This window comes from Chaetodon auriga, chromosome 15, assembly GCF_051107435.1.
Source record: "Chaetodon auriga isolate fChaAug3 chromosome 15, fChaAug3.hap1, whole genome shotgun sequence".
In the NCBI taxonomy this organism is placed as follows: Eukaryota; Metazoa; Chordata; class Actinopteri; order Chaetodontiformes; family Chaetodontidae; genus Chaetodon; species Chaetodon auriga.
Window position 1 is genome coordinate 3296946 of NC_135088.1, and position 61364 is coordinate 3358309.

The 61364-nt window shown below is 43.7% G+C and overlaps 4 protein-coding genes across 8 annotated transcripts; 2 read left to right on the forward strand and 2 right to left on the reverse strand.

Moving 5' to 3' along the window:
* Window positions 1–249: 249 nt before the first annotated feature.
* On the forward strand, window positions 250–15807 carry castor2 (cytosolic arginine sensor for mTORC1 subunit 2). The gene is made up of 9 exons (XM_076750266.1): window positions 250–572; window positions 4899–4969; window positions 6267–6460; window positions 8501–8633; window positions 9156–9279; window positions 9959–10069; window positions 11448–11530; window positions 12517–12611; window positions 13575–15807. The coding sequence occupies exons 1-9, from the start codon at window positions 460–462 to the stop codon at window positions 13635–13637; spliced, it is 987 nt and encodes a 328-aa protein (XP_076606381.1). The 5' UTR covers window positions 250–459; the 3' UTR covers window positions 13638–15807.
* Window positions 15808–18585: 2778 nt separating this feature from the next.
* On the reverse strand, window positions 18586–28569 carry rcc1l (RCC1 like). The gene is made up of 12 exons (XM_076750267.1): window positions 28390–28569; window positions 27135–27420; window positions 26844–26973; window positions 26326–26454; window positions 25621–25687; window positions 25017–25068; window positions 24693–24777; window positions 23382–23563; window positions 22932–23019; window positions 21387–21560; window positions 19831–19916; window positions 18586–19637 (listed from the first exon to the last, which is right to left on the reverse strand). The coding sequence occupies exons 2-12, from the start codon at window positions 27417–27419 to the stop codon at window positions 19560–19562; spliced, it is 1356 nt and encodes a 451-aa protein (XP_076606382.1). The 5' UTR covers window position 27420; window positions 28390–28569; the 3' UTR covers window positions 18586–19559.
* A 1386-nt stretch (window positions 28570–29955) lies between these two features.
* On the forward strand, window positions 29956–33338 carry tlcd5b (TLC domain containing 5b). The gene is made up of 3 exons (XM_076750705.1): window positions 29956–30561; window positions 31113–31308; window positions 31560–33338. Exons 2-3 carry the CDS (start codon window positions 31119–31121, stop codon window positions 32108–32110), a joined length of 741 nt encoding a protein of 246 aa, XP_076606820.1. The 5' UTR covers window positions 29956–30561; window positions 31113–31118; the 3' UTR covers window positions 32111–33338.
* Window positions 33235–59892, reverse strand: arhgef12b (Rho guanine nucleotide exchange factor (GEF) 12b). 5 transcript variants are annotated; one of them, XM_076750701.1, is made up of 39 exons: window positions 59657–59892; window positions 59264–59438; window positions 50075–50166; window positions 48382–48480; window positions 48111–48160; window positions 47870–47927; window positions 47440–47669; window positions 46346–46423; window positions 46001–46114; window positions 45596–45721; window positions 44756–44881; window positions 44452–44553; window positions 44178–44288; window positions 43723–43821; window positions 43574–43616; window positions 43374–43479; window positions 43107–43238; window positions 42943–42975; window positions 42668–42782; window positions 41900–42005; window positions 41498–41731; window positions 40867–41017; window positions 40550–40719; window positions 40308–40454; window positions 39967–40052; window positions 39746–39871; window positions 39348–39462; window positions 39168–39268; window positions 38963–39040; window positions 38747–38822; window positions 38473–38640; window positions 38090–38177; window positions 37930–38010; window positions 37752–37846; window positions 37200–37490; window positions 36881–37102; window positions 36441–36637; window positions 36246–36318; window positions 33235–36167 (listed from the first exon to the last, which is right to left on the reverse strand). In XM_076750701.1, the coding sequence occupies exons 2-39, from the start codon at window positions 59293–59295 to the stop codon at window positions 36154–36156; spliced, it is 4365 nt and encodes a 1454-aa protein (XP_076606816.1). In that variant the 5' UTR covers window positions 59296–59438; window positions 59657–59892; the 3' UTR covers window positions 33235–36153. The 5 variants fall into 5 exon arrangements, with proteins under 5 accessions (XP_076606816.1, XP_076606817.1, XP_076606818.1 ...); XM_076750702.1 differs by having other exon boundaries at window positions 44452–44550; window positions 59264–59892; XM_076750703.1 differs by having other exon boundaries at window positions 40550–40716; window positions 59264–59892.
* Between the last annotated feature and the right edge of the window lie 1472 nt (window positions 59893–61364).

Below are 61364 nucleotides of genomic sequence, written 5' to 3' on the forward strand. Positions count from 1 at the left end.
CAGTGGCACAGCTGGCTGTTAGCTGTAACGTTAGCTTCATATTTAGCGCTTTTAATCTACTGTATGTGTATGTCTGACTGTCTGTCAGAGAGCAAATGAGTGAATCATTTTGCATTTGCTGGCTATACATTGGTTTAATGAAGACTGGTGCTTAGGTCAGTGACTTCAATGCAGGTGAGGCCCAAACTCGAGCTAGCTAGAACTAAAAGCCACAATCTTGTACCAGAGGCTTTTATTTTGAAAACCTGTGACCAGAAGTGTGAGCGGTTCCGTTGCAGGTTTGACAGCAGGTCCGTTTTTACCTCTTTGCTTTCTTTATTCCACCCTGCCTCGCTCTTTCTTTCCCTATTTAACACGCCTTAGCCTGCCGTATGTGTGTATTTATTTATTTATGCATCTAATTTGAAAGTGTTTAGGTTTTTACATTTTAGCCGTTCCTCAAATGAGAAGACGTAAAAGATGGAGCTTCATATTTTAGAGCACAGCTTGAAAGTGGCGAGTATAGAGAAAGAGGGGATCCAGATTTGCACGCACGGATTAATAAAACTCGCTTTCTTGGCCTCCAAAACAAGGTATGTAACTTCCCAGACACGACACCTCATTCATGCTGGTTTGTGTGCTTGTCATGCCGCACGGGGCTGTCGGTGTTTGCGGGAAGGATCCGCTTGTTGTTCGCATCTGAGCGACAAACGCCGGCGGCTGCACGGACTTGGTGCTCGTGTGGAAGGCAGAGGTGTTTGTCTCTGCTCCCGCTGGTTCCTGCAGGTGTGCTAACGCGTCCAAACGCAGCTCGCTCCCTGCCACCAGTTTCCAGGCCTATCCTGCTTCTGTAGTGTCATTTTGTAGCTTTGTGCCATCTGTGGCTGGGTCGACGCCAGCGGGTGTGTGTGTGTGTGCGTGCGTGCGTGCGTGCGTGCGTGTATGCATGTATGCATGCGTGTGTGTGTGTGTGTGTGTGTGTGTGTGTGTGTGTGTGTGTGTGTGTGTGTTTTTCCTTCTCTCAGGGAAATTCTCACATGTTTGCAGCCAAACTTGGACGAGCAGCTCCTGCAGCACAGACTGTTTCCTGCTCAGCCCGAGGAAACTTTAATGAAGCTGCCCTCGCAGAAACATCACAACAAGCCTTTGCACTTGTCATCGCTCTGTTGTGCAGTTTCTGTCACCACCACAGTCTATTAATATTAGCATAAGCAAATTAGCTCACTTAGCTCACATCCTGGCTGTGTCTGAACTGCCTCTGTGCTCTGAAGTTACTGATAAACAGTCCGTCCAGGTGAGTGATTACCTGAGAGGATTTAAATGACCCTCTGGATGTTACTTAAATTAGGCTGCAGCTAACCAGTATTTGCATTGTTGAATAATCTTTTTTTGGATGAATGAACACATGATCTGTGCTGCAAAATTTCCAAAAATAGTGAAAAATGCTTCAAATGTCTTGTTTCGTCCCCCCAAACGTCCAGAATCCAAATATACAGCATGCAGGTTGCAGTGAAGAGCAGCTATTCCTCATATTGGAGAACCAGAGGATGTTTGAAATAGAAAAAAATGTCAGAAACAATTGCTTTAGTATTGCTAGGTACGTGTCTACCCATCGACTAATCAATGAACCGCTTCAGCTCTAAACTCCTGCACATGACCGCCAGCTCCTCGTGGTCGTCCTCCCCGCTCTTAAACAGACACTTTGGGTCGTGCAGTTACATAAAGTGAGTGTTAATTAGTGTGATCTTCTCCGTGTGGGCACTTTGCAATCAAACCACATCACCCAGCTGAAATTAGCCTTTAGCGTCTCAGGTTGTCCCTTTTTCTGTGATTTCCCAGCTTTGCTCGCCACCTTCTTCAGTGTGAGCTGATCTGCTTTGCTGGTGGGAAACAGCCTCCCACAGCTGCCACGGCTGTTGCACAAGTCCAGTAAGAGAAGCTGCAGAGCTGCACGTCATGACATCAGTCTGGAATATCAGCTTGCATGGTCCTGATGTGCTCCTTGACTGCAAACATCAGTAGAATTTCTCTTTAAATTGTCAAACGTGTGTCGTGCTGCAGGGTTTCCTCCAGAAGTCAGTTTAGCAGAGGTGGAAACGCTGCATTCATGGGATACCTGAGTTGTCGTAACTACCGGTTTCAGGATGGTCCTGTAAATAGCGCCGGTGTCACCATCCAAGGAAGCTCTGATATATTCACCTTAAATCATGTTTCTGAAACAACGTCAGGGCTGCAGTTAACGATTATTTTCATCGTCAGTTAATCTGTTGAATATTTTCTGTGGAAAATGTCAATCAGTGTTTCTCACAGCCCAAGACGACGTCCTCAAACGTCTCGTTTGGACCGCAACCCAAAGACGTTCAGTTTACTGTCGCAGAGGAGTGAAGAATCACTTCAACAGAGTTCAGGTTTTCCTTTTTCCAGTAATTTCACATTTGTTTCAACCACATTTTTAGTGTCTGAAAAAGGTCAGAACTGAACTGGTTCAGGGTCAGAGAGGAAGTAAACACACGATGAGTGTGGTTTGCCTTCCAGCTTTGATGAAAACTGATAAAGATCCTGTGAGGATAGTTGGAAATGATCAGTTGAGACGTTGTTTGTTGGCGTCCAGGCTGTGGTGTGATAACGCTCTCGCTCTGAAGCACTGATGCTTTTTCATGTCTGCATTTGGATGTTAGCGAGTAAACCAGCGCTCGTAAACAGCTGACTTTTAGTTCCTGGTTTTTTCAGGTTTCAGACTTCAGATTTGTTGTTTGGTTCAGATTCTCAGTCTTTGACGTTGGCTGTTTGAGTGTCCTTTAATGCCTCTTGGTGTTTGTGCTTCTGGTGGTGAAATGAGTTGTTTGTGCCTCTTTTCTTGTGAGTTTTCTTGTACTTCTTACATCTTAACGTGGTTTCTTGGACGTCTGATCCTCTGTAACCCCTCTTTGGAGCCAGCTCCTCCACCGTGGATCCAGTAGCGACGTTACTTCACTTTCAGCCATGTTTGTTGGTGCGATGTGTAAGCTGAACCCCCACCGGAGCGCTTTGCAGGCTGAGTTTGGTAACTTACTCAGATTTTGCTGATTTGGTCATTTTTCCTTGATATTTGTGCTTCTGTCGCAGGTAAAAAGGCTTTGTAGTGAAATGGTTTCCTTTTGTCTTTCTGCACAGAGTGTTTTATTTTGAAAATTCACCAGATTCACTGTGCTGTTCCTGTGTCTGACTTCCTGTCTGGCTCCACCTGCTGTGTGCAGATTGACACATCGTCCGTCAAACATAAAATCAGCTCATTTCTCCACAGAAATATGCTCACGAGACTAAGCTAAGCAGTTTTTACCATCAAACCTTTTGTCCTGCTGAGTATTGTTTAAAAAAATATTGATATAGGTCATAATAGAATACCTGGGTTTCACTTTTGAGCCTCTTTTAGGTCATGGTTTCAGTTATCCAGCAGCCAGAGAAGTGCTGAAGATGGAGGCTGAAATATCCTCATGAAATATATCCGCTCATTAACTAAAATCAGCAGCCCTCAGATTAAATGGTGCAGAGCTAATTACTTAAAGCGTCGTGTGTTGGGCTCGTTGTTGTTGTTGTTTCCGTGTGTTTCGCCGTCCTCGCAGTGGAAACTCCTTTAAAGAGCCTCTGTGAAGTTCCTTACATGCACGCAGAATGCGAGTCATGCAGGCGACGCCCTCGCTGACGGTTTCTCTGCCGATCTGGATGGAGCGCCGTCGCAGAATAAAGAAGGTCATTAAGCAGAGCTCATGATGGCGCCGTCGTGATTGGAGGAGTGTTATCAACCAAAGCACAAGGCCGACGCTCCGGCGCTCGTCAGCCTGTCGCCCTGGCTCTGAAAATCACACTGCAAGTCAAAGCCTCTCTTGACAGCTCGTTTAATTGTAAGAGGAAACGCTGCTGTTCCCATAGAAGCTTCGTGGAGTCTTTTCTGTTGCTCCTCTGTTGTTTTTCACACCTTTCAGCCAAATATGACGTGTGAGCCTTCAGCAGCCGGCCTGTAAAGACGTGATTATCACAGCAGTGTCGAGAAGGCTGTTTTTCACAAAGTCTGCTGGATGTGATTTCAGGCTGAATTATGTCCTCGTGTCCAGCGTCCTTCACCACCTCAGAGCATCTTTGGTTCGGCGCATCAAATCTTGATGGTTAGATTTCAGACAGACACATAGCTGCCACATGAGGGATTTCAGAAAAACGGTGCTTTGAACACAGTTAAAGGGAACGCAAGCAGCTGTACAAGAACTCAAAATACAGTCTGAGTTTGGCAAAAAGTTGATTTAAATTAGTCAAACATCTGCAAGTTAAGCATTTTTTGCAGTAGCAGCTGCAAAGTGTTAGCTAGTCTGTGTGTGTTTGCAACGGTGCCCGAAAGACCAGGACCCTGATCGACCAATCAGTGCCTTCAACTGGTCAGACTGTAATCAGACAGGACAAACATACTGGATCCTGTGGGATCAGGAATCTCTCCATCGAATCTGATCCTGATCCATCAAACAGCCTTTCAGAAGCAGCAGCTCCACGTCTAGAACAGCACTGCTACGTTTATCGTTAACGAGGTAAATCAGATGATTGGTTCGATGTAGACGTTCGGTGATGTTTGTGGGTCATAACTGCATGTTTGTGTATTTAACTGCGTCTCTCGGGTGTTGAGCTTCCTCTCAGGGGCTGAGTTTTACTGATGAGCCTCGGATTCAGTGTGAAACGACGAAGGAGAGCTCTGCAGGCGAAGCTGCAGTCGAGCGCTGCTGTCGGAGCGTTTCACATGAAGCCGTCTCCTTCCTTCTGCAGACAGTTTGATGCGTTATGGACGCTCCAGGCGCTCGCCGTCAGCCGGGACAGACGACTTATGTCTCCCGTCTGCTGGAGGATCTTTTCTCTCCCTCTGTTTGATCACTCCTCTGTTTCCTGTCTCTCCCATTCAGGTGCAAGTTTTTCAGCCTGACAGAGACTCCGGAGGACTACACCATAATCGTGGACGAGGAGGGCTTTAAAGGTGGGCCTCGCTCTGTGGATCTCTGAGGTCGCTTTGGCAACCGTAGATCGGGCGGCAGGCGGAGATCACGTTGTGTAATCCGTGATCCTCTCCAGCGCCGCGTAGCTTCGGCTGCCAGTGTTTGAGCACACTCTGTCATTACGGACGCGAGGCCGAGCCGCCGGGCGCAGGGTTCTGTGGTCGGCTGGTGGAGTGAATCCGTGTCATTACACACCTTTTAGACGGCGGCTTTGTGTTGACCGGCTCAGTTTTCTGCTCGTTAAAGTGAGAAACTCAAACATCAGATATGATTTTAAACACTGAAGACATGTTTCTGACAGAGCCTGCTGACAGCAGCTCATTAAAGCAAACACGCTGTGAATGTTTGTTTAAATTATTAAATATCTGCTGCACGTTGAAAGTCGTTCATTGACAGAAGACTGAAGTTGAGTTTGGCTAATAATTAAGCGGCGATGTTGTGAAATTAAAGGCTTCTGCTACACATGCTGCTGTGAGATGTTCACCCAGAAGGACGTCCTCAGAGTCGATGTTTTAATGGATCAACAGCCCTACGCTAAAAAAAATATCCAATTTATTATCAGATATGATAAAATAAGCGGCTACTGTTCCAGAAGCTGGAACCAGCAAATATTTTGTGTTTTTGCTTGAAAAATCTTTTTCTTCCATTCAGCCAATCAATTATTGGACACTTCAGAGCTGATGGTCGTGGTATCTACCTGTGGTTAGCTAACGTTAGCCACCATGAGCTACGTCTGCAGCAGCAAAAAGCCCTGAACGTGTTTCATCTCTGACCTGTTTGCTGCTTCTGTCCCAGTGCTTCAGTTTTGGATGAAGAGCAGGTTTAGCTCAGATTCTTAAATAAACCACAGAAGACGTCTAGACGGGACGAACGCAGAGGCCGTGAATAATATCATACTTCCCATAATTCCAGGCAATAAAAAGGCATTGGCAATAGAGCTCGATATTTAGTAGAAACAGCATGTGTGTAAAAGATGAAGAAGAGGAACTAGAGCACAGAGAAATGAGGAAGGAGCGTTACTCATGCTCATTACTCAGCCAAACTTCTCTGTTTCCTTTCAATTTATTCCAAACTGATGTCCAAAAATGTTTGATTACTGGAGCATTTTTCCCACTGAAGCGCTGGAAGACGCTGAGTATGAAGTAAATCACTGCTGCGTGTTATGAACGCAGCATTGTTCTGACCACAGTGTGTTAAAGAGGGGAATCTGTCTTCTCATTGGTTCATTTTCTTCTTCCTCTCTCGCTCTTTCTGACACGACTGTCCGTCCTTTCCCAGAGCTGCCTCAGTCAGAGCACATCAGTGTTGCTGATGCCACGTGGTTGGCCCTTAACGTGGTGTCGGGAGGCGGCAACGCCTCCAACTCGCAGCCAATCGGAGTCACCAAGATCGCTAAATCGGTCATCGCGCCGCTGGCCGACCACAACATCTCCGTTTTCATGCTGTCGACGTATCAGACGGACTTCATCCTGGTGAGTTTGAACCTTGCGGATCGGCTTCTGTGACAGATTGTGTGTGTTGTCACATGTTGAACCGGATCCTGGTCCAGCTGAACTCATGCAGTCCACCCACATGTAGAGTCTGAATGCAGTTCATCTCTATGGAGGGCGGCCATCTTTAATCCTTCACCAACTTTCAGATTCAGATTCTGTGGTTCTTTCTATTTCCAGTTCATGCATTTCAAACATTATTGATAAACTGTGTCCTGAAGTGAACAAATTGATGGATTCAAGTTAAATTTCTCCTCCAGTGTCTCTGATAATCAGTGCTCTGTTTGTCCATTTAAACTGATCTGAGTTCAGTCTGTGCTGTTTTGCGCACACAGTTTTAATGAACGTTGGCGCCAAAACGTCAGCTTCAAAATAGAAACGGTACCGTGTGTGAGAGCTCGATGCTTCTCGTGTGAATCGGCAGCAGTTGGAAATGTTTGTTTTGCGTTAGCGGTGAGTTAAAAGAGCTCCGATAAGAGCCGAGCGGAGCAAACAGTGAGGCTGATATCTGGTCAGTTTGGCCACACAGGAATGGCGGACTCCGCCACTAACAACAGAAAAGTCCTATGTAGAGACATGGAGGTAATACGCTGAATTCACGTAGCACCACATCGTCGCACGTCATTGATTATCATGCAGTTAGAAAGCTGATCATTCGTGTTTTAGAGCCAATGACTGATCGGCGTCACTGCGAGCTTTAACAGCTGCATTATTTGTCTCTTATGTAACCTCTGGCATCACAATTGTTTACGTCCACCAAGCGTCTGACATGAAAAAGCAATAACTGTGGACACAGTGAAGCATCCACAGCCGCTCTCGCTTTGATTTAGGAGGAATCCGCTCACGCCGAAGCCTTCTGGCCACAGGGAGTGTCTCTTTATTGCCTCGCTCTGGTGGAAAACAAGGTCTTCCGAGCGGCTCTGGCATGTTTATGAAAATGAAAGAAAAAACCTGTGTCCATGTTGAAAGTCTGTTACGTAAAGAGGATCAGCAGCTCAGCCTCTTGCTGGAATTCCAGGTATCATTTGGGCTCGTTTCCCGTCTCCACGCTGGCTGCCGCTGCCCACGACCCTAATTATTGGTATATTAGATAAAAAGAGGCTGCGCTCACCCCGCCGCCGCCACCCACCGCCCACGTTCCGTCCCCGTCTTTGTCTCACGCTGCGTCGGATTGCGTTACCGAATCTGTGCGCGGACCGGAAGACACGGCGGGTTAAGACGTGTGTGTTTCCCTGTGAGGACCTTTTGTTACATAAAGCAGTAAAGCCTGACCCAAATGTTGAATGCACTCGTTTAGACGGCGCCATAAGTATATCCTGACTGAGCAGCTCAGAGCGGCCTCTCACAAGCAACTTTACCTTCTCTCACACACACACACACACACACACACACACACACACACACACAGAAATTGAGTTGAAGTGATGGCTGTGGCCCTCAGTAAGGAAACACTCTGTTTGTACTCTCAGTCTGTCAGTCTGCAGAGTTTAAAACAGGAAATGCTCCTTTTCTGTCGACTTTATTTTGTTTTCCATTAATTTCCTTGAACTTTGCTGGACGTGCGGTCTTCACGGTCCCCCGGAGACAGATCTGAGCGACCTTTTGACCTCCGGTTTGCACGTTTCGTGGGTTGAAGTGAAACTTTCGCTTCCTGTTTGTCTTCATCCCGACTTGAGCTGCTCTCAGATCTAAATGAAAAACTTTCTCCGTTCTAGTTTTATTTCCTGCTTTTTATTGCCGCGCTGAGACTCAACCTCTCGTCTCTGATTCTGTCTGTTTGTGTTTTATTGTCTTTTGTTCTGTTCGAATCAAAATTATTGTGTTTTCTTCGTCTTTTTTTAATGCTGCTCTGTTGAATTTATCCGCCTCTTGTGTTTCAGAGGTGTTATATGATCTGTCGAGCCCGGTCGCAGGGATGTAGCTCATATTCTCCTCAGTCGCAGCATTTCATCCTAAGAACCCTCACTGAGATTCATGCTGCCCTTCGCTGTTTGACCTCCTCCGCCGTGTCTTTGCGCTCAGGTTCGAGAGCGAGACCTGCCGATGGTCATGCACACGCTGTCTTCCGAATTCACGTTGCTTCGGGTGGTCAACGGAGAGACCGTCGCAGCTCACAATCTGGGAGTCACCAATGGTTTCGTGAAGCCAAAACTTGGTAAGTGTAAAAAAAAAAAAAAGTGTTTTCATAACGTGCATTGAAACATGCATCAGATTCAGAATGAGCAGATAAATCAATCAAACTTTAAATATATTGTCTTTGTGCTGTTTTGAGTCCAGACTTGTTTAAAACCTGAAGACCTGTCAAAGCCTCAACATGTGTTAAACATCAAAAGCAGTAAAACCACGGTGTGAAGTTCTGTAGTCAAAAGTGTAAAAGTGTCGCCATCTGCATGTACTCAAAGGGCAAGAAGTGCATTATTATGCAGAATAATGTCTGTTAAAGTAAAATATTGATGCATTGTCTGTACATCACTTTAATGCATGTGGTAAATCTACAATAATACATCACATTTATTAGGTGATTACTTTGTGTTCAGTGTGTGAATTCAAGCTTCAGACAATCCCACGTTGTCTTTTACCGTGTGTGTTTGAATCACGTGATGATGCCCTTTTCTTGAATGCGTCTCGCCCGTGTCGCTGCCTCCGAACCCTCATGTGGTTCGCTGTTGTCTTTCAGTGCCCCGTCCCATCATTCACCCCTTATCTAGCCCCAGCAACATGTTCTGTGTGACCAGCCTGGACCCAGACACACTGCCCTCTGTAGCCACCCTGCTCATGGACGTCATGTTTTACTCTGGAGGGTAAGAATCGGCTCGTCTTGTTTTAAAAAGGGACGCGGACAAAGGACGTTTCTGTTTGTGCTGTTTGATGAGTTAGAGCTTTCAAAACAACTGTGAGCGGGTTTAGTGTGTGAACATGAGGAGTCCTGGACAGTTTCAGGGGCATGTAGGATGTTACCTGTAATGTCTGTTCACCCTGGAGCCATGCTAGCTGTGCTTCTCTCTGAATTGCACTTATTTGGTCCAAAACAGACAGAAACCACGAAATCTGTCCATTCCTGGTCTCCAGAGGATGAAACCTGATGACTTTGGCTGTTGACTGCAAAACCAGTCAGATTCGCATCAGCCTCTGCTCTGCTTTGAGTGCTAATTAGCAAATGCTAGCATGCTAGCATGCTATAATACAACGTTGACAGTGGGAGCATGTTAGCATTTAGCTTGAAGTTTAGCCTCAGAGTGCTGCCAGCTGTAGACTCTTAGTTTTGTTCATTATTCATTCACATTATTTTAAGTATGTGTTTAACTTGTATAAAAGAAGTGTGTGTGATGAGATAAGCTTGAAAATCTGCAAAGATTTGTTTATTTCTACACAACACAGGACGTTTCCGTCACCACTTTTTGACCACTAGCCAAGTGTTTGAGAAATGTGATTTCGGCATCACTTCCTGGACCACGCTGACCGTTGTTGCTTCCTTTCCAGGTCGAAGGAGCCCGGAGCATCCAGCGAGGACTCCAACCACATCCGCTTCTTCTCCTTCTCCCTGATCGAGGGCTACATCTCTCTGGTCATGGACGAACAGACGACTCAAAGGTTGAGTGGCAGAAATCACTCATTTCGCAGCAACGTGCTGAAAGTCGCTGCTGTGTAATTAAGCACCCTTGCTCTTTCAAGATGTTGTTTTGTTAGTTGAGAGCTGCATAAACATAATGTTTCTGCAGGGGAAACAGATTTATGATTGCTGTTTGAGGGGGCGATTAGCTTGTTGCTAAGCGATAGCAGAGCAGTTGCTTATATAGAATCTACTTAAGTCACGGTGGGGTTCAGTGTGACTCATTTACTCTCCTCTGCGTCCCCTCTTTCTCACAGCAGACGCTCTAATTAAGCAGAAAAAAGAAAAAGAAAAGAACCCTGAGCAGCCGCAGATCTGTTACCACGTTAGCGTCTGATCGTAGATCTGCCATTCGTAATGAGGTGTCCCTTATGTGGGCCAGTAATGTCTTCAAGCCATGTGGAGGTAAAATGAAGTGGACCGAACTTTGGTTGTGTTTTTAAAGTTCGTATTTTGCTGCTGCAGCATGTAGGTCAGCCTCGTCCCCACGTTTATGTAAGACCTAATGCGCTGCCTTAAAGGAATGGGTCACCCATTTCACTCTGCTTTACAATGGATCTCTTATTCACTGCAGAGGCTTGAACAGCAGCAGCACAATTCACCTGCTCATGTTCATCTGAGCGGCTAACAGTTAGCTTCCTCCGCTAACAGTATCTGTTACCTGTGCCAGGTGAGCAAAACAAAGAGGTGCTTTCAAGTGGACTGAGGCACTGCACGGCATTCGAAGATGAGAAACTCATTTATTTATCATTTAGAAGGTTTTGATACATGTTGATCACATTTCATTTGTTCTCTGAAACCAGATCAGAAACCAAATTTTTTTTTTTTTTTATATTCCTGGTCACACAATGGCGCCCCCTGTCTGTGCAGTAGTTAACCATGTACGTAGACAGTGAAAACTCTTTGCACATAAGCAGTAAAACCGTCATTTGTACAGCAGTAACATTGTGGACACGTGTCCTGTGTTACTGAACAAGCTACAAAACGTCCATCAGAGACACACTGCTAATGTATGTTTGCAGGCTAGCAAGCTAATTAGCTCGTCAGCTGTTGCACACTGAAAGGCTTAAAAACAGATGATCTTAGATGCTAAGTGGCTCCATCATTAGCGACAGTTAGCATCACGGGTTTGTTTGGTCTCACTGTCCCTGCCGGTCAAGCTGTCAATCAAACACCGGTGAACTCCCACACAGGCTGTGAAGCTAAAGGAGCATTTTTGATGTTAAAAATCAATTTAAAATCACTTTGACATGATTTATGCTGCAGAAACTGAACATCTCAAAGGTTCTTCTGTCGCACAAACCAAACTGTTATATTTAAATGATTCTGTTCATTTCTTTGTGCTTTGTCCTCTTGAAGGTTTCCAAACAACGTCCTCTTCACCAGCGCGTCTGGTGAGCTGTGGAAAATGGTTCGTATCGGGGGACAACCTTTAGGATTTGGTGAGTCACCACAGGCCATGTGATGGTAAATTTAACAGTCACAGTGCCGTAGATCATAAATATGCTCAAATTACAGATGAGGGCTGTAGCACAGATGCTACTGAAGCGTGATGTGTTCAGGTGCTCTCTGCTGCTTTTAGAGGATTTCACACCCAACAATGAATTCACCCTCAGCAGCAGTTCGAACAAATGAAGGAACTTTTTCCAGCCGTCTGGATCAGACCTGACGAGTTGAATCAGAAAACATCTGTTCAGCTGGTGTTGATTGGTGCTGCCTGCCTGTCTGCTCCAAACAAGCCGCTAACAGAGTGAATACACAGAAAGTGAAGTTGTGGTCAGTGATCCTCAGAGAAAGTTGGAAAAAATACCTCCCAAGTTTTATTTTTAGCAGCTGTTCAAAATGTTCAAGTGACTTTGTGCAAATGTCACATTAAAGCTTTCATGCTGAGTTATGTTAAATGTCACATTTTTTATAGTAACAGCATGTAATGTCAGTTTTGTGCTCGTACTGGTTAAACTGGTCCGGATTCAGTGTTGGATCTTATGCTGCAGTGATTCCCAAACAAGAAAGACTGGAGCAGCAGAAATTATGATTTGTTGAAGTCAAATACTCACAGATTGTGTTTAGGAGGAAAATAAACCTGCAAATTAGTCTTAAAATCTTTTTCTGTTTCCTATAACGTTAAATATTAATGACAAAATTAGGAACAATCAAAGCACAAGTTCAAGAAAATCACTTTAACTTTCATTAATTAAGAGTTTAACACTCAAAACAAACTAAAACCAAAAGTGTTTCATTCTGAGTCAAATATCCCTGAATCATGATTGGAGCATGGGACCATGTGACATCAGCCCCGCCCACTTCCAGCCAGTGAAAAGAGTAGTTTTTTAGGGCCGACTTTGGGAATTGCTGCTGTAAAGCCTGAATACACATTCATTCACGATAAGTGGATCAATGAGTAATGTAGGAAATGAATTTGTTGCAGATGAGTGCGGCATCGTGGCTCAAATATCGGAACCTCTGGCAACGGCTGACATTCCAGCTTACTACATTAGTACCTTCAAGTTCGACCACGCCCTGGTAAGATCTCACACGTTAGTCGATAACTACTGTTATGACTCAACAGGTCGTTCGCAGTCACGTGACGTTAAATTCAGATGGAGGGCAGGAAGTGAAAACTGCAACAGACGAGATGGAGGAAAGTTCTTACTGTGATAGTTTAGATGGAATTAAGGGAGAAAACAGAGAATCGGAACATATGTTGGACGTGACTCTTATGTTAAGAAGAGGAGCCATTTTTCACCTGAACTGAAAGTTTTGCTGCTACTGAGTCGACTTTTTTTAGCAGTCGGGTCCACGACTGTCGTTTGGTTTTTGCAAGGGTGGCTAGATTTTACTGTCCTGTGGATTAACCGAGCAACAAACGTTCAGCGCCGCCGTGCTGAATGTTGACACTAACGCTTCTTTGCTTGGCTAAACGCTCGCAAAGGTCTGCTGAAACGCAACTTAAGACGTCGATCGTCTCTAAACAAGACTGAGTACGTTATTTACATTCAGATGTCTTATGTGAAACAGTTAATGCTGATTTAACAACTGTTTGTCGTGTTGCTTGTAGCTGTTACTTTAAATCTATCACCTTAGATTTAAAACGATAGCTAATGTTACGCCATTTCCACCATTAGCCGACTGGACTCCTCCCGAACCGCGGACATTTTTTCAGTTTTTTCAGTCAATTGAAACAATCGTAAACAACACAAACAATAGGCATTTTGAGCATGTGTTATGATGTTACCTATGCAGGAAATCACTTCCTGCCCTCCATCTGCAGTTCACACCACAACAAACGAGTGATGTGACATCAACAAACAACCCATTAAGCAGAAAAGCCAAACATTTGATGCTTCCTGGTTCTCCAGTGTGAGAATTTGCTGCTTTTTCTGATTTTACATTAGAACAAACTTAAGAAATCTTTTAAAGATAATGTTAAGTCACAGGCCAAATTTGCTGCTTTCAGAGGCTCATGAAACCTTGTTTGTTCTCCAGGTTCCTGAAGAAAACATCCAAAGCGTGATCGGAGCTCTGCGGACCAAGAGCACGGCGCAGTGAGGGGAGGAAGCGACGAAAACGACCCTTCTCAAAGTCATTTCGTTCAGACGTTCGTCACGCCCCAAAAGTGCCAAGAGCTCGTTAGCGGACTTCTGAGGATCGGCTTTGAAAGGAAGGGATCTAACCACGGAGCACGGGTGGCGGCGTGACGGCGTGTTCGGGATGCCTTTGGTACTCGGTCTTTTCCCTCCTCCACCGCCTGCTCTGGTAGTTGTTACTTTAGTTTACCAGACTGAATATGTTTCTTTTCCTCTCTAAAGCTGCTTCTTCCCACTCCCTGACCCTCATGAGCACCATACTGTATTAGTTACATAATTCCTCTCATGGAAGGATGACGAATGTACTCTCAAAAACGAAAGAAATATTATATATATACATATATGTACACATATATGTATGTATATATATGTATATGTGTATGTATCTCAAGCTCTCCATCTTTTTCCTTTTGTTTGTTTTAGTTTTCCACAGGTCATTTCTCAGTGCCAAGATGTTTGAATGCCTAAACCGATGCCTTTGTCAAAATACTGTTCATGTGTGCAATTGAAGGAGACAATTTCGGAGACGGCTGGCGGCGAGCGGCCGCCCGGCTGAGAAATGCGATGTGTTTTTCTGCTTTTAGTGGCTGTTGAACGAGTTTTAATCACAGCGACGATGTGAGTGCTGGAGTCCCGCAGACCTGGAGGTTAAATTCACGTTTGGTCTGGATGAGGAAATATTCTGTCAGTGTTTTAAAAAGATTCGTTCACCCTGTGAGCAACATGAGGGAGTTTTCTGAGTGAGTCTTCGGCCTGCAGGATCGAATCATGTGACCTTAATCAATGACCTCACGCTTGATTAGTTTATCAATCGATCGTTTGATCCAAAAAAACGTGAAGACAGAACGATCGTCTGCACGATGCAGCTTCTTAAAAGCAAACGTTTGCTTGCTTCTCTCAGTTTTACACTAAGTTTAAAATGAGCTGCTTTAGCCTCCAGGAAATTCTTTTATACAGATTTTCAAAGTTCCCAGAGGATGAACCCTCCTGATTTATGTATCTAACACCACCAGCAGGTCAAAATTCTCATTTATCTATTGTGAAGTCAACGTTTGGTTTGTGTCCAAATACCTTTGTTTGTAGTGATTAATTGCATGTTAGCATGCTAATGCTAACATTTTGAATAGAGTAAACATAACCTGCTCAACTTTAGCATGTTAACACTGTTTTTTAGGAACAGCTGAAGAAAGTTACGTTAATAAAAGCTTTTCTTTGGTGGGTTATAGGCTGGTTTCAACCACACAGGATCCTCAGTTAAATAAATGAAATAATGATTTCTGCTGGCGCCAAAGTAATAACCATACAGCTAGCTTAGCAATAGCTTAGCTTAGCACAAAGACTGGAAACGGAGGACAGCCGCTAGCCGTGCCGCCCGCCAGCACATCGAAGCCGTTTATCTCATTGAACTTGCTGCTCATGTTGCTCACAGCGTGAACCCGCCGACGATGATGATGATGATGATGAAGATGTTTGCATCTACAATAGTAATAAATTACTGAGCCACTTTGACAATGTACTAGAATAATGACTGAGTGCAAGCGTGCTAAACATAAGCTAAGGTTCACACAGGGGCGGAACGGTTCCCTCCAGGCCCTGGTGTCCGTTCTGGTCTTGAAGCTGCCCCTCCCCCGCCCCGGTCTGCACTTTAATGCAGGTTTCAGCCCCACAGGCCTGCTGTACTGATGTGAAAATGGGGGGGGCTATTTACTTTACAAAGATCCAGTCCAGATGGGGAGATTTCTGTTGGTCTTAAGCATTTGGTGATCATGTTTCTTTCTCTTTCTTTTTTTTTGGTTTTCCACGACACCTTGCACCTAACAGCGACCTTTCTTCTGATCAGACGCGATTAGTAGAAACTGTTTATCAGTGTTAAAACATGAGGACGGTGACGTTTCTTCTGATTCCATTTCAAAGAAAAAATCCTTGAAATTTTTCATTTGGAGCTTCTTGTGTGGAAAAATAAACAAGCTTTTCTTTTTTTTGTTTTCTTTTTTGGAGTCGTTGAGTTTTCACCGATGTGTCATTTTTACTGTCTTTACTTAACAACGGGGATTGTCCTCTCACTGTTATCTGCTCCCAGTGTGTACTTTCATCAATAAACTGGTGACATCTCTGCCCAGTGTGTCGTCAGAGCCTTCAGGTTCCTCAAACTTTGGACTTTTGTGACATAAAATATAGAAAATACTGTTTATGTACTGCATGTTAGATACTTGTTCTTAACAAGATATTTTCTCTTCTCCACTACAGTTCAGAGGTAAATATAGTACTTTTTAATTTACTACTAGGCAGCTTTAGTTACCTTTCCATTAAGATTTCAACATATATTTATTTTTTAATATAAATTTAACTACCCATCAGTTTGTAGATCAGCTGAAATGATCAGTCTATCAATCAGTTCATCAGAGGGCAGAAAATTAATTGGAAACTTGGTTCCAGCTTCAGAAATGCTGCTTTTCCTTTTAATTACTTCAATAATTCTAAATTATTTGTAATAATTATGAGGTTTGGACTGTTAGTAGGACCAAACAATCATTAAGAAGGTCTCACTTTGGGGAACTGCGACAACATTTCTCACCATTTCAGAATTTTTCAAACCAATCAGTTAACGGAGAAAATAAGCAGATTGATCCAGAATGAAGATATTGATCATACTGAACTGAGCGAGGACGCGTTTTACTGCTTTTAGTTCAGTTTAACTTTTCCTCTTTCAAAGGTTATAAAGTCTCAAAACTCTTCATACTGAGAGGTGTAACAGCAGCCGGTTCAGTGTAATTTTAATCGTACCTTGAGGTGAAAACACACCTGTAGGTCTCACCTGTGCGTCTGTCAGCCTTCACTGATTCTCCTGCACTCAGCAGATGGACGACAGCGGGGAGGACGGCAGGTATATCAGCTGTCTGTATTATCTGACCTGAGTAAACAAAGCAGAGAACAGTCAGGAACTCATAGCCTCCACACGCCACAGGAGGAGGAGGAGGAGGAGGAGGAGGAGGAGGAGGAGGGAGGCTGCTCCAGCTGCAGAAAGCCCCCCTCTCTGCAGAGCAGGAGGTTAGAGGAGCTCACACGGTATGTTTGTGTTTTCTCTCATCATGATCATCTTTCTTCTTACATAATCGCCTTCAGTTCAACTTTGAGGGTCAACGACTCGTCAGCGAAGGCTTCTGATTACCTGCAGGGTCGAAGTAATAGATTACATTGACTGTCATTAATGAAACCAAGGAGTTTTTTTACTGTAAAAATAGGCAAAAAAAAAAAAAAAAGTATTTTCACGTTATGGTAAAGATTAGCATTACTGTACCTCAACACAGGTTTAAATAAAGGTTGCATTAAGTAGAGTTTTAACATACTTGTACTTTACTTTTGAGAATTTTCATTGTTACTTAATACTTATACTCGATTACAGTTCAGAGGAACATATTGTGCTTTCTTTTTTCATAAAAATATATGCTTAAATGATATGATGCAGTACTGTACTGCTAATATACTTAGTGATGGAATGTAACTAAGTACAATTTTGAGGTACTAGTACTTTACTTGAGCTAAAAGAGTGAATATTGGACTTACATTAACCAGGTGACACAAACGGGACTCCAGATCAACCATAATGTTGCTCCGTAGCTGCTACATGGCTGTAAAATAAGCAAGTTAGCTAACAAGTTTCCCACATTGCGATATTTTTTTTCTAGAATTGCGAAGGCAGGACCCACCCCACTCTGTCTCCGATTGGCTTATCCTGATATTCTCATCCTGACTCCACCCAATCATCACTCCTCATGCCTAAACCTGACAACCAAACCAACAAAGGTGACGAGCACTAGCCAATCAGAGGTAGAGTAGGGTGGGGTATGCCTTCGCCATCCTATGAAAAAAATGGCTGTCATATCAGTTTAAAAGGTGATGATAAGTCAGAGTTGTGTGTTTACAACTTGTTTCTGCTGCCCCCAAGTGGCCAAAAAGAAAAGTGCAGATATAAAGCGACATCAACGAGAAGCCTTGAAAGTGGCAACTGAGCAAACTACATCCAAGGATGATTTTAAGTCCAGAGATGAAGACGAAGAGTTCAGAGGAAGTTCATCAAACAGCTGATCCGTGTGAGCCGGTTTTCCTTTGCTAACGTTAAAGAGAAGAGAGCAGAGAGTGAATTTAAAGTTTGTTAGTCGCAGATTTCAAACATTCGACCCAACCAGCTGGAAAATGTTGTGAATAAAATCTGGATTTGACTCTCGTCCATGTGCGCTGACGTCCTGCCAGGCGCGCTGATCACAGGTCAGATGTTTTACGCTCACTCAGTAGTTCTGTCATAAATACGTTTCCATACCCTCTGAGGGCCCGCCAGCTGTCACAATGATGAACGGCCCCAAACACACGAACTCGAAGGGGAAAGTACAGTAAGAGCAGGTTTACTCACTGGACTGTCAGACTGAACCTGGAGGTACTCACATCCTGTACTTCAGTACAAGTACTAATACCACACTGCAAAATGAAAACAAATGTTGATAGATGATACAGTTACAGATTATTCTTAAACTTGCTTGTAGACAAATTGCACATTTCTGCATGATCGATGGTGCTCCGATCAAAGGTCTCACTGAGCTGCTGAGTTACAGCATTTTAGGATCACTTTGGCTCGATTTTCTAAAGAGTTTAATGAGTTTTAAGGTGCAAAACTCTTTTATGCAAACAATGAAACTGACTTGCAAAATTCTCAAAATGCTGTAAATTACAATCAAATGCTCAGTCAACAGAATGCAGCTAACACACGTTAGCATGTTTCAGTGCTCATTAGAAAGAGTGCAGATCACAGAATCAATGCAAAATGAGTTTGAAGTGTGTAAAGTGGTGATTACTTCACTAACATGAAGCTTCGTCCAAAATTCAAACTCTAAGTACGTTTATAAACACACAAAAGATGTGGTCAATAAAAGCATGTTTATTGAGCAGAGTTTATGAAGTGTGTCATGTTCTCCATTGCATATTGTGTCTGATGGCATCAAACTAACATCCAGGAGGATCATGACATAAAAACGGGTGCCATGTTTGTAGTTTTCTGTAGTTTTTACAAGCACAACATGCACACGACGGAGGACACGAGGTGTTTTTGAGTCGTCACGTCTATCTGCAGATGACAGAGAAAAGAGACTCGCGAGTCTGTTGATCCCACAGTGAATCACTTCAAACACCGAACACATTTCTGTCACAGTGAAGGTGCAAATGGACATGAGACAGGAGACAAACACTCACAATTTTACAGTTTTAACCACCTGAAAGTTTTCAGGTTGGAAGTGTTTTTGGTCTATTCGACCTGGGTCTTACTTTCATAGTTTTGGGCCTCATTTAATCATTAAAATAGTTACGACAGAAAGGCCAAAACTACGGAAATAAAACCCAAGTTGCAATTAGTGAAGCAACAACTAGTTTTAGAGCAGAAAATCTGCAGATGAATAGTCTTTAAAATGTCAGAAAAGAGTGAAAAATGTCCAGGGTGACGTCCTCAAAGGTCCTTTCTCGTCCAGCCGATTCCAAGAAATTCAGTTTATAATAACATAAAACAGAAAAGCTGCAAATTCTCACATCTGAGAAGCTGCAACCAGAGATTTATTTACATTTTTTCCTCTGTTTTCCTTGAAAACCGGTCGTTTCAGCTCTAGTTGTGACAAACCAAAACTATCCTTTAATGTCTTTGCCATCTGACCTTCATGCAGCATAAAGTGAGTTCAGGCTGCTGCAGAATCCACCGCTCTGCGGAGCGACACCAGGCTCCGACGCCTGTGGAGAGCAGCTGGCTTCAAGACTCCGCCGTGGCCCCCGTCGGCTCCCCGAGGCGCCCGGGGCTCGGAGGGGGGCTCGGCCAAACATCCAGCATTTCATCCAATCGCTGAGGAGCTCACAGGAGGGACTTCACCAGCGCCACCATGTGGTCAACGCCACACGCTACATCCACCACCTGACCTGGAACAGTCACCTGCCAGAAAATCAGAGAACACGCTGAGTTTGAGGAAAATAATCGTTTCAGTCTTTTCATTCTACTTTGATTTAAACAAAGAAGAAGTCCCTCTTTATTCCAATCGGTCAGCTTCTGCCGTTACACAGTACATCAGCTGCCCGACATTCACTCTTTTGTTTGCAGGACTAATATTGAATCAGTGTTGTCTTACTCGCCACGGGAAGTACTGGTCGTCTCTCTTCCCAATGCCCAAACAACCTCGAACGTTCTTCCCCCAAACGAAGAGCTCGCCTCGACCTGCAAAGCAACCATCAAAAATGAGCCCGCTGTGACACCGAGCGCCTGCAGGGCCTCGACGCAGGGCAGCTGCAGTGAGCGGCAAGTCAGAGCTTTCAGTGGGATGATCCCTGAGACGTGCAGAATAACATAAAAACAGCCAACATAGTGTGTTTGTCAAAAAGAACGCGCTGCATGAACGACGGCAAAGCACAATAACTACATCCATAATAGATTCTCAAACAGTTCAACAGGAGAGAAGATTGATCATGTCTGTGTGGAAAAAATGAAGCTGATTTTAGGAAATGGACCATTTGAGGCAAAGTCACTGGTTAAAATACTTCAGTCATAAAGGGTAACTTTGGTCTTTTCAACCTGAAATAGCCAATATATCACTCTTGCCAAATCAACCAGACTCCATTTACAGAAACAGCAATTTTATCATTGTACTAGCCATTTCATTAAAACTCAAGAGAAACAGAATGAAACTCAACAAAACCTTCTTGTTTCATCTTTCTACTGTTCCAACAGTCCACAGATCTGGTTTGGTCAAAATAAATCATTAATTTACAGAGTTAGATGTGAAAATATTCCACCTCTACAAACAGTTTTCACTGCTTCACTGATGTCCGCCCTCTCTCTCGCTCCTGTCCCGAATTGGTGAATTTAGGGTTTATTTCAACCAAACCACAGTTGGTCAAGATTGTTGGAACAGTGAGAAGATGAACCGAGAAGGTTTTGGTGAGTTTTATTTTGTTTCTGTCCAGTTTGAATGAAATGTGTTCGCTGATGGTAAAATTAGTGTTTCTGTAAATGGAGTCTGGTGGCTTTGGCGAGATCTATACAGCGGCTGTTCCAGGTTAAACAAAAAGGATCTTACTCCTTAACAAAAAGGTGTTTCTCTGTTGGGAGCTTTTCCATAACGCTGTCAGACACCTGAATAACAATTTGAGCCTGTCAGTGGCATAAACAAACACTTTCAGTGGACGCACATTGACAGTGCGAAGATGCACAGAGGGATTACTTTGCAGCATGTTTCACAGCTGCCGGCCGCAGCGCTCTCGATCAATACTGGAAAAAATCCAAAGATTGTTGTCCCCATTAGTCACTTAGACACAAAAACAAGGGAAAATAGTGTCCTGGTTAAAAAATACCCTTGAACTTTTCTTGTTGTTTCCTGGTTTAAAAGTCTGAGACACACTAATAAAAAGTGGCTAAAAGGTTTTTCAGTCAATCCTTCGCTGTTCACGGTGACGACAGGCCGCCGATTAAGTGATAAAAACCAGACAAGAAACGCAGCAGACTTCTGGTTCAGTGCCTCAAACATTCACGCCTCACCTTTAGCATTTCAGACTGGATGAGACAGTTTGTGAGTTTAATTTCCATCTTTTATCCTCGCTGAAACGATGAGGCTCCGCAGGATGAAGCTGATATTTGAAAGATGAAGCAGAAATCATGTAAACTCTGTGTTTCACTCTCTCATCCTCTCACCTGTCACTGCAGCAAAGTGGTTGAGGCCACACCTGATCTTGGTGACGGCGACGGACGGGTTGAACTCTGAGCGTCCAAACAGCGTGGGGGGAATCATCTCCGGGGTCGACGATTCCGACAGTTTGGGTCCTTTTCCCAGAATGCCGTAGCCCCAAACAAACACCTCGCCTTTATCTGAAGAGTCAGAGACACAGAAACACACATGCTGAGATTGCTGTTCCCCAAATCCATAAAACAGACCAACCCTGGACAATATGTACATGCTAATCATCATCGTACTCTTTTAGCGGTTAGCATAGCCAAAGATCACACTTTAACCAAAAGGAAATGATGCAATATGTGCCAAGCCAACATCTAACTTCACAAAGACACATCAAAACGACCAGTTTACCTCCATTTCCTCTGTGTATTGAACTGTGGGACAATAATATCTATCAGCAGTACTCTCAAAATACCCGTCTGTAGTTTATATACTGCATCTGAGAGTAGATGCTACGTGCTGAAAAACCTTGAAGTGGGACACAGCATTGAGAGGCTACAACTAAACGCTAACATGCTTTTATTTGGCATGTATAACGTTCATAATCTTAGTTTAGTGTGTTAGCGTACCAACATTAGCTAATTAGCACAAATAAGCTATTCTTTTGGATATTTTAGTAAAACACAAAAGCGTCAACCTGCAGGTGGCGCTACAGCAAAAATCAGGGCATCACCATCGGCAACAGGGTAACATGAATCTCTGCACAACGCGTCATCTCAATCCATCCCATAGCTGTTGAGATATTTCAGTCTGGGCTTGACAACAGATCACATGTGAAAGCCAAGCTGCCTGTAACATTTAGCACTGATGCTAAGATCCTCCTCCTTGCATACAAAGCCCTTAGTGGGCTAGCACCAAGCTAACTGCTAACTGCAATTTAAAATGGGTAGCTGCGTGACATATCCCTCATTTATAATGGCTATAATGGTGCCATATTGTGCAGTACTGCACAATAGTTTAGGAGCGATTTGCTAAATTGAGAAAGTCGCTAAAATATCTTTACTTCTAAGCCGAGAAGTAGCACCAAAGATGGATCAGTCTGCTTATTTTAGACCAGTCAAGGCTGATTTCCGGCTCTGAGACGTTTGAGAAATACCAGCTCTGGTTTCTGAATAGCTGTGAACATCAACAGTCCCTCTAAAAAGCCCATTAGAGACAGAAATGATCCAGCTGGTTGTCTCATCTCTCATTAAAGCAGCATTAATAGAGGAAAACACAGATTCTGGATGAGTAAAAGCTTCGGCTCTTATCTCACACAGATGTTTGGCAGAAACAGTTGGTGGCAGCCCCGTCATACGGCCTGAAAGGTAAACAGATGCCAGACACCAAAAACTGTGAACCATGACGCCACCAAGAGGCCACGTGAGGAGTCACTCCTCCGACAGCTTCCAGCTCAGTCACTCCTACGAGCTCCTCCATTCAGCCGATAAAACTAAACCAGTCTGACCGACGCTCGCAGTTCAAACGCTCTGATGGTGTTTTTGGGTGCATGCATGTGAACTGACCGTTGAGAATGGCCACCTGTGTGCCTCCACACGCCGCCTGGACCACCTTTCCGCAGCCTTTCAGAGGAAGATGTCGAGGAGAGTTGATCTGGAAGGAACAGATAAACAGGCGTTGAGTGATGGTGAGAAGCGGCTGCTGGTTGACACGTCTGTAGCTGGTTTCTCTGGTTTCCGGTTTCTATTATTCCTCTGATGTGTGATGTTTTTCCCTCTTTCTCCTGTTGCATCCAAACAGCAGCGTTTTGAGTGTGTGTTATAGGGCTTCCTATGTAGAACATCACTTCCTGCAACCTATACATATGTAAACAACCTGTACAGCTGGACAGGTGATGGACAGGTGATGGACAGGTGGAAGCAGAAGCCGACAGAGCCATGAAACAACTGAGCAGCCCCCCGCAGCCCCGCTCAGGCACATCTCACTCATATCATCCAGCCGTCGGCTCCCCTCACCTGCGTGGACTCGGTGACCGAGGCCAGCTGCAGGTATTCAGAGTTGCCCCACCCATACAGCTGTCCGTCTCTGGAGACAGCCAGGCTGCAGTCTCCATACGTGCTGATCTGCTGCACCTCCACCCCAGCCAGATCCCCTCCGACCTCCACCGGACTGGAGCTGATGTTGTGGTGTCCCAGACCTGCAGGACGAACAAGAACCAGACGGGTGCACGTTCATCAAACTGCTAAAATTGTCTGAATCTTTACACGAAACTCAGGCTCTCTGTGGCTTTGACATGGAAGATCCTAATCGGTCAAGTGAGGTGTCAATGGGAAGGTCAGAGGGCAGCACGCAAAGTACATCTACTGGATTTCTGACTGTGCTGCTGATGCACATTATTGTCCCACAATGCAATGCATGAGGGAGCTGGAGGAGCTGCTCACATCTACAAAAACTAAAACACTTTGAAGACGGTGGTGAGAAAACTGTCAGATATCAAACCTTTGAAAATACTGTTTGAATCATTGGTGATATTCCAAAGGTGCGTGTACTACGTGGATTTATTGTACATAATTACTTTGTATACAGTCAAAGTCTAACGACAGACATTCGAGACGGACCGCCAGACATCCCTGCAGAAGCTCAAACTCGTACCGAATACTGATGAGACGAAATGTTTTGTTCTCAAGAACACATAATACCATCTCCCATCTGTCTGCCATCCACACGTAACAGCACTGAAGCTGCTCAGTCTTATAAATATCTCAGAGTTTCGTTCGACAGCAAGTCTTAATTCTAAACCTCAAGTGGAGCAACTGGTGCAGAATCTGAAGGTTTTTTATATCTGAATAAAGCCTGATTTCCTCTGTGGAATCAACAATGGCGTCTGTGCCCGAAGGCTGCTCATTCCACCTCAAATCATCCATCACTGCGTTTCAGTGCAGGAGATAAATCGTCCAGTCTGCAGTCATGTCGTCTGCTAAAGACGCCTCGGTCACGTCTCAAAGGACTCCAAAACATGAGAGTTCACCACTTTGCATGACTTTAATCTTCAGAGTGTGTGTGTTTGAATCTCCTCCTTGGGTCTCTCCTTCTACAGAAACCGTGATCTCGCTGGGATTAAAGAATAATCCAAAACATAGATTGTGCTGCACAAGAAGCTTGTACCAAGTTTTCTTGTATTGAGTTGTGTGACTGTGTCTCAGTTCAGCTTCAGTGCTGCAGAACTGGCTGCTACAGAGAAGACATTTTTCATCTTGCTTTCAAGGTTAAGAGTGCTGACTGCGCCCAATACAGCAAACTGTCACTGTGACACGAAGTGCACTGACCCGTCTGTCCATCTGCTCCCCATCCACACGCCAACACTCGCCCTGTCTCGGTGAGGAAAAGGCTGTGGTCCTGTCCACACGCCACCTGGAAACCAAACATGGCTCTCAATCAAAATGATCGAACCCCACCTGAGCGCTGATACATGCAAACACACGACACACATAAAATCTGATCTAAGTCGACTCCAGAGTCACATTAAGAACGTAAACAAGTGCAAATGTTAACATGGGCAGGTGTTGGTGCACTCCGGCTACATGACCTGAAGGTCTGTTACAGGAAGGGGGGCCAGAACCATCCGTCATCACAGCTCAGACTGCACTCACCTGGACGACCCTGCAGCCGAAGCCTTCTATCTTGTGAATGATGTGACTGCCGCTGTTTGGACATGAGACAGAGAAATGAGCGATCCATCATTCGAGGACGGCGAGAGAGGTCACACATCCGTCTCTCGACAACCTCCCGCTTGTATCAGCAAGAACACAACTCCCAGATGAACAATAAATCCGAGGCAAACAGCCTTTGAATTATTCTTTTCAACAGGTACGATGTCTAATTTACAAGTGTAAGTTCAAGGTAATGGAACAAACCTGAAGCTGAGAATTTTTGTCACTGTTTGTTCTCAAGGTCAAGAATGAAGCTTAAAAACAAAGGCTGGAAAACACATTTTTCTGATAAGAAACCAAAGGCACATTAAAAAAATAATCCTGTCAGCGCTCTCTGCTGGACAAACTGTGTAATTAAAGTCCAACATTGATGCTGAAGTAAACTGAGTCTAAAACTGCAAACAAGCAGCCAGAATCCTTCACTGAGGTATTTAAATTGTGGTTTAATGGATGTAGTGCCGAGTCTTTCCAGAGCTTTAGTCTGAAAATAAAACGATTCTGACACATTTGACCAAGCAGCAGCAACGAGTGCTTCAGGACAAACCTGTAGACTTCATCCTCAACTATCCTCCTCCCACACTGGCCGTACGCGTTGTTTCCCATACTGAAAACTGAAAACAGAGAGGAGGAGGTAAAGGACAGAGTCTTTACTGAGTCACACGGTGATGATACCACACTTCGGCCCTCATCAGACCAAACTCCAGCCAGAAATCTGCTAATTAAATGCCCAACAGCACAGCACATACCAGATAAAACAAGTGAAGGCCTTAAACACACATGAATGAGCCGTTCTTTCATTTGGCAAATGTCCAAAACATGAAGAAGACTCATTTCAACTGAATTCATGAAGTAAAATAAAATCTGCACATACGTCATACGAAGTCGAGGGCAGCAAAAGAGACATGGTCCCATTCTAAAAACTGAGCTTTCATTAAGTGGCGCTTGTTAGAACATCTGTGTGCTAAATCACTGAGCGGGCCAGCAGACCATTATGGGCTTTTAGATGAGATTCAACAGCTGCCTGATAATCATTCATTCTCCCTGAGAGGTGGGAGGAGGATGGTAAAGGACGCACAGCGCGGCAGGAGGTTGTTAACAACCCGATACCAGGTGTTCTTCCTCTTCCCACAAGCTGTGACGAACACTCGGCTGCCGCGTCTCCTCTAAAAAGCCTTTAGTGATTTATGGCGATGATGTTGACGTCGAGCAGCTTGTGCTGCATCGAGCTGGTGCAGGACAAGACTCTTACCTCCCTCTTGGTTGGTGAGGACCAGGGAGTGAGCGCGGCCACATGCAACCTGAACCACTCTGGTCTGCAGAGGATCCACAAGAGGAAGAGCCACCGGGGAGGGTTCCAACACGTAGTCGTAGCTCTGATCTGCAGGGACGTTCGAAGAGACAGGAAGCAAGCTGCACTGACTTCATTCAAGTGGTAGAAACCAGCAGTGTCGATTAAAGTAAAGTGTTAAACTAATCACCAACTATTTTGACAATTGATTAATCGGTTTGAGTGATTTTTCAAGAGAAAAAGTCAAAATCCTCTGATTCCAGCCTCTTAAGTGTGAATATTTTCTAGTTTCTTCACTCCTCTGTGACAGTATCTCTCAGATTATCTTTGGGTTCTCAGGCTTTTCACCATTTTCTGACATTGTATAGACCAATATCTACTAAATTCATCCAGAAAAGAACAGACAGATTACACAAAACAAGGAGCTAACAGAAGCTCATTCTCTGTGGAAGCAAGTCAAGCAGAGCGTTTTGTCTTACGGCGGCTGTGCTGTGTGCGTTGGAAGCCCAGCTGGGAGTCCTTGTTCAGGCCCATGCCCCACAGCTTGATCACATCTTTGGTCGGGGAGGCGATGAGAGTGAAGCCGTAACCACAAGCAGCAGAAGAGATCTGCAAGACAGCGCGTTCAGTCATAAAACTACTTCAACACGTCCTCACCTCACAAAACACACAGTCCAGACTACGATGATGCAGCAGTGCAGCTGATATGATTTGAAATCTTTATGATTGACACTGAACGATAATCATTGACATGTACTGTCTGATTTCACCTGCTCTGCCGTCTCCAGCCGGTAAGGAGTCAGCTGGTATTTCCGGGGCTTCTTCCTGCCGCTGTCCGGCACCACAAAGCTGGGGATACCCAGAGCGCCAGTGAAGCTGAAGCCCCACACAAACACTTTGTGGCTGGGCTTTTTGTGCTGGCCAACATACTGAAAAACAGGACCGGTGCTGCTTTTCTCCTGAGGTCTGGATGCTTTACTGAGTGTCGCATAACCACAGACCTGAAGCCCTGCAGTCATGTGTCGAGTGCACAGTCGCACACATGTAAGAGCCATCCTGTAGAAAGAGATGAGGCAGGGCTGCTAACTGTAATGGACAGCAGGTAATAGTTTAAAACAGTCTGCATAAAAACCAAAAATCAAGGGCCAGTTTGATGGCTCTATTTCTGTAAAGATGACCCGAGAAGCCAGTTTTACACATTTGGAGGGAGGTTGTTTTCATAATTCAAGTTGAAATAGTATATATAGTAGTATATCAGTATATCAGAACTACATACTAAATTTCCTTGTCATACAAAATTGCAAACATCTTGCAGCACCTGCAGAAATAACACGTTAGCTGTAGTATAAGGATGAAAAATAGTGGCCCTTAGAAATGTTGAACATGCTTAACGAAATCATGACGAGACAAGCAATAATAGCTTGTCTGGTCATGAATTTTAGAAAATATCTCAGCTTTAGTCTACATAGTCGTACAACCGTACAACTGTACGTACTGTGATATGGAGTGAAAATGTACAATCGCCAAATTGCGTTCACTTATTCTCACAAATAAGCACCATGGCCTTATTAAACATTAAACACAGGATACTAGGAGCCATTAAGGACTTCCAAGGTTGGTCAGGCTCTACTGATAACTTCGGCATGCTGCTGGTCTACCAAACAGCTCTAAATTTTAATCAGATGTCACATTTCAATCCCCTCACCAGCAGCAGTCCGAAATCACGTTAACTGCTAACGAGCTTCAGCTAACGTAGGAGGTTGACATCGATGAGTGGACTAACACGTGAAACAGCTAATACAGTTTAAAATGATGGTAAGATAACTGATGTTTAATGCATCCCAGTAATGCCGGATGACAACGCGTCTCGTAATCACTCGATCAAGGTAACAGACGATGTTTTACTAAGCAGGCAAGTTTGACAATATTCACGAGAGTGTTAAATTATTAGTAATATGAACGGAGTTTCACCTCGTGTTCTCTCCGCTTTTTCCACATGCAGCCACTGACTTCGGGTGAACTTACCTTTACTTCCTGTTAGGCCGGGTTTCGTAAAGACCTACAAAGGCTGAAGAACTAACTTGTGCTGTGCAGAAACTAATGTGAACCTGCTGAATTGGTAATAATAGAGTTCAATGTCATTATCGCGTGTTTGTTTATCTTTAGTTACCCCGACCCCGGAAGAGGAAAAGCCACTCTTCTTCTACGGTTATGTTTCCCTCTCTCCGTTTTGCTGTATCCATTAGTCACATCATTAAAGCAATGCGCCACCTACTGGAGCGGAGTTCACACAGGACACAACCTCTGAAGTCATTCAAGCAACCAACCAACAAAATATGACGACAGGAAGTGGAAATGAAAACATTATATTGTACTATAAATTGTACTAAATTCAGCGAATAAGAAGATTCTGTCAATAACATACAAAGCACATTTGGGGAGATGTGTGTTGTGTTACTTTTGTTACACTATTTAAAGAATCAGTTCACAGTTATAGATTTTTTTTGTCAAGGTTTTATAGGTTATTGGAAACATAGTGTAATATCATTGCTTATGGTTTTATCTGCCTTTAATGAACACCATTAAGTTCTTGATGTTTCTGGGCGAAACACCAAGGCAGAAAGAAAAGGCAAGTTCATGAGCAAGTTTAGGAGTCAAGCTCAGACATGGCCAAGCAGCTGCAGTTATCTAAGCTTAGCACCAAGCTCCCTGCAAACCACAAGTGTTTCTCTATTCAACATGTTAATATCACTCTGCAGATTTCTGCACCGTCAGTTTTAATTCCAACACATTAGTGACTCATATTCTTTAAATATGTCTGCAGAGCTGAATGGACAAATCACACCTGTGTTTGCTTTAACTGTCCACAACTGACCAATAATCTACTCTTGAGTCAGATTAGAGCGACTCTGGAAGTGGGTTAATGCTGCAGGCCTGTCAGGTGAGAACCTGACCTTCGCCTCACAGGTTATTAACCTGCAGCAGCAGACAGGAGCAATCGCACGCAGAGCCACATGAAATATGAAACACATTATGAATTGTGATTATCCCCTGTTCCTTCATTTTAACCTCAAAAAGTTCCAATAATAGCTGAAGTGTGATTTTTAATGTTCATCAATGGTTTCCTTCTCTCAGGAAGGGAAACGTGATGCTGCCCCCTGCTGGCTGTTAACCAGGAGGTCAGAGGAGGCCCACGGCTGAGAGGCCCTGAAAGTGCTCCCACTCTGATCGTAATGCTTGTGAAGCAGTTTTGATGATGATGATGATGATGATGATGATGAAGATAAAAATTATTATTTACATCTCAAATTTTGTTAAAATGAGCATCAGAAACACGTTCCAGTGTGATTTTGAATCTAACATTGGCCGTGTATGAACTCATATATTTTCTCATTGTTTTATTTTACTTGATTTAATTTGGTGTATTTACTCTATTTCTAACTGTATTTTATTACTATTAACTATGAGTAGTTTTATTTTCCATCTCATGTTCTGCATTGTCTTCATTTTCATCCTTTATTTTAACTATTGTTATCAAACCAGTGTTAGTCTTCGTCTTATTTTGCATTAATTTTCTGGTCCTGTTTTCAGGCTTTTGCTGCCTGTGATATCTTTGTTTTAAAGCACTTTGAGGTGTATAACAGCAGGACTGAGGACTTTATCGCTTAGATTTTTAAGTTTCTACCCATAAAGACTTTCTGTTGTTTCGTACTTTGATTCTTCATCAGTATTAAACCCTTTTTAATGAACTCCTCTGCTTCATGTCGGCAGACGTACAGTATACATGCATGGACAGATCAGGCTGCACATGTGGCTTAAATTCCCCGTTTAAAGACATGAGGACAAGTGTTTTATGAGCAAACTCCAGTTATTTGTACTTTAGAGGGATTCAGCTGCAGCCTCGTATCACCCGCCCCGTCTAAAAGCAGGTATCTGCAGAGAAGACTGTAATCCTTTAAGAGGATCAGGTCTGAGATCCAGGGGGGAGGGATAAAGGCTCCACTAGCTGTCCGTAGTAGCCTGCACATGGCATTTCTGTCATCTTGACAGACGGAGCATGTGTCCGTCTGAAACGCGCTGAGCTTCAGGCTTTGTGCCTTTTGTGGAGCAGAGACAGCGATGGAGGCCGGGGCCGGGTCCCACTGCCGGGGTCTCGTCTCCTGGATCTGAGGACGGCCGAGGGGAGCCGGGGTCACGGTAAGATCCAGGACCAGAGTGTGAAGTGCTGCACGTGTCCCACATGAAGAACAAAAGGTCACTGGGTCAAAGCTGACAGCGCGGGCTGCGTCTAAATGCTGAGTGTGGAGTTAAAATAGAGAAAATAACGTGTATGCAAACTGTTTAATACGATAGATTTTTGACATTTTTAGGGTAAATTTTGAGAGTCTGGTGCTGAACTCTGTTAGAAATATCAAGTATTTAACTTTGGGTGATTAATTCAACAGTAATATAAAAAATACTCTAACTGTGGCTCAAACAACCTTTTGGTGGTAAATTAAGTCAACCAGCATTTCTCTAGTTCAGCTTAGACAAACTGATGTTTCAGCCAAATTAATTAGCTCGTTTGCTGATTGATTATTCCTTTTTTTAAGTGTTACGTCCTAAATGACATCATCATGAAAGATGCTGATTTTAAATATATTTAAATGAAACATAAATGACTTTAAAGTGACAGAAAGCGGAGAAAACGCAACAAGCCGCAGCTCATGATACAAGCCGTCCAATGAAATCCCTCCACTCGCCCACAGGCAGCCATGGTCGTCCTGGAGGTGATCTGCAGCCTGATTGGCTGGTTCTGTCTCTACCTGCTGTTCTGCTGCACCTTCGCTCCGCGGGGGCCGGAGTGGAACTGTCGGCTCGTCACGTTGATCCACGGGGTCGTCATCGTGCTGCTGACGGCGTACGTCATCTTCATAGACGGACCCTGGCCCCTGACGCATGCAGGTCAGTCACATGACGAGCGACAGGCACAGTGACGTCAAACTCACCTGACGCAGGTGTCCTTCAACGCAAATCTAAAATAGAAATAGATTTTCAGATTGTGTTTGTGTCCCCTGTGATCTGTTTAGATCTGTTTTAAGTACAGTTACTTAATATTGTACAATTCTGAGGTAATTTACTTCAGTCTACTACATTTCAGAGGTAAACGTGCTTTTTGCTGCATTTCTGTTGTTTGACATGTAACTTCCTCTCAGGCACAGAAAACACTGAGCTCCAGACCTTCTCCCTGGCCGTCTGCTTGGGGTACTTCCTCTTCGACATGTGCTGGTGCGTGTGTAACCGCACCGAGGGCCCGGTCATGATGGCCCACCACGCCGCCAGCATCGCGGGCATCCTGCTGGCCCTGCTCATGGGCGTGTCGGGCTGCGAGACCTGCGGCGTCATCTTCGGCAGCGAGATCACCAACCCCCTGCTGCAGAGCCGCTGGTTCCTCCGCCGGCTGGGCCTGTACGACAGCCTGCTGGGCGACGCCGTGGACCTGCTGTTCATTTTCCTGTTCGCCACCGTGCGAGTGGGCGTCGGCACGGCCATGTTCTACTGCGAGCTCACGTCGCCCAGGACCACGCTGGTGATGAAGCTCGGCGGCGTGGTCATGTACGGACTGGCCTGGGTGTTCATGGTGGACATCGCCCGGTTTGGCTACAAGAAGAGTCGGACCAAGTATAAACGGTGGCTGGAGAACCACAAGGTCAAAGACGCCAACGCACAGAAGCCGGACGATGGGGTTCACCTGAAAGACAATTAAACTCACAGCTTCTATTGTTCATCCAGTCATGTGTTCACAAAGTGGTGAACCTCGCTCCATCCTCTATGAACGACTGAGCCTTCCCAGGACGCCCCTTTCATACCCAATCATGATCCTCTCACCTGTTACCAGTGAACCTGTTCACCTGTGGAATGTTCCCAGCAGGTGTTTTTGGAGCGTTCCACAACTTCCCCAGACTTTGAAACGTGTTGCTGCATCAGATTCAGGAGAAGCAGATATTTAGAAAAATCAATGAAGCTGATGAGGTCAAATATTAAACAGGTTGTTTGCAATCACGTGACATTAAATTCAGATGGAGGGCAGGAAGTGAAAACCGCAGAGGGCAGGATGGAGGAAAGTTCTTACTGGGCTGGTTTACATGAAATTAGATTAATGAAACTTAAATCTATCAGCACAGATTGAAAACTATAGCTAATGTTAGCTATGTTAGCTAACACCATTTCTGCCATTAGCCGACTCGGCTCCTCCCGACACAGGCAGGTAACTTAAAGGTTAATTTTTTCCGTCTTTATTTGGTTAAAGGATGTAAATCATCGGCATTTTGAGTGTGTGTTATAGTGTTTTCTGCACAAAAAATCACTTCCTGCCCTCCATCTGCAGTTCGAGTCACATGACTGATCTGCAAACAACCTACATATTGTCTTTGTACTGTTTCCAGCTGAGTTGACGTCAGAAAAGATTAGCATCACGTTCTGTTTTATTTATATTTTGAACAGCGTCTCAGCTGCAGTCTGTACCACAAATGCAGTAACAGCGTATAATAATTAACTCATGTTCAAAACGTAGAACTACTGCATCAACGTGATGTGTTAAACTGCTTTTCTCTCCAGTCGGCTGAGTCTGCTTTGGAAACCGATCTGGTTTTCTGAAGCCGAGCTCAGCTAAAGCTGACTTTCTTTGTAACAATCAGTGAGACGGAGTTGATATGAGGGACGTCTGATCTGATTTAGCTGATTTGTGTCGATGCTTTTAATGTCTGTGCGACCGATGCTGCTGCCATAATGTTTTCATGCCACAAACAGGAAAGAGAAACATCTGGAAGTCATCTCCTCTTGTAGCTATCAGCCATATTTTTAACTTTACCTCAATCCACCAAACCAGTGTTCACTTTATTTTACATGTTTTCAGCTGCGACAGAAACGTCCGTTACAAAGTGAGACGACGTTCTGTGATAGAAAAAACATTAAAATCAAAGCAGTAACTCTCACACTTTGTTAGCTGTCATTGATTTCCACATCTGTATGCATCCTCTTAGCCATTCTGTCAATCATCTCACGACCACTCTGCATCATCTTGCAGCCACTTGCACTAGAACGTGAGATCTGTATTAATCCGCAACTGAAAATAGTCCCCAACAAATGAAATATTTACAGCTTTTTGAGTAACGTTTGCAAGAAACTACAGATGTTTGATTCTGAACAGCGTCTCTGCAGGTTTGACCACATCAAATTTAAATGTTTTAACACATTTTAATTATCACATCAAATGAAGTTTAATATGTTTTATACCAATTCATGATGGAGAACCAGAGGGGAGACTATGGTGTAGAATTATTTATTATCAGGTCTCTTTTTAGAGTGCTTTCCAGGTGGGTTGACCAATTAAAATGAGCTGAATTAATTAATTTAATTAGTTTCTTTCTGTGGCTGCAGTAGTGGTGGAGTTTCCTCCAGGTCTGATACTGCTGACTCAAGGATTTTCAAGGATTTTCCAGACCTACAGATGCCTTTTAAAGGAACTGATTTTAGAGTGGATTGTCCCTTTAACGATGGACGAATGGACGAATGGACGAATCCGGATGAAGCTCCCCACCAAAGATCATCTAAAAAGAAATGACGCTCTTTGAGTCTTTTCCTTCATTTTTAACAACAGCTTAAAGTCTCCTCGTCTCACAGGAGCGATTTAAACACGTTAACAGGGTTAATGACGATGTAATAAAAGGTAACACTTTGAATAGAACATTTATAAAACAGATTAGTGCTGCTTTTGAAGGGTTTCTGTTAAAACATTACATGATTTCATGGTGTAAAAAAACAAGAACACACAAAACCTTTGATATACAGTCATAATTGTACATTATATTCCTTTACAGTCCATAACAATCCTTTTTCTCTATATATTCTTTTTTCTTTTTAATGTTTTTTTTGTATATCTCATTCATAAATCAAAGCCATAATGTCTTCTGTGCAGTCTTGTGGCTTGTGGTCAGTCCAGCCATTGAAGTGATGAGCCAATCGTTGAAGCTTGTACCTAAAGGGAAACAGGTCGATGTTACAAGCTGAACATGGCTTTACTGAGCAGCCTGCAGGAAACCTCCTCACAGTGCTTCAGGGGAATCAAAGATAGTACTTTTCAGCGTCTGATGATGTACAAAAGAGGTGGAAAACTGCACTCAGGTTAGTCAATCACTTCACTACCATGAAGGCCAGTAAAAAGGTCTGAAATACAAATGGAAAATAAATTCTACTATTAAATTAAATTCAGTAAATTCACATGTGCACACGCTCCGAGAAGCTCGTATCTATTAGTATGTTGTGTTGTGCTCTTAGATGTACGTGGCTTCAGGAAAAAAGCTGCATTTCCCAGCTGCACGTTGCCAAACTCCACTTGAACAATGCAGACTTTTAAAAACACAAACAGGCTGGAAGGAGGTTCTGTTTTCACCTCCATCGGTCCGTCCATCACTCTGAATCCTTCGTCTATTTCATGAATCTGTTGGATCTGTTTGTTTGCTATATTGTGCTACATTCAAGTGCTATAGGAAATTTAAAAGTCAGCTGCTAAAGAGCATTTTTATAACATTACATTCAAATCAAGAAGACAACCAGTAAACAAACGGTACTGGAGCTTTAGAAATATGACAATTTGTGACGAGTCCCAAAAATAAATGATGTTCAGTCTATTAATCTGGACAAGAAATGAGATTTATCGTCTTAAAACTCTTTTTAAATGGTACATTATTCATGTGTTTGAAGGATTACTTCAATTTGCAATTTTGGAAATACAGTATGGCTATTTGTTTGCTTTCCAAGAATGAGTCCAGAGGATCGACATCGTTCTCATGTCTGAGCGTTAAGTTCGGAGCAGATATGGTTAGCCTAGCTTAGCACAAAGACTGGAAGTAGGGGGAAACAGCTAGCCTGGCTCTGTTCAAAAACACGCCTACAAACAGCTGTAAAACTCATCCATTAACAATAACACACACAGAAACGTACATAAAAACTCTTTGTGGTTATAGTGGGAGGTGTGTGCTGGAACTATTTCATCCACTCAGCACTTCTGTGCAACTTCTCCGAAAATCCTGTCACTTCTATGTCTACGTCTAAGTGTTAATTATGGTCAGGCTAGCTGCTTATGCTAAGCTAGGCTACAGACAGACAACATAAAAGTACTTTTTTAGATATTTGGGGATGGTAGGAATAGATGATAGAGCCTCTTCTGTGAATGTTGCAGTATTTAAAAGCATAATAATCAGCGTGGTGAGAGGAAGTTTTGGCTTTTAACGGCTGCTTTTCATTGCTGTCTCAGAACAAGGACGTCCTTCTTTAAGCATGTCCAACGATGTGCTGGGCTGAATGTGCACAGGAGAGGTTATTTCTTATTGCAGACTTCTTTTTTTACAGCAGTGAGTCCTGAACAAGACAATCTACCTTCTTCATCCTCAGAGAATCGTCCCGGTCACCCTCGCAGTCTTCATGTCTCTTTGATTTCTGAAAGCTGAGCGTCCTCACGCCACTCTCCACTTCACATCTCCAGTGTTTAAGATAAGTTATGCAGTTGGTTACTATTATAGTGAAAAGCGACTGAATTGTCCTCAGGTGAGTCCACGGTGTCTCTCCTCAGTTTGGAACAGTCCTAATAATGATGAAAACGTCTTCCACTGATTATCACAGATGGCTGAAGAGGGAGATCAGACGTTAGGCCTCCATTACTGGACGACATCAGTGTTAAATGATGGAGGAAGTCGTTACGTGGTAAAAGGAAATTTGGCTCATACGACTGAGAGAGCAGGAAGTCCTTCATCACTGAATCCCATCTGAAAAATATCAAACAGTTTGAGATTCGCTGTAAATGAACAAAAGACTGATGTGGATGAAAAACGAGTGAAACGCACCGTTGTTGTCGTCCCAGTCGGTGGCCGGGTCGCCGTGTGCTTGTCGCAGCTCGTTGTACTTCATCTCCACCTCCTGGAAGCAGATCGTCACAACAAAACTCTCCGTGATCCACTGACCAGTGACTATAGCATTAGCGTGTGTGTGCGTGTGTGAAAGCAGCTCACGACGACAGGCTGCCCGTTAGCGTGCAGTACCTTCAGATACTGCAGGTCGGCCTGCAGGAGGCGCAGGTGGGTCATAAGCTGCCTGCTGAGGTTGGGGCCACCGTTGCCCCCCGTCTGCGAGGAGGAGGACAGCAGTTTCCTCATGTCGATGCCCACGTCGCCTCCTCCATCGTCATCAGTGCCGCACTCCTCGGAGCCCCCGCCGAAATCCAGAATCACGAAACCGCCTGGATGGAGGAGCAGAAACACTTAGAAACACTTACCTTAGCTTAGCTTAGCACAAAGTCTTTAACCAGCTAGCCTGGCTCCGTCCACAGGCTACAAACTGCACCTAGCTGCACCACCTGTTAATCAACAGGCTATATCTCATTTATTGTTGTTGCTAACTGTTTCCAGTCTTTATGCTAAGCTAACTGGTTGCTGGCTGTAACCTTCCTTTAAGCCTTCAGCGCAGCACTTCTTTTCCTCACCGTTGCGTTCAGCTGTCTCAGACGTGCCGGCGGGTCCTGAAGGGAGCTGAGAGTTGTCTTTCTCTGAACTTGCAGACGCTTGGCCCTCCTCAGACGCAGCAGAGGGCCCCTCGGGGCTCTCAGGCTGACACTCAGGGGCCCCGCTCTGCTTGTTCTCCTCTCTCTCCTCCTCTGCCTCTCGGCTCATCAAGTGGTTGAAAAGAACCTGCTTCAGCGTCGCCACTAGGACGAAGAGAAAGATGTGATAGACACCACTAGAGGCAAGAGAGAAAATATATCTTTGTGATTTGGGTGAAGTGACCCTTTAAATGTGACTTACGTGTCCTGAGAGCCTCTTCACCTTTAGAGGAGGGTATAGTGAATACAGCGTGCTCTTGGTTTCTGATGGCGATGCCCTGACGCGACCCCTCCTGCAGGAAGGGCAGCCTGTCTGCCAGCTGCCCGTCCAGGAAGGCCTCCAGTTCAGCTTCGTCCACCTCTTCATCATCCTCCTCTTCCTCCTGTCTGTCTGCCATGGCCAGCTCCTCTTCCTCGTCTTCTGATTTCATGCCATCGAACGGGTTCATGCTCGGTGGAGCTTGAATGTCTGGAGAAGAGGCGGCATCTTTATCTGTGACGCATCGAAAAACATACTTAAAGTGTAGTTTTAGATTTAATGTAAAATGTTTAACACTTGAGCTGTGAGACAACGTCACCTTCAGATTTAAAAAGGATGCAGGTTAATGGACAAACAGTCCAAAACACAAAGATATGCAGTTTAGAATGATATAAAACAGAAAACCCTCACATTTGTGAAGCTGCACTCTGTGAATAATCTGCATTTTTGTTTGATAAATTACTTTAATTGTGATGAAAACTGCTGTCAACATACCTGAAGAATGGATGCTTCCACCCGATGTCCCATTAGGATCTTTGCTCGTCTTGGGCGTCCCGTGTTTGATGATGTCAATGGCATCCCGCTCAGCACTGAAACACACACACGTTAGAAACAATGGAAAGAATAAATAATACACATCAGCGTCAGGGAGCGGCGGCGTCGGCGGACTCACTCGGACTGAGCTGCAGGTGCGTCTCTGCTGTGAGGTTTGGCCTTCATGGCGTCGGCACACTGTGTGATCAGACACTGCCACCTGGATGACGTAGGTGAAACAGCAGGATGAGACAGAGGAAACAGACGACATGCAGCCATGTTTGTGCTGTGAGACTTACGTCCTCTGGTCGGACACCGTCTGAGCCATCAGCTCATAGATCTGAGCCCCGTTTTCCGACATGGACAGCACGAAGAAAGACCTGTTGTCTGATGAGGACAAAAATGCAAACAATGATTACATTACATAGCAGTTGCATACACTCGTAATTCATAACTAATTAACCGCACAAAACATCAAGAAAGCACTCGAGCCACATTAGCAGCTCTGTAAGGTTTGAAATGCTAAAGCTAAAGGTTCATATCAAGAAGCTAACATGCTCACAATGACAATGCTAATGTGCTGATTTTAGTAGGTCTTTTTACAGTGTTGACCATATTAGTTTAGCGTGTGAGCATGCTAATATTTACAAATATTTCACTCTGGAGTGGGTTCAGTTCTTACCAGTTGCCACTGGACGAACCAGCACCGTGTTGAGTTTGATGACGGGGCTGAAGATGTGTTTGGTGTCTGCGGCGCTCGCCAGATTCTTGCCGTGGAATTTGAGGACCAGACGCTCGTCCTGCTTCTGCAGTAAAACCAGTATGTCCTCCAGGAGGATTGTGTACAGCTCTGAAAGGAAGACGGGGGTGATATAAAACCGACTGCACATCCTCCTCTTTATTCACGCACAGGTGGAAAGCCGATATCTTTTAATGTTATTCTCATATACTGGTACCGATCGTCTTATCCTTATTGACTTTCCAGGAGAGAGGCCCCTCGTGCACCATCTTCCTCTTGGTCAGGTCCAGATTCTGCAGGACAAGAATCGCGTTTCATTAAAAATACAACAAACAGCTTCATTAATAACCCAAACATCTCCCATGTTCGTGTATTTTAATGGACCAGGGACGGACTTTATGTTGAGCTCAGAACAGTCTAACTAGTTTCTTGCCTTGAGCTCCAGGATCATGGGGTTTTCACTCTGTTTGAGGGACGAGATGTCTAACCTCCTCTGATACTCCTCCAGCCTCTGTTGAGGAAGAACAACTCGTTAAAAGCTTTTCAGACTCTGGATATTACAAAAAAAACAGCTGATTTTAATCATGAACAAAGTCTCCTGTGGAAACTCAAATCTTGCTTGATTGTCACGTCTTTACCTGTTTGTCCTCTGCCTCTTTGACGGCCTGGTTCACGTGGTTCAGGATCTTTTTGCAACATTCTCCAGCTTTCTTCACCTTCTCCTTCTCCTCGCCGTCTTCTGCGGGAAGATAAACAAACATAACCAACAGCCGCTTGAAGTACAGCCTCGGCCATACTTACACCTGTTCGGTGCATACCTGTGTACTTGATGATGTTGTCCAGTAGGAGTGGGTACTTGGTGGCTCTCTGCATCTCTACAGGAATGATGTCTTTAAGCTGAAGCCTGCGACACAGACGGTTGCTCTCAGCCTCCTGAAGACAGACAATAAGGACAAATCAGAAACACGTAATTAGAGCTTGTTAGGGTTTTTTTTTTGATGGAAACTGGTAAAAAAAAACCATAAAGAAAGAGTCTTAAATACACTCTAAATGAGCATGTAAACACTCCCTGTGATGATATTAGTTATTTTATATTTTTCCTTTATGTATATGTGTTTTATGTTATGGAATCACATTATTTCACATCACACAACGGTCAAACGTGTCACTTCCTGGCAGCAGACTGTGCTGGTCGACTGCATTTGGTTGTTCTGACCTGCATGAACAAAGTGAACCTCTGGTCTTTCTTCTTCCTGCTCTTGATGAGCTCCAGTGCAGACGGCTGGTTGCTACAGAAAGTTCCCACTGCTCTCTTTATCTTCTCCTCTTCCTCACCACTGAACTGGAATCGACACACAGACGCATCATGTTCACACTTGCATTATTTACTGTCACTAATACTTTTCTGGCTGCTGCATAAGTTCAAACTGGTCTTACCCATCCCAGCAGATCATCTGCGATCAGACCAATCACTGATGTCTCGCTCCTCTTCCTGATTGCTGTCATCTGCTCTGTTAGAGAAGCTGTGGAAGAAGAAGAAGAAGAAGCTCTGAAATACAAACATTCAGCGTCTCATGTTGTTGTTACTGACGATCTGACACTCAAGTGTCAGAAGGAGAGAACATCATGAAGCAACAAGTCAGTACTTTATTGGCATCTAATACATATTTTGCTAATTAATTTTACAATATGTGCTCATCCCTCTGTGGCATGCAGGCGTTTGTGTGTGTGTGTGTGTGTGTGTGTGTGTGTGTGTGTGTGTGTGTGTGTGACGTTACCATGCAGCTGAATGATCTCCTCCAGGTTAATAAAGATGTGTTTGATGTCTTCTGGGGGGAGGATACCATCTCTGTTCAACCTCTGGTAGAAAACACAGTCCAGCACCTTCAGCATCCTCAAGTGTGCACGCTCGGTGTAGAACAGCTCTGATGGCGGACAGACGCACACGTGTAAAACATATACCGCATGTACATTTGGTCACTTTCATTTCTCTGTAACTTTCGAAATGCTGTTGACTCACCGTTGATGGCTTCCTGCCGTTTGATCTCCTGTGGCGTCAGGCTTGCTAGGACGCCTTGGCTGACCAGACTCTGCCAGGTCAGAGGGTCCTCCTCGCACTCCATCTCACCTCCCTGGTCGTCTTCGCTCTGGACGTCGGCTGAAGTCACCGCACATTGCACCTCCATCCTGCTGCCAGCCGAAGACAGAGGAGAGTGAGGAGGTCTTTAAAGTAAAGGCTTCTGTCTGTGCTGTACAACTTTCTCGAAGCACCCCTAACTCCCCTCTTGGATCACTGGTCAGTGGGACCATGAAGAGAAAATCCAAACCTGTAAATACCTGAAAGTCTCCTGGTCTTCCTCCTGTAGCTGCTCCAGGTTGGAGGGGCTGAAGTCAAACTGAGTGCTGGTCGGACTGGAGACGCTGTCCTGATGGTCACCAGACTGCAGACCCTCAGCCAGTCTGGGCTGGACGCAGAACGGAGACACATCTGTGGAGTAAAGAGGAGAGTGGTTCATACAATACAGAGGAAATGAAGTAAGTCAGATCTACATTGTGGTATTCCAAATTCCAATCACATAATTGTGGATTTTCATGTTTGTTTTGTAAAGCCCTTTGTAACATTGTTAAGAAAAGTGCTACATAAATCAAGTTTATTATCAATGTGGGTCATGAAATGTCCTGTTACACAAAATTTGGTTTGCTTTTGGGACTGTTCTCCAGTCGGTGATTGTTTCTTATGACACACTGTAAAGATTTTTTTTCTCTTCAAGCCTCTAAAAATATTAAAATCAAACAAACTGAGAAGAGAAAATCACTCTTTGACTGAACTGCTCATAACTTATATACATTCAACGTGTAACAGGAAGTCAAAAGAAAAGTCGGCAGTCCCTAACCCACGACACTACGATCATATTCCTGATAATGTCCCAACAGATACTCTTGAGGAGGAGAAATCAGCATATCTTACTGGAGTCTGAGTCTTGTCCACTAGTATCTGAGGCCTGACCGGTGGGCGAGCTGTGGGTGGGGGAGGTGGTGGAAGGTGAAAGTTGGATGCTGGTGTCGGATCCCTCGCTGAGCTGATTTCCACGGACCCGTCCAGAGTTCGGGGTGGAGGAGTCGGACTGCTCAGGGATGCCGAAGGCCGGCTGAGAGAGCTGCTTTGGTGACCGCTGCTTGTTCAGCTCCACGGCTTTACCGACTGCACGCAAAGCCACAAATACACGTATGCAAGGGTAGAAAAACATGAGTCAGCAAATTAAAAACTACCAGTTGCCTCACTGTGCATTAATGGTACCAGGATCTGTGGTATCTGTCTTAAAGTTGTAAAACCACACACTGAAGGTTTAGATTGTAGTTTAGTCCTCACCTGAAGTTGAATCCACTCTGCTCAGGCGCCGAGGAGGGCCAAGGATGTTGGGAAAGCGAGGCTTTTTCACCTTCTCCTCGCCCTCCTTCTCGGGCTTGATGCTCTTCTGCTTGATAAAATGACACATATTTAAAATATTTACTTGAAAATGCAGAATTTCAAACAGTTTATCAGACTATTAAAAGCATGATGTTTGACCATATCATGCAATTATTTCATAGACAACATGAGATAGCATCACATTGATCAATAGCTAATGTTAGCAAGACAGAGATAACTAGCCAGCTAGCTATCTAACTAGCTATCTAGCTAGATAGCAAGATAGATAGATAGATAGATAGATAGATAGATAGCATTGACATAGACATACATAGATCAGTAGCTAATGTTAGCAAGCTAGGAGAGATAACCAGCAAGCTAGCGAGCTAAGCTAGATAAGCACTATCATAGATAGATAAACAATTCACTATTGCTACTATCTTTTGTAAATAGTTCCTAGTTAGATTACAGAGATTGCTCAAGCTAATGTTAGCAGGCTAAGATAGATGAAATAAAGTGGCTAGCTAAAATAGATACATAAATATTTCACTATGCTACTATCTTTGTATCTATTTACTAGTCACATAGATCGCTAAAGCTAATGTTAGCAAGCTAAGACAGATGAAAGCTAGCTACGATGGACAGATAGATAGTTTGGTTTCACAGGTATGTTGGACATGATGATACAGGATATTTTGTGTGTGCGTGTTTCTCAACGTGGGATTTAACCTTAATCTTGGGCAGGAAATTGATGCGAGCTCGCTTATGCTCGAGGCCACGAGGCTCCTTCACTTTCACCCCAAGGTGCTTCATATAGGTGAGAATCACATACTGCATAGTTTGGCTGCAACATGATACGGCACAATCAGAGAAAAGGCAAATTGTTATTTACTGTATAGCATATATAACTGTTGTCCTTTGAGGTATTTCTATGCAACTGAATGTAAATGAGATCAGATTGAACAGAAACTAAAACAGATATCACATTGACTGTCCTGCCTTACCACTTCTCCTCTTCTGTGGGCTGTGAGGTCAACCTGCGACAGGCATCTCAGGGTTAGCACACACACAATCACACAAAGAATATAGTAATTGCATATAGATATGTATGTGTGTGTGTGTGTGTGTGTGTGTGTGTGTGTGTGTGTGCGCGCGCTCATGGACTCACAGGATGTCCTCGATTTTGGAGAGGATGTGTTCAGCACAGGAGCATTCCTTCTCCAAGGCCTCTTTTCCTTGCTCTGAGTCCAGCTTAGACAGCTCGTCTTCAGCCAGAGTCAGACCCATGCTGCGCTTCTGTCTGTATACCATTAAACATAAATAATATAATTCACAGGACAACATATGGAGGTATCACCTTCTTGAACCTAACTGATAACAGATTTCAAGTTAAATCACTACCATCAGAGTGGTTACACAGTTTTATGACTCTTACCTGAAATCTTCCAGGTTCCTGTGCAGGTCTGGTAGCAGTGCGTCCTGTAAAACCTGGGTGTACTGTTTGCAGAGCTCCTCCGGGATTAACTCCAACCTCCTCTTCTCTGTGCAGAGACAAAAAGATGCCCAAAATATAATGATTTAACTTGTAAAATTATGAAATACTGAGACACATGTTAGTGTCTTTGTATCTCTTACCTAATTCAGCTGCCATTGTCTCTGGCAGTGGTACTTTAAGATTCTAGGAAAGATGATCAGAAAAGGAGTTACATCAACAAACATATAAAAGATTCAATAAGTCAGAAATGTGGTCTAAGAGAAAAGGATTTTAATTGAGAACAACTCACCGCTGTTCGGTCTATAAAGAGCGAGTGGAATTCCATGAAGAAGCGTCGGCTTTCTTTCGAGCTGGTTTGCTTGTGCATGTCAGCGTAGAGATAACAGAGCTAACAGAGGAAAGAAGACAAGAAAAGACCCTTATACTGCCATCAATGTGCAGTTCCTCATCACATTCAGTATATTATACTGCATCAGAACATGGACAATACACCTTTTAATCAAAAAGCTTTTCTCAGATCAGTGATGGCATTCCACAAGGATCGATCCTGGGCCCACTTTCATTTATATAAAAATAGCATTTACTCTTACTCGCATATCTTTTTTCAGGACAGTTTTGTACGTCTATTGTTATGCCAAATTAATAGCATGGATATTATTATACCTTAGTGTCTACTGTGTGTGTGTGTGTGTGTGTGTGTGTGTGTGTGTGTGTGTGTGTGTGTGTGTGTGTTTGGATATTTACCAAAGGCGCAGGGTCAAACTGCGAGACAACATGATGGAGGAAGACTGCGAGGTGAGCCGGCCGAGACTTCAGCAAGTCTACACTCTGAAAAGAGCTGCACTCTCCATTAATCTGTCAGGGAGAAATCCAGTCAGAGATGAATTTATCAATAAGGTTTGCATCCATTTCCAAGTATTTTCATCAATATCATATATCAGAGTGACTGCATTGTTCATGTAGAGGAACATGCTTATTGTTTCCTTATTGTCATATTTATCTTTAGATCTTTGCATACCTGCTCTTGCTGAGAGTCAAAGTAGTCATCCTCTGCTCCAATGATCTGAGGGTTGAGGAGGTAGGGAGGGCTACCCACAATGCACTGAGCACTGGAGTCCTGCTGATATATTGGCACTGTTATATGTACTGATGGACAAACACACACACGTCACCATTATACGCCCATTTGTGCTACATTGAAAATGTTACTTTAGCATAAAAATGTCTTCAAATTGAAGACGAGTAAAAACATCAGACTTGTGTGTCACTGTGTGCGTGTGTGTGTGTGTGTGTGTGTGTGTGTGTGTGAGAGAGTGTATTACCATGTCAGGGGGGTCCTCAGCGTCGGGCAATGGGCAGAAGTTGAGGCCGTCTCTGCGGTTGATGTCTGGGCTCTGACAGGGCGTCTCTCTTCTGCCAGGACTCTCTGGGAGGGGGCTGCTGTGGATCTAAGACACACATACAGAAACACACACACACACATCAATACACACACAGAACAACACAACACTTAAGCCAAATTGATTGTTTAGTCTGGTGCTTAATACTGGGAAATCCCAAGAGATTGGAAAGTACGACCGTTTCATCCCTATTTATAGAAGTTGTGATAAAAAAGACTGTTGTTACAAAGGAGTCTGGGTAAGCAGCATTTTCAGACAGACTTCCTGTTGTATTTAACATCAGATCCTGGGTACTCTCACAACATATTATTAGCAATGATCCATGTCAACAGAAACACCTGATCCAGGGTAAAGTAGTTAGAAAATGTCCATAAAACACAAACATGGTCACTAAAATCTGAAAAATCAAGCTGACATTGAGACTGAGAGCTATTTTGGTCATTTCTGACTAATCTTTTCCTTTTTTTTTGAAGATTCATTGATGGGAAACTGTCAGAAAATAGTGAAAACAGTGATCGTGTCCTCTTTGACTAACAATCCAAAACCCAAACTTATGAAATTTACAGTCCAATAAACAGAGAAAATACTTAGATTTGTAAAGCTTCCAACAAATACAACAAATATATCAATCGATCGTTTAAGCATCTACCCACACTGACTTGAGCAGCAGGCTCAAAACCACAGCTGGCAAAGTTAAATGCAGAGTGCTTCTGGGTAATGTGGTTCACCACACTGACTGCTGTGATCTGTCATTACACCCACAGAGTTATTGTTGGTCGAGGGCCCGTCGTTGCCGCCGTCACCTCGCGAGGACGGGGTGTGCTCCCTCAGAGGAGGCCCGCTGTCCCCCTCCTCAGCTTCAGTATTCCTGGACCCTGTGGCTCCGTCCTGAAACACACGGTAAGAACGTGCTGACCCTCTTATCAGGTGCAGTTAACACGGCTCCTGCAGACCAAAGCGTCTGCAGTGACCGGTCTTAATGTGAAGTGTGTGGACGTGACAGCTGAGACGAAGCCTCAGACTTCAGAGAAGAAAATGTCGTCAAACTTGTCGCAGGATGTAAAGGAAGCAAAAGACGAGTTTTAACCAGTTGTGAGTGGTGGTGGTGGTGGTGGTGTGTGTGTGTGTGTGTGTGTGTGCGTGTGTGCGTGCGTGCGTGTGCAGCACCTGTAATGCTGCTTTGCTGAGCTGCTCCTGCTGCAGTGAAATGTGCTTCTTGGCCTCCTGGATCTCCTTCAGTAGTTTGGGCCGGGGGTTTCGGCTGTACTCCTCCTCCTTCGCCTTCACACAAATAAATCCCAAACAAGCACATTTTTAAAGACATTTGATGATCTGCAGATATGTTTACAAGTCAAATGTGATAATGAGTAACTTGTGGAAACATAATAGAAGACAGACCAACCATAATGAACAGATTAGAGAGTTAATAATATACTGCATATATATAATAACGTCCTTTATAATTAATGAAACAGAGCTGTGAATATCAGCCTCACTGTCTCATAAACACACCTGTAGGTCCTGCTGCTCCTTGGTTAACATCTTTTGCAGGATGTCGGCCTTCTGGCTGTGCGTGGTTTTGTTCTCAGGCTAAAAGAGGAGACAAAGAGGAAACACTGAGCTAAAATAGTCAGAGATACAGTGACAAACACATCCTGACCTCATTATTCCCGTCACACACTAACGTGACTGAAGGCAGCTTTAGGTCGACTTGGCGGAAGAGAGAAGTGATACAAATAAGACTGAAAGCGAAAAAGAAAAAAGGGGAAATACAGTCAATTATTGACTAGTTCCAACAATGTTATTTAGTACACATCTTCTGCGTGTCTTCACATTAAGATTCACTGCCAACACATTCTTTAGATTCTTCAGACTTTATGAAACCAGAGTCTCAAATCGCTGATGCAGCGCAACAGTTTTGGTAAAGGCTGGCAGTGAAGGACTGAGACGATGGAGCTAATTAAAAATAATGAGCTGCGTGGGTTGTAGCAGACAAATCACACACAGACAATACCATCTTAAAAATAAGATAAATGTCTCTCCTGCACCTTCAAATTGCTCAGCTGCAGCATCTCACTTGTAAGATTAGTCAAATTACATTTTCGTGTGTTTATGGAGAATATTATTATGGAATAAGCATAAGATTCTCACATGTCCTCATAAGTAGAAACAGCAGCAGGAGATGAACACAATCAACTTTCTGTATATAAACATCAGCTGCTCCAAGTTTAACAGTGACATCTTTTGTAAGAGAAAAGGTTTTTGGGGCATTTGTAATGTGAGCGAAAAGAAGTCCAAACCCTGACTTCTCTGGAAAAATATTTTCTTCTTCTGTGTCTTAAAGATTGCTGCAGTGAGTTTCCATTTGTAATCACAGCTCAGAATGTTTCTTTAAACGCTTAAATAAAGCAAAATCAGACCAATAGCACTAAAGGAAACACAAACTGTGCAGAGACGAAGGATTTTGCATTTAAAATAAGTTGACAGCAGTTTAAAGTCTTTCGTTTATCAGCTAAATGTTGTGTGATGACGTCTTCCCGTCCTTTACTAAAGAAACGGAGCGCACTACACATAAAACACATACAACCTCTCGTCGCCTTCCTTACCCCGTCAGGCAGAGAGGAGGTGATGTACTCCTGAGGGCTGCAGGAGGAGCCGCTGGTCACATGGCTGCACTTCTCTCCACCTGGCAGCGCAGGTGAGTGCGGCTCCGAGAGAGAGGAGGACGGGCTGAGCTCTGCTCCTTCCTCCTTCTCTTCCCTCTCTCCCTCCTCCAGGGGGATGTGAGGAAGCCCCGGCGGCCTCCCCAGCACTGTCAGGGCTACATAGGAACCCGCTGCCAGAGAGGAGTCATGGGAAAGGAATGAAGGGAGGGTGAGGAGAAAGAAGAATGAAGCCACCATGAAGACGTGATCACCAAACCAGCTGAGAGAAAGAGCTCCGTCAGAGAAACATCTGACCACATGAAAGGACGAAATTCTGTAATACTGATAGATTACATCATGAATCATTTGTCCAAGTCAAACGCATACTTACATTTTATGAGCTTTACAACCTCTATGTGGTTCGAATGTGTAACCAAGGTCCCATTAACCTATCAGAAAACATGAGGAGAGAACAGCTGATCACGATATGTGCTTCACAATAAATGCATTTTAATGGGGTGATGAAGATGCTCGGCACCAAACGTTTCAGGGCATCCTCACAGAAAAGCTAATGCTAAATGGATTAGCTTCCTCCTTTACGGAGATGCTAAGAAGGAAATAAAAAGCCTCACCTTAATGATCCTATCTCCCGTCTGAACACCAGCTCGCCTTGCAGCTCCATCTGCAAACAAAAGACAGAGTCAGAGATGCTGCTTCTGCAGATGAGGTCAGGTTTCACAGCGAGGACATTTCTGCACTGAGAGGACGTTCTGGCCTGGTCCTGTCTACTTAAAGCGCTGTTTGAAGGTCACGACTTGAATTTAAGGTTAAGGTTATGGTGAGGGCTAGTGCGTGTGTGTGTGTGTGTGTGTGTGTGTGTGTGTGTGTGTGAGTGAGCCTTACCTTCTTTCACCAGCTGCACAAACACCGGGTTGTCTCCACTTACAGTCAGCCCAAAGCCATTTTTATCTCTCTGGATTATCACACACCGCTGGACAAGGCCTGTCATTAGCACACATAGAGGAGAAACCAACGGCCGTGAGATGATCCGACGTCATGGCGAGATGTTTATGTCCAAACAGAAAACTCCTCCGTTAGTCTTGAATGTGATTTTTCTAGTTTTTTTAATCAAAATCTCCTCCATTACCGATCAAACGAGACTTTAAATCCAGCCTACATGTGTATTCTCTCACACTCCACATTCTGCTATCAGTTAAAATTAAAAGTGACCAGTGAAGGAAGTTTATTCTCATACTTTTGCAGTATTTGCCTAAAAGAAACTCTGGCACAGAATGTCTCCTGCAGTCACTTGTGGGAAAAAATCTCCACACAGGAAGAGACAAATCAAGAGACTGCAGCAGAAAAGGGTTTTAAATAGAAGTCTGCGCTCTGTCCACAAAAATGGACTCAGCAGCAACAGATCTCTCTCCTCTCTTGTCTCTTTAACATCCCTGTAATATAATAACAATACAACTTTATTTAAAATCAAACCTTTTATTAAAAACTGTCTGCTCGTATAAAACATCATGTAGAAACTAAACACGTTCGGAGTGCGTTTCCTTCCTGATAAAACCCAATCAAAGCTGATTTTTGGAACAAATTGTGCAGCGTTACCTCCATGTTTGCTACCTGTCAGTCTTCTTCTTCTTCACTGCCTTTCTGAGTGCATTAGCCTCCTGTTATGCGTCACACGGCGCTACAAGAGGAGTCAAAAACTCCACAGGATACCTTTAACCTGACCCACCCTGTACTCTGTCCTACAGACAGTTTGGGAAATCCCACGACCGCGTGCCAGCAGCACAGCTAATAGCAACACTTTGAGTCTGCCAAGTCCTTGTGACCCTGCGAAGCCAGCGCCTCCAGGTCAGCCGAGCCAATCACATCCCTACACTCGAACCCTGAAATGTGCAAAGACCATCTGTTAGATCAAAGACGGTCCATCCGGGATGTTCTTCCTGTGGCCACTGAGCAGGTTTAGTCACTCACTATCTCCCTGGTTTTCCGTCTCCTGAGCGGATAATTGCTTGTCTTCTGGACTCCATGAAGGAGCCTCAAGACTTCAGGGTGAAGAAAAGGGCAGGAAGGATTAATGTCAAGCCTGCAACCGAGGAAACCACCTTAACAGCTTGTTCCTGCCTGTAACCACAACATCTCTGCCCCCCTCCTTCACACCTGGGCTAAAGGCTACGAGACCGTTTGTATTTGAGAGTTTAAAGCAAATGTGCAGCAGAGGAAAACATGAACAAAGAGATGAGAGATAAGTTTACTTTAGGATACACGGGAACCAGAGTTTACTCATTATTTTCATTATCGACTAATCTGCCGTTTACTTCCTGGATTAAGTCCTAAATTATCAGATCAACAGTCCAAAGACTAAAGATATTTAGACAAAGAAAAGAAGCAAATCTTCACATTTCAGAAGCTGGAACTGGAAAATGTTGAGATTAAAGATTAAAAGAGTAAAGAAAACGTCTGTTGAGGTCACTTAGACTTGGCATTCACAGTTAAACCTCACACTGGATTTATAAAGTGCTTTACGGAAGAAATGCAGCAGCAAATTAAAGAAACAATCAAATCATCTGCTGGCGCCTCTCACCTGTGGGGTCAAACTCATGCTTGAGAGAGATGGAGGATTTCTCATTTTTGGGTTTCTTGTCTGTGGGGTCCTTGTTGAGAATGCTTGGGGTCCTAGAAGACACAAAAAACACAGCAAAATAAATAAAATGCATTTGAAATTGAACTAAATACTTTAAGATACACCTACATCTTCAAGACAAAGAAGGAAAAGCAGATGTACAATATATTGTAAACAATGCTAATATGCATAAAGTCAAAGAGCAGACAGGTGTCAGGTTCAGTGAGGTAACGTGTCCGTGGATGACGGATGGGGTGAAACATCCAACTGTCATGTTTCATTAAACAAACTTGAAAACATGCTATCACATCATTTCTCCTGTGGACGACAGCCCTCTTTGCCCCTCACACAGCGTACAGTCACCCATTCAAAGTGCCACCTTCCCATAGACCACCAGTGTAGCTTTCTCCAACCGTGTCCATATTATTAAAGTGGAAAGACAAAGCTCCATGTACTCCATGTTTGTTGGTGTTGGTTTAACTGATTTAAAATGGATATCCCTGATGGGAGGTGGACCTGATGGTGGTAGTTCATGTATTAATAGCAGAGGTTCCCTCTCCGTGTCCCCCCTGCAGCTCCTCCTACTCATTCCGCAAGAGGGCTTTTGTTTGTGCTGCTGTTCCTCCCTTGGATAATGGGGGCCCTGGGCTTTTAACAATGGCTCCCACGTCAGAGCCAACTTACTATACTGTGGCTTTGTGGGACACATTCCCGGAAACGGAGACTAGGGTTTTTGGCTTGGCTCCAGTTTCCTGAAAGAGGGAGAAGGCTGGGAAAGAAACAGAGGAGGGAGACGGGAAGGAGGAGGCGCACAAGTGTCTTGAGGGAAGAGGACGGAGCTGAGGCAGTTTCCACTTAGACGGGAGTGTGTGGACGATCCCGTCCCAACTAACCTCGTGGTGCAGTGAAAAGATGATAAATTAAATTCTGGAATTATCAGATCCAGAGAAACAGAAGACTGAAAATGATCCTTTTTCCTGTAAACTGAACCAGAGGAAATAGCTGAAGCACATTCTTCCCCCAGACGCAACAAAGCTGTCACACTTACAGAGAAAAAAGGTGAAATTAGGTTGAATAGGAAAGAATTACAGCGGTAACCTTGTCTTTTCCTCTGAGATTGGAAGGCCCACTTTGGGATCCTCCTCGCTGTGGTTGGAGGAGATTAGCAGCTGATAAGATATGACGAGACAAGGACAGATTACATCCTGCTCAGTGGGTGGCAGCTAAGCACTGACTGCTGGGTAAACGCTTTTTGCTTCAGATGGGCCTGTTGGGGCACCGTCATGGAGACAAACTTAAGAGGTTTTACTTCTTTGGTTCAGAGCAGGTGATGACTTTAATCATTAGCATGCCCGGCTAACTAGCTTACTAGTTTAAGAGTTAAAGTTACAGTTTAAGGTACAGTTAGCATCATGCTAACTGAGGTACATCACTGCTCCTGAGGTACGGTGCCGAAAAGAGTTTTTCCATGACATCGTGATGTCACAGTGAAGTTGACCTTTGACCTTTGGATATAAAACGTTCATGAACAAAATAAAAAGACTAAACTTTTAAGGGAATAAACTGTAATCAAGAAATTACCTCAAATATGATTTTGGCATTTCTGTACCAGCAATTTCTCGGAACTTATCAGCCGACATATATGTCAGTACCAGTATGTAAGAAGCTAACACGGGCCGATAATATTCAGTAAATCTGGATGAAGAATTCAGCTGGAAAGTTCCTGAACGTCAAGACATCTTGCCAAGTTACCAGCAGTGCAGCGATATGGCCTGCCTCTGCAGAAGTCCTTAAAATCTGGTTCAAAAGTTCACCAATCCAGGATTACAAAAGGGAAAGTGTTCACGTCCATGTGAAAAAGCGACTGGCACCACGATAAAAGGGGACCATTAATTTAATTATTGCATTAGGGGCACTGGGCTGGGATACAGGTCTGCCGGCTGACGTGTTCTTTACTTCCTTACTGCTCAGTTATCAAAGGAGGACAAAAAAAAAAAAAAAAAAAAACATGCAGCAATCTACTCGTGTCTCAGATGCCAAAAATACCAGACAATTCCTCTGGGATGATAACGGCGAAGGACTCGGCTCCAGAGGGTTGAAGACAGGAGTCCAAGAGGCTGAAGCTCCACATAGGCCTCCATGTTTATCACGAACGCAGAGAGAAGACAACAAGACTGTGCCTTAAAACGAATTAACTGCCGGTTAAATCGAGATGGGAGAAAGAGGCTAACATAAAGTTAACTGGTTAAATGTACGTCACATTAATTATCTTCCAGTTTTCACATGATTTAAACAAACGTTACAGAGATTCTCATCTCTACACTCAACCATTTCACTTTTCCCTGTCAGCTGTTTGTCGCTCTGAATCAATAACACACCGCTATGAAACCAACAGAAATAACTGCACTGTGGGACGCACAGAAATCATCTAACCAATAAAATAAATTAGATAAATACACAGCCAAGATGAGAATCACGCAAAATGAATTTCATACGTTTGTGATCTAGCAGGAGGATATAAGAGAAGACTTCATTAAAAAGGCATCTTTAATTTCTGTTTCAACCACATTCAAATCTGGTGACCACTTTCTCCTTCACTTAATTAACTTTTTAATTAGTCATACTGCAGGAACAGGATACATCAGGCCTCAGACACACACACACACACACACACACACACACACACACACACACACACACGATGTTTGTTCACGGGCTCAATCCACCAGGCCTTTAAGTAAACACGAACTCCACGGGATCATTATTGGAGCTTTCCAGAGCGAATACTTTCACGTCTGGTCCATTAATGACTCACGATCTTCTGACATCACTTGGCTCGCACCACTGTATCACCACAAACATCCAAATTCAATATAAGCTCGCAAACTCCCATAAAGATCTAATTAAGGCTGTAAAACATTTAAAACTGTTTGTACAATAGAGGCGGTGGATGAAAAGCCAAATCCTGACACCAGCTGACTGATAACGATCATGTCACTGACATACATTATAAATATATAAATACACATTTAATTTCCAATATTTTCTTTGACCACATGATTGATAGATGAGCTCCTGTGGCTCATAAATCATGATTCTATTGGTATCTTGATGCTTAGCTCAAATCTTGGAGGCTCGATCCCCTTGGAGCACCTTTCTGTGGGCTGATGTATCCCAGAATAATATAATTCAAATACGCAGCAGAAACCCTGACAGCAACCCCTCAGAGACAGTTTAAAGTTGGAATCAATCTTCAGTAACGAGCTGTAATTGTTAGCATGAATACGGCTGCTCAGTGCACAGCACATGTTCCCTGACCCGCCCGCTCTTTGGCCATTTGTCTTGATAAAGCTTTGTTTGTCTTTCGTGATGAATATCAGAATCGATCTAGAAAAAACAATTCGAGCTTTTTTTTTTTTTGTACATGCACAAATTTCATTCTGGAAAACAACCACACGGAGACATCACTCCGTTACAGACTCAGCCACGGCAGTCATGACGTATGGAGATCAGCTTTCAGTGGTGTGAATTATTCATTTAGCTCTGTTTAATTCTTCCTGACAGCCAGAGACAGACAGTGGAAACACAAACCGTCTGTGGTGGCGAATAAATCCCATTTGTGACTGTAATTTGAAGCATTAAGCGCTCACTGTCACTAATCTCAAACTAAAACAGGGTGTTTAGCGGTTCGTCAATAATGCTGATAATACAAATCACAATCAATGCTGAACTTATCTGCTGCCCTCAGTCGTCAGTTGATTGAAGAGAATCTGAAAAATGCATTGAAGCGAGTGACAAACTCACAAAGTGGTCTGTTTCTCACATTAAATACCGTTAACCAAAAGGCGCCATTGTTGTGTGATTGAGTGCTTTTGATATATAAATGCAGCCATTCAGTTTCAGAGGGACACACAGCGCTGCTGCATTACTGTCAGCACATGTGAACGTTAGTGGTAAATGTCAGTCTAAATATAAATCAGACATTTAGCATTAAAATGATTGATTTAAACTCAAATAATTCACATGAAAGTGTTAAAATTTGCATGTTTGGATGCCGAGACGTCGTACCGTTTTTCAACAGCACGCTGCACCGACAAACACAATCCAGTGTTTTTAATTATATGACTTTAATAAGCGTGTTTTCTTTTTTATGAGGGTGCTCTTTCATTCTGCATGCAAACATCAGGCTGCAACATGTGGAATTTAAACTCTTCATTTGCATTAACGGTGAAAAGACAACAACAATTATTCTTTACAGTAAACTGCAGATGTGATTATACATTCAAGGAGCTTCCAGCAATGAAACAGCTGCACAAACACGCTCAGAGTTCTTAATCTACTGCGTGAAATACTGCTGATCTCGGCGTGTTATATTGTACTGTACGTGCAGTAGCATGACAGCGGGCCGCTGGTGGCCACCCTGCACAGATGCATCGCAGTGGCAGTCAGGAAGGACCAGTGGCCTGTTGGGCCCGACAGACATTGTTTAACAGTGATGTCACCACTTCCCGTCAGAGGGTGGAGAGGGGGAAGGTGGGAGGTCGGCGGGCGGGAAAACACACAGATCAGCAAAACCGTGTGACAAAGAGCAAAAGAGCTGCTCCACGGCCTGCTGGGATACATCCCCAATGCAAGCATCGGCCTCACAGTCGGCTCAACTCAAACAACAAACACGTAAATAAAGAAATTAATGAGTGTGGCAGCTTTAGTCAGGACAGCTGAACGAAAGCCCGGGGGGGGTCATTACTTAACCTGTCTGCCGGTTTGCATCTCTAAGCCGTCAATGAATCATCGCTGTGTCGTCTCACCTGCTCTGAAGGAGCACACTCAAAGAAAAACCTCCTCCTGGCTGCATCCCACCTCCTCCCTGAGCTCTACAACAACTCTGCAGCTCACATTTAAACACGTTCAGCCCTGATTTAGTGCAGCAGCAGCAGCTCATCACACCGTCAGCCTCTGAACTGCAGCTCAGAGGCAGCTGTGATACGCAGCATCGTGCATTCGTTTTTACAGGTTTCACTCACTGAACCGCCTTTCTTTCAGCCCGTGCACGCACGAGCGGGAGCTGCACACAATTCACAAAATAATCTGCAATTTTCAGCTGAGAGTCATCTGTGAAACAGGATGCTGCCACAGTTTATGATCTGCATGCAAGCACATTTTGTGAAACTGGCCCCGGGCTCAGAAAAGAGCAAACACATTCATGGGAAGCAAGAAGTTATCAGATGTGTTTGTTTAGAATCAGTTTTCAGTTATTTAGGCCTGTTTTCATACAACAGCTTTATCTGTGGCTCCCTTAAACCCATCTGCTGCTTTCAAAGCAGATCAATTTCCACTGAAAACTGCTGCAGCGTGCACGGCCTCGGTGAACCCAGCAGAGCATATTCAGCCTCTGTTTACTGTCTCCTCCGGTTATTTGTATGATTCTCCATTAAATGTGTACGATTAGAAGAGAGTGTGCCTGTTAGATAAATACACCATGCGTGTCTGAGGCAGCAGATCTCAAAGCCTGACGGTGAGCACACCTGAAAAGTCGTCCTAATTATCCATACCTGCACAGAAAAACCATGTGATCACACAACTACGGCAAGCAGGCTGATCCAGAGAGTTTATTCACACAGTCAAATCACAACAAACGTGATCTCATGACACTTTTCATGCAGAGCAGTCCTGCAGTCCTGCAGGCTGGGGGACAGGAGGACATGTCCCACGCTGGGGGCTTTCACGTCCAGACAGTAAAACATCATGGACGTTGGGAGAAACCTCGCGGGCTGCTCAGACCGAATTCTTCTCGCTGAGAAACCCTTGAACCACATCCAGGAAGTGACCTAAGCGCTGCTGGAGCTCGCACAAATGTTGCTGAGCAACTGAACCCCTTTTTTCTGTATCTCAGGCTTCTGTAATAACCTTTGAAACCCGCCGACGGCGTGTTGTTTAGATCATGAAACTAAATCATGTCGTTACAAAAGCACGTTCCTGACGGACACACAGCGACTCTCCTCCTCTGGCACTGAGCGATGAAGCTCGGAGACGGACTGCGTTTGCTAAATTGTGAGTAAAACCTTGTTCTGCACTGTGACTCAATCAAAACATTGAGAGTGCAAACTGCAGGAACTCAGATCCTGAGAGAGCGAACATACTTTCCTACAGTTTAACGCTGATATGGTGAGTTCACGTTTAACCCTGAGTCCAAAAAAGGAAAGAACAAAGTCAATATGTTTCACGTCTGAGCTCATCAGCTTCACAGATTTCTGTAAATATCTGCTTTTTGTGAATCTGATGCAGCAGCACGTTTCACAGACTGGGAAAGATGTGGAACGCTCCAAAAACACCAGTTTGGAACATCCCACAGGTAAACAGGCTCATTGGTAACAGGTGAGAGGATCATGATTGGAGTGTTTCAGATATTTTGGTAATAAATCAAGCTCAAGTTTTGACCTGATGGTGGCGCTAAATGAAAAGTGACCCAAGTTATTACAGTTCATCCTGAGAGGAAGTAAAGAGTGAAATATTGTTTTAGAAAACAATCTGCTGTGATCTCATGAGCTGATTAGAAGAGTTTATCAATCAAATGTGACGTTTTGACCTAAAGGAGTGTGAGGTGTCGGGTGTTTCCAGCAGGTTGACAACTTTCTTATCTGCACTCATTAAAACTCATCTAACTAAAACAACCCAAAATATACAGAAAACGCTGCATGAAACAATAATTACACGCTCTAAATCTGAGCTTTTTGCAGCATCTTTTACATTTTTCAGGCTGCAGTTCAACTGCTTCCACAGAGTGATTCTGGCTTCATTAGCATCCAGTTTCTGCAAACAGTAACTCCTGAACCTCCACTGCAGAGAACCACAACGATGCTGATGTTTCCACGCGAAGCACGAGGGCTCAGGGCTCCTGAAGCTGCTCTGAACCATCACACCGGACCAGCGCCTCCAGCAGTTGTACTGGTTTCATGCATATTCTATTATGCAGCAAATTTCCACACAAACGAGCTCTATGTGAAGTTTTCTGAACTGCACAACGACCCATTGAACTGAGCTCAGCATCAGCAGGGAAATGAAGCTCATGTTCTTGTCACGCTTCAGTCCTTCATACGGCGACTTTATGACTGCAGGTTAAAAATATCTTAGTGTAAAGCTTCAATATGTGGATGCTTTATTAATAAAAAGTCACCAGGAGTCAACTTCTTTTAAAGGAATAGTTCAACAATTTGGAAACTATAGTGTGTCACTTTCTTTCGGGGATAGCCAATCACAGTTTAGGATAGTAAGGTGGCACCTGGGGTAGCCAATCAGATGATAACTCTGAGACCCTCAAATGAGACCCTCCAGGTACTGACTGAGCTCCAGACGTGTTGTCAGACATGTTTTAAGCTTGGGAGAGAGCCAGGCTAGCTGTTCCCCCCGCTTCCAGTCTTTATGCTATGCTAGGCTAACTCAGTGTCCTCCACACAGAGATTTGGATCTTCTCATCTCAGTCTCAGAGAGAGAACAAGCCTTTAGAGCCTTTAAACTTGTGTTTTGTTTCAGAAACTCTAGCTGGTGCTTTGGCTTTCATGGTTTCCCTTTAAGTCCGTTCTTCGGTGTGTGCAACGCTTTCCACTTCCACAGTCTGTCCGGATTTTAAACTGTATATGGTGCTTTTGGGGAACTTGTGATGGAAACACTACAGAGAATCAAAACTACATAAAAGAGGTCCATTCTTGTGAAAAGCAGACGAGCGGCTCGGTCCTCTCTGCAGGCTGAAGGTCAAGAAACAAATGACTTTGTTTGACTTTCCGAGGCAGTCATGTGTGCCTTTGTTTTGGCGTTTCCTCAGAGGAAACTCCTGATTACTGAGTGTAAAAATACACAAGTGACTTATGAGGGATGGAGTCTGAAGAGCTCAGTCAGCCATTAACCTTTTCCAAAAACAATTCACCTCATGTGTTTCTTACAGAAGCCGAAGACCGACCAAAATGTTTCAGGATGGTACCAAACTCCAGAGCTGTGAGGCTTATTTTTCCTAAAAACAGCCTGTGTTTGCTCTGATCAGTGAAGGGGAAGCTGTATGACCGTATAATCAAATTTGTACTGAAATGCACAGGTTAGTATGACATTTAATTTTAGTTTGTCTTCTATGCTGCAGCCAGTTGCAATCACAGATAAGAAAATGTGACTGTAGGCATTCAAGGGTCTGCTGAGCCCCCATAGGTCCCTCTGTGGCAACTTTAGGAGCCTCCTGCAGAATATTTCACTGTATAAATACTGAAGGACATGGTTTCACAGAGACGTTTCAATCAGTGCACCTTCAGTCAAGCCAGACAACAAGGAAATTGCCTCAGACTCAGGTATCTGGGATAAAACATTTGCCAGAGGACAGGTCTGTGCACTTCAGCATCCTGTCCTGGAGGTTATGAAGAGAAAAATGTGCAGGAGCCCCTCCGTTAAGATGACCTTCTAGGGGCCACAAGTAAAGAAAGACTCATTCCAGGAAAATGCCCCCTGTTGGCTGGGAAGGGGAGCATGTCATCCACACTCAAGACCAATCATATCTCTCCAGTAAATAAGGAAAAACCGAGCCCCATTATGGTGCGTTTTGGTTTTAATAGAGGAAAAACTTTTTCGACCTCCGTTGAGAAATCAGTAAATTTTGAACATCATCTGATTTTACCTTATAGGCATAAAAGTTAGAAGATAATGTAAGAGTTCAGAGCAATTTTCAAGGATTTCTATCCACTTCGGCGTGGATCCAGCAGATCAAGAACGTTTACTTTTACTAAAACTTAACTTTAACAAAATATATTCCCTACCGATTCCACAGGCGTCTCCCACCACATTGCGACGTGAAGAGGACACGCTATCGTCGCAAGTTCTTAAAAAGTAACACTTTAAAGAAGCGTTGCTCTTGTTTGTTTAATAATTTGACTGCCGAATTCAACAAAACACTACACCAAACGATAACATGTCTTGTACTAAGCTCTGCTTCTTATGTACGTTTCAAAAAACTAAGATAACCTTAAATTTAGAGAATTCTTAATGGAGTTTGGCGCGATGTAGTTAATTCTTTCCATTCACAAACCGCTTCAGAAAACCATTTAAACTTGATAAACCGTGCTGTCATCAGATGGCAAAGAAAGCGCAGGCTGAGAGAAAGAGCGTTTAGCTTACCTGTCAGTGAGAGTTGACTGTGTGCCACTCATTGAGCTTCTCTTCCGAGTTTCCGAGGACTTCACCCAAATAACATTTTCAGGATAATATGAGGCTCTTTCTGATTAAAACGGCTCCTTTATCTCATCTCCTCGGTGTCCGTCCATATCCACAAACGTCGACGAGTCGTTATATCCTGCAGAGAGTTTAAAACCCCGTTATTCTGGTGGGATTGTTTGCTGGAAAATCCCAGATTTTTCATATAATCTCGAGCAGCGACGCTGATGAAACCTGAAATCCAGAAAGCTGCAAGAAAGTGAAGAAATGTGCAGCCTTTTCGTTTGGGGTGTGAGTGTGTTTCATTAAGCAGCGGCTGTCTGCAGCAGCACAGACATCTGGAAAACCGACACTCACTCACTGCTTTGGATGTTTTTCACAACTTTCTCAGATTAACCCTCAAATCCAACTTGAGGATTTCTCTATTTTTCCCTGGGAAATACTTCCATGATGACACTCCAGCCTATTCCTGATGTCCTGGGAAGAATTACGTCAAACTTTGGCTGCAAAGTCCAAAATGAATTCTGTCCTCTTGTTTCCGTCCGGTCGCTGCTGATTTGGGAGCAGTTTCTGAAGCATCCTCTTCCAGGTCTGCTCGCTTTAATCCGCATTCATTTGCACGGAAGACTTGGTTTTTTGCTCCACAGTGTGATGCGAATGGAAAAAGGAAATGCTTCGCCCCCCTCCCCAAAAGAGTAAAAAGAGGAGAAAAACCCACCTTCCATCCCGTTGCGTTCAAGAGCTCCTCGTACTTCGCGCAACTGTCACACTCAAAACTGACGCTGCGGTTTTATTTTACTTTTAGTCACGATTATTGTGCATCTGGATGTTCATGCTGTAGGCAACAGATGAGCTTTTAACAGTCTGAACACACATATATTTACATTTATATTCAATGCAATTAAAGACGAGTTTGTGCAGAAGTTATACAGGACCAAAGGTGGAAGAAGTACTCAGATCAGAAGCGGCAATAACACAGTGTAGAAATACTCTTTACAAGTAAAAAGTTCTGCCAAACTTTTTAGTGAAAGTACGAAAGTATTGGAATCAAAACATACTCAAAGTACAAAAAGTAAAAATACTTATGATACAAAATGGTCCTCTTCTGAATCATATCGAAAACTTTATAATATGAGCTATGACCGGATGATAATTATGGCTGCATTCATGTGTCCATCACTCTGATGATGAAGGTGGTAAAGATGGAGCTAATCTTAACTGCTTCATACTTATTAGCCCTTATTTGTACGAAGTTCTAATGTTTGCCTTTCAGTCGTTGTAGAGCAGAAATACATGTGTATACATGGAAGTATCAGAAAATAGAGATCATACACAACCATTGATGGAAGATCACTAAGTACATTTACTCAGCTCCTTCAATCAAGTACAATTTTGAGCGTTTCCATCGAATACTATTTCATCATTTTTCTCCCCTACGTTTTAGACAGAAATACTCTACTTTTCAATGCACTACATTTATCTTTAGTTGTCAAATTAAGATTGTTTACCAACAAACTTCATATGAGAGTAGTTTGGAGACGTACAACAATGGTGCCTTCAGGTGCATCTGGTATATATGAGAACTTCCAGGTTTTAAAGCGCTGACCATGAGCTCATGTACTTGGTAATATTTTGTGGAAGTTGGGGTTTTAAGGGGATTTTTTTGTTGGACAATGACTCACATAGTACGCATGTTGGGCTATTTATGTCCAATTTTGATGTTTAGACTAAAATAACTTAAGATTTGAGTGTCTTTACTCATAATTTATGGAAATAATAGCTTGATGTTGTCCATCAGGTTTACTTACCTGTGAAGACGAAAAAGTGCAGAGAAAGCTCTAAAACAACATTCAGATAACAATATAGAGAGATAATAATATAACTGAACAAAAATGACAAATAAAATGTGTAATCACTCTTTTTTTTTTCTTTCTTTCTTTCTTTTTTTTTTGCAGAGTTTGGTTGGTGGCTGCGAGGGTAATTTGGATTTGTGACCTCAGTCTTTTTACAGTCCTGGCTATGTTCCTACCTGTGTACATCTTATTTATGACATTTTAAAATAGGT

Coding starts and splice junctions, on each gene's coding strand:
- arhgef12b (XM_076750701.1), bottom strand. CDS start 59,295: ATGAGTGGCACACAGTCAACTCTCACTGACAG. Junction 43,617..43,722: donor TCTTTATAGACCGAACAGCG/GTGAGTTGTTCT, acceptor CATCTTTCCTAG/AATCTTAAAGTACCACTGCC. Junction 42,976..43,106: donor TCCAAAATCGAGGACATCCT/GTGAGTCCATGA, acceptor TGCCTGTCGCAG/GTTGACCTCACAGCCCACAG.
- rcc1l (XM_076750267.1), bottom strand. CDS start 27,419: ATGGCTCTTACATGTGTGCGACTGTGCACTCGACACATGACTGCAGGG. Junction 26,974..27,134: donor GGCTGGAGACGGCAGAGCAG/GTGAAATCAGAC, acceptor GCTGTCTTGCAG/ATCTCTTCTGCTGCTTGTGG. Junction 25,688..26,325: donor CCTCACCAACCAAGAGGGAG/GTAAGAGTCTTG, acceptor CTCTGTTTTCAG/TTTTCAGTATGGGAAACAAC.
- castor2 (XM_076750266.1), top strand. CDS start 460: ATGGAGCTTCATATTTTAGAGCACAGCTTGAAAGTGGCGAGTATAGAG. Junction 6,461..8,500: donor ATCAGACGGACTTCATCCTG/GTGAGTTTGAAC, acceptor CTTTGCGCTCAG/GTTCGAGAGCGAGACCTGCC. Junction 10,070..11,447: donor GACGAACAGACGACTCAAAG/GTTGAGTGGCAG, acceptor GTCCTCTTGAAG/GTTTCCAAACAACGTCCTCT.
- tlcd5b (XM_076750705.1), top strand. CDS start 31,119: ATGGTCGTCCTGGAGGTGATCTGCAGCCTGATTGGCTGGTTCTGTCTC. Junction 31,309..31,559: donor CTGGCCCCTGACGCATGCAG/GTCAGTCACATG, acceptor ACTTCCTCTCAG/GCACAGAAAACACTGAGCTC.